The following is a 72,089-nucleotide window of genomic DNA, read 5'->3' as shown; positions in this document are numbered from 1 at the left end:
GCTCTTTCCAATGGCTTACAAGCATAAGTGAGGCGGTGAGCAGCAGTTTCTATTAGTATAGGACCCAATGGGGAAATGGGGAAAAATGTGAAATGTTTTCCGTTATCTCTTATACTAATAGAGACTGATGCTCACTGCTAAACTTATGCTTGTAGGCCATTGGAAATAGCAAGAAAACGCATCATTCTAACAGAAGTTTTTACCCAGTGGGGAAATGGGGAAAAATGTGCACTCTCCACCCTACACTCTACAATCTACACCCTACACGCCTACACCCTACACCCTACATGCTATACGCTACATGCTACACTCTACACTCTACACACCACACGCTACACGCTACACGCTACACCCTATACTCTACACCCTACACTCTACATGCTACACCCTACACCCTACTACCTACACGCTACACGCTACACTCTACACGCTACACGCTACACTCTACACCCTACACTCTACACCATACACCTTACACTCTACGTTCTACACCCTACACGCTACACGCTACACCCTACACGCTACACTCTACGCGCTACACGCTACACTCTACACCCTACACGCTACATTCTACACCCTGCACGCTACACCCTACACTCTACACGCTACAAGCTACATGCTACACTCTACACCCTACACGCTACACTCTACACTCTACACCCTACACCCTACACGCTACATGCTACACTCTACACCCTACATGCTACACCCTACACGCTACACACTACACGCTACACGCTACACTCTACACGCTACACCCTACACGCTACACGCTACATTCCACACGCTACACGCTAGACTCTACACCGTACACGCTACACCCTACACTCTACACCCTACACCCTACACGATACACGCTACACGCTAAACTCTACACCCTACACGCTACACCCTACACTCTACACCCTACACACTACACCCTACACGCTACACGCTACATGCTACACTCTACACTCTACACCCTACACGCTACACGCTACACGCTACACGCTACATGCTACACGCTACACTCTACACCCTACACCCTACACGCTACACCCCACACGCTACACCCTACAGCCTACTCCCTACACGCTACACGCTACACGCTACACCCTACACTCTACACCCTACACCCTACACGCTACACTCTACACGCTACACGCTACACTCTACACCCTACACGCTACACTCTACACCCTACACGCTACACCCTACACTCTACACGCTACAAGCTACACGCTACACGCTACACTCTACACCCTACACGCTACACCCTACACTCTACACCCTACACCCTACACGCTACACGCTACACGCTACACTCTACACCCTACACCCTACACTCTACACCCTACACCCTGCACGCTACATGCTACACTCTACACCCTACATGCTACACCCTACACGCTACAATCTACACCCTACACGCTACACCCTACACACTACACTCTACACACTACACGCTACATGCTACATGCTACACCCTACACTCTACACCCTACACCCTACACGCTACACCCTACACGCTACACCCTACACCCTACTCCCTACACGCTACACCCTACACTCTACACCCTACACCCTACACGCTACACGCTACACTCTACACCCTACACTCTACACCATACACCCTACACTCGACATTCTACACCCTACCCGCTACACGCTACACCCTACACGCTACACTCTACACGCTATACGCTACACTCTACACCCTACACGCTACACTCTACACCCTACACGCTACACTCTACACCCTACACGCTACACCCTACACTCTACACCCTACACACTACACCCTACACGCTACACGCTACATGCTACACTCTACACTCTACACCCTACACGCTACACGCTACACGCTACACGCTACATGCTACACGCTACACTCTACACCCTACACCCTACACGCTACACCCCACACGCTACACCCTACAGCCTACTCCCTACACGCTACACGCTACACGCTACACCCTACACTCTACACCCTACACCCTACACGCTACACTCTACACGCTACACGCTACACTCTACACCCTACACGCTACACTCTACACCCTACACGCTACACCCTACACTCTACACGCTACAAGCTACACGCTACACGCTACACTCTACACCCTACACGCTACACCCTACACTCTACACCCTACACCCTACACGCTACACGCTACACGCTACACTCTACACCCTACACCCTACACTCTACACCCTACACCCTGCACGCTACATGCTACACTCTACACCCTACATGCTACACCCTACACGCTACAATCTACACCCTACACGCTACACCCTACACACTACACTCTACACACTACACGCTACATGCTACATGCTACACCCTACACTCTACACCCTACACCCTACACGCTACACCCTACACGCTACACCCTACACCCTACTCCCTACACGCTACACCCTACACTCTACACCCTACACCCTACACGCTACACGCTACACTCTACACCCTACACTCTACACCATACACCCTACACTCGACATTCTACACCCTACCCGCTACACGCTACACCCTACACACTACACTCTACACGCTATACGCTACACTCTACACCCTACACGCTACACTCTACACCCTACACGCTACACGCTACACTCTACACCCTACACGCTACACCCTACACTCTACACCCTACACACTACACGCTACACGCTACACTCTACACCATACACCCTACACTCGACATTCAACACCGTACACGCTACACGCTACACCCTACACTCTATACCCTACACCCTACACTCTACACGCTACACCCTACACGCTACACGCTACACTCTACACCCTACACGCTACATGCTACACTCTACACCCTACACGCTACACCCTACACCCTACATGCTACACCCTACACCCTACAGCCTACACGCTACACTCCACACCCTGCAGGCTACACCCTACACGCTACACCCTGCACGCTACACGCTACACTCTACACCCTACACGCTACACGCTAAACGGTACACGATACACCCTACACCCTACACGTTACACTCTACAACCTACACGCTACACCCTACACCCTACACCCTACACGCTACACGCTACAAACTACACACTACACGCTACACTCTACACGCTACACCCTACACCCTACACGCTACTCTCTACACGGTACACGCTACACTCTACACCCTACACCCTACACGCTACACGCTACACGATACACGCTACACTCTACACCCTACACGCTACACTACACTCTACACCCTACACCCTACACGCTACACCCTACACTCTGCACCCTACACCCTACACGCTACATGCAACACTCTACACACTACATGCTACACCCTACACTCTACACCCTACACGCTACACCCTACACCCTACATGCTACACACTACACTACACCCTACACGCTACACCCTACACTCTACACCCTACACGCTATACGCTACACGCTACGCGCTACACTCTACACCCTACACGCTACACTCTACACCCTACACGCTACACCCTACACTCTACACCCTACACCCTACACGCTACACTCTACACCCTACACGCTACACCCTACACTCTACACCCTACACCCTACACGCTACACTCTACACCCTGTACGCTACACCCTACACTCTACACTCTACACCCTACACGCTACACGCTACATGATACACGCTACACTCTACACCCTACACGCTACACCCTACACTCTACACCCTACATGCTACACTCTACACGATACACGCTACACCCTACACTCTACACCCTACACCCCACATGCTACACTCTACACGCTACACCCTACACGCTGCACTCTACACCCTACACGCTACACGCTACATGCTACACCCTGCACTCTACACCCTACACCCTACCTGCTACACGCCACATGCTACACGCTAGAGTGTAGGGTGTAGCGTGTAGGGTGTAGAGTGTAGCGTGTAGGGTGTAGGGTGTAGAGTGTAGGATGTAGCGTGTAGGGTGTAGAGTGTAGCGTGTAGGGTGTAGGGTGTAGAGTGTAGTGTGTAGGGTGTAGAGTGTAGCGTGTAGGGTGTAGAGTGTAGCGTGTAGGGTGTAGCGTGTAGGGTGTAGGGTGTAGGGTGTAGGGTGTAGAGTGTAGAGTGTAGAGTGTAGCGTGTAGGGTGCACAGTGTAGGGTGTTGGGTGTAGCGTGTAGCGTGTAGGGTGTAGAGTGTAGCGTGTAGCGTGTAGCGTGTAGCGTGTAGGGTGTAGGGTGTAGAGTGTAGGGTGTAGCGTGTAGGGTGTAGAGTGTAGCGTGTAGGGTGTAGGGTGTAGAGTGTAGTGTGTAGCGTGTAGGGTGTAGAGTGTAGCGTGTAGGGTGTAGCGTGTAGGGTGTAGCGTGTAGGGTGTAGCGTGTAGGGTGTAGAGTGTAGCATGTATCGTGTAGCGTGTTGCGTGAAGGGTGTAGGGTGTAGGGTGTAGATTGTAGGGTGTAGCGTATAGGGTGTAGAGTGTAGCGTGTAGGGTGTAGAGTGTATGGTGTAGCGTGTAGGGTGTAGATTGTAGCGTGTAGTGTGCTGCATGTAGGGTGTAGGGTGTAGCGTGTAGGGTGTAGAGTGTAGAATGTAGGGTGTACACGCTACACACTACACGCTACACGCTACACTCTACACGCTACACCCTACACCCTACACCCTACTCCCTACACGCTACACGCTACATTCTACACGCTACACGCTAAACTCTACACCCTACACGCTACACCCTACACACTACACCCTACACCCTACACGCTACATGCTACATGCTACACCCTACTCTACACCCTACACCCTACACGCTACACCCTACACCCTACACCCTACTCCCTACACGCTACACCCTACACTCTACACCCTACACCCTACACGCTACACGCTACACTCTACACCCTACACTCTACACCATACACCCTACACTCGACATTCTACACCCTACCCGCTACACGCTACACCCTACACGCTACATGCTACACTATACACCCTACACGCTACACCCTACACCCTACATGCTACACCCTACACTCTACACCCTACACTCTACACGCTACACTCTACACCCTATACGCTACACCCTACACTCAACACCCCACACCCTACACCCTACACGCTACACCCTATACGCTACACGCTACACTCTACACCCTACACGCTACACGCTAAACGCTACACTCTACACCCTACACAATACACGATACACCCTACACCCTACACGTTACACTCTACACCCTACACGTTACACCTTACACCCTACACCCTACACGCTACACGCTACAAACTACACACTACACGCTACACTCTACACGCTACACCCTACACCCTACACGCTACATGCTACACTCTACATTCTACACGCTACATGCTACACTCTACACCCTACACGCTACACCCTACACTCTACAACCTACACCCTACACGCTACACGCTACACTCTACATTCTACACGCTACATGCTACACTCTACACCCTACACGCTACACCCAACACCCTACACGCTACACGCTACACTCTACACCCTACACGCTACACTCTACACCCTACACGCTACACCCTACACTCTACACCCTACACTCTACACGCTACACTCTACACCCTATACGCTACACCCTACACTCAACACCCCACACCCTACACGCTACACGCTACACGCTACATGCTACACGCTACACTCTACACCCTACACCCTACACGCTACACCCTACACTCTACACCCTACACCCTACACGCTACACGCTACACTCTACACGCTACACGCTACACCCTACACCCTACACGCTACACGCTACTCTCTACACCCTACATGCTACACCCTACACTCTACACCCTACACCCTGCACGCTACACGCTACACTCTACACGCTACACGCTACACCCTACACCCTACACTCTACACTCTACACGCTACACCATACACCCTACATGCTACACCCTACACGCTACACGCTACACGCTACACACTACACGCTACACGCTACACTCTACACGCTACACCCTACACCCTACACCCTACTCCCTACACGCTACACGCTACATTCTACACGCTACACGCTAAACTCTACACCCTACACGCTACACCCTACACGCTACACCCTACACACTACACCCTACACCCTACACGCTACGTGCTACATGCTACACCCTACTCTACACCCTACACCCTACACGCTACACCCTACACCCTACACACTACTCCCTACACGCTACACTCTACACTCTACACCCTACACCCTACACGCTACATGCTACACTCTACACCCTACATGCTACACCCTACACGCTACACACTACACGCTACACGCTACACTCTACACGCTACACCCTACACGCTACACGCTACATTCTACACGCTACACGCTAGACTCTACACCGTACACGCTACACCCTACACTCTACACCCTACACCCTACACGATACACGCTACACGCTAAACTCTACACCCTACACGCTACACCCTACACTCTACACCCTACACACTACACCCTACACGCTACACGCTACATGCTACACTCTACACTCTACACCCTACACGCTACACGCTACACGCTACACGCTACATGCTACACGCTACACTCTACACCCTACACCCTACACGCTACACCCCACACGCTACACCCTACAGCCTACTCCCTACACGCTACACGCTACACGCTACACCCTACACTCTACACCCTACACCCTACACGCTACACTCTACACGCTACACGCTACACTCTACACCCTACACGCTACACTCTACACCCTACACGCTACACCCTACACTCTACACGCTACAAGCTACACGCTACACGCTACACTCTACACCCTACACGCTACACCCTACACTCTACACCCTACACCCTACACGCTACACGCTACACGCTACACTCTACACCCTACACCCTACACTCTACACCCTACACCCTGCACGCTACATGCTACACTCTACACCCTACATGCTACACCCTACACGCTACAATCTACACCCTACACGCTACACCCTACACACTACACTCTACACACTACACGCTACATGCTACATGCTACACCCTACACTCTACACCCTACACCCTACACGCTACACCCTACACGCTACACCCTACACCCTACTCCCTACACGCTACACCCTACACTCTACACCCTACACCCTACACGCTACACGCTACACTCTACACCCTACACTCTACACCATACACCCTACACTCGACATTCTACACCCTACGCGCTACACGCTACACCCTACACTCTACACCCTACACCCTACACGCTACACTCTACACGCTACACGCTACACTCTACACCCTACACGCTACACTCTACACTCTACACACTACACTCTACACCCTACACCCTACTCTACATGCTACACGCTACACGCTACACACTACACGCTACACCCTACACGCTACACTTTACACTCTACACGCTACACTCTACACTCTACACACTACACTCTACACCCTACACCCTACTCTACATGCTACACGCTACACGCTACACGCTACATGCTACACCCTACACGCTACACCCTACACCCTACACGCTACACGCTACACGCTACACTCTACACCCTACACTCTACACCCTACACGCTACACGCTACACGCTACACGCTACACTCTACACGCTAAACGCTACAGCTTATACCCTACACTCTACACCGTACACCCTACACGCTACACTCTACACCCTACACGCTACACCCTACACCCTACACCCTACATGCTACACCCTACACTCTACACCCTACACCCTACACGCTACACCCTACGCCCTGCACGCCACACACTACACTCTACACGCTACACCCTACACGCTACACTCTACACGCTACACGCTACACGCTACACTCTACACCCTACACGCTACACTCTACACCCTACACACTACACTCTACACGCTACACGGTACACGCTACACGCTACGCCCTACACGCTACATGTTACACTCTACACCCTACACGCTACACTCTACACCCTACACGCTACACCCTACACCCTACACGCTACACACTACACGCTACACTCTACACCCTACACGCTGCAGTCTATACGTTACACGGTACACGCTACACGCTACACTCTACACGCTACACTCTACACCCTACACGCTACACCCTACACCCTACACGCTACACACTACACGCTACACTCTACACCCTACACGCTGCAGTCTATACGTTACACGGTACACGCTACACGCTACACCCTACACTGTACACCCTACACCCTACACGCTACACTCTACACGCTACATGCTACACCCTACACTCTACACCCTACACGCTATACGCTACACTCTACACCCTGCACGCTACACGCTACACGCTACACCCTACACGCTACACTCTACACCCTACACGCTAAACTCTACATGCTACACGCTACACGCTACATGCTACACGCTACACCCTACACGCTACACTCTACACCCTACACCCTACACGCTACACTCTACACCCTACACGCTACACCCTACACTCTACACCCTACACGCTACACCCTACACTCTACACCCTACAACCTACACGCTACACTCTACACCCTATACGCTACACCCTACACTCTACACCCTACACCCTACACGCTACTCGCTACACTCTACACCCTACCCGCTACACTCTACACGCTACACGCTACACTCTACACTCTACACGCTACACGCTACACTCTACACCCTACACGCAACACGCTACACTCTACACCCTACACGCTACACTCTGCACGCTACACGCTACACCCTACACCCTACACACTACACTCTACACGCTACACGCTACACTCTACACCATACACGCTACACCCTACACTCTACACCCTACACCCTACACGCTATACCCGACACCCTACACCCTACATGCTTCACCCTACACGCTACACTCTACACTCTACACCCTACATGCTACACTCTACATCCTACACCCTACACGCTATATGCTACACTCTACACCCTGCACGCTGCACGCTACACTCTACACCCTAAACGCTACACTCTCCACCCTACACGCTACACCCTACACTCTACACTCTCCACCCTACACGCTACACGCTACACTCTACACGCTACACCCTACACGCTACACTCTACACCCTACACGCAACACCCTACACTCTACACCCTACACCCTAAACCCTACATGCTACACCCTACACGCTACACTCTACACCCTACACCCTACACTCTACACCCTACACGCTACACGCTACACTCTACACCCTACACCCTACACACGCTACACGCTACACCCTACACTCTACACGCTACATGCTACACTCTACACCTTACACGATACATGCTACACCCTACACGCTACAGCCTACACGCTACACGCTACACTCTACACCCTACACGGTACACCCTACAATCTACACGCTACATGCTACACTCTACACTCTACACCCTACACCCTACACGCTACATGCTACACTCTACACCCTACACGCTACACTCTACACCCTACACGCTACATGCTACACTCTACACCATACACCCTACACGCTACATGCTACACGCTACACTCTACACCCTACACGCTACACGCTAGGGTGTAGAGTGTAATATGTAGCGTGTAGTTTGTAGCGTTTAGCTTGTAGGGTGTAGCGGGTAGCGTGTAGGGTGTAGAGTGTAGCGTGTAGCGTGTAGCATGTAGGGTGTAGGGTGTAGAGTGTAGAGTGTAGCGTGTAGGGTGTAGAGTGTAGGGTGTAGGATGTAGAGTGTAGGGTTTAGAGTGTAATGTGTAGCGTGTAGGGTGTAGCGTGTAGCATGTAGGGTGTAGGGTGTGGAGTGTAGGGTGTAGCGTGTAGGGTGTAGAGTGTAGAGTGTAGGGTGTAGCGTGTAGGGTGTAGAGTGTAGCGTGTAGGGTGTAGCGTGTAGCGTGCAGGGTGTAGAGTGTAGCGTATAGCGTGTAGGGTGTAGAGTGTAGGGTGTAGCGTGTAGGGTGTAGAGTGTAGGGTGTAGCATGTAGGGTGTAGAGTGTAGTGTGTAGCGTGTAGGGTGTAGGGTGTAGGGTGTAGCGTGTAGGGTGTAGAGTGTAGCGTGTAGCGTGTAGGGTGTAGGGTGTAGCATGTAGAGTGTAGAGTGTAGGGTGTAGGGTGTAGGGTGTAGCATGTAGAGTGTAGGGTGTAGGGTGTAGCGTGTAGAGTGTAGGGTATAGAGTGTAGCGTCTAGGGTGTAGAGTGTAGCGTGTAGCGTGTAGGGTGTAGAGTGTAGCGTGTAGGGTGTAGAATATAGCGTGTAGAGAGTAGGGTGTAGGGTGTAGAGTGTAGGGTGTAGGGTGTAGAGTGTAGGGTGTAGCGTGTAGGGTGTAGCGAGTAGCGTGTAGGGTGTAGGGTGTAGAGTGTAGGGTGTAGCGTGTAGGGTGTAGCGTGTATCGTGTAGCGTGTAGAGTGTAGCGTCTAGCATATAGGGTGTAGCGTGTAGCGTGTAGATTGTAACTTGTAGGGTGTAGGGTGTAGGGTGTAGCATGTAGCGTGTAGGGTGTAGAGTGTAGCGTGTAGTGTGTAGGGTGTAGGGTGTAGAGTGCAGAGTGTAGGGTGTAGAGTGTAGCGTGTAGAGTGTAGGGTGTAGAGTGTAGGGTGTAGAGTGTAACGTGTAGTGTGTAGGGTGTAGCGTGTAGCGTGTAGGGTGTAGCGTGTAGCGTGTAGGGTGCAGGGTGTAGAGTGTAACGTGTAGCATGTAGGGTGTAGCGTGTAGCGTGTAGGGTGTAGCGTGTAGTGTGTAGCGTGTAGGGTGTAGGGTGTAGAGTGTAGCGTGTAGCGTGTAGGGTGTAGGGTGTAGAGTGCAGAGTGTAGGGTGTAGAGTGTAGCATGTAGAGTGTAGGGTGTAGAGTGTAGGGTGTAGAGTGTAACGTGTAGTGTGTAGGGTGTAGCGTGTAGGGTGTAGGGTGTAGAGTGTAACGTGTAGCGTGTAGGGTGTAGCGTGTAGCGTGTAGGGTGTAGCGTGTAGCGTGTAGTGTGTAGCGTGTAGGGTGTAGGGTGTAGAGTGTAGCGTGTAGGGTGTAGAGTGTAACGTGTAGCGTGTAGGGTGTAGGGTGTAGAGTGTAACGTGTAGCGTGTAGGGTGTAGCGTGTAGCGTGTAGGGTGTAGCGTGTAGCGTGTAGTGTGTAGCGTGTAGGGTGTAGGGTGTAGAGTGTAGCGTGTAGGGTGTACCATGCAGCGTGTAGGGTGTAGGGTGTATAGTGTAGCGTGTAATGTGAAGCATGCAGGGTGTAGGGTGTCGGGTATAGCGTGTAGGGTGTAGGGTGTAGAGTGTAGGAAGTAGCGTGTATGGTGTAGAGTTTAGCGTGTAGAGTGTAGCGTGTAGGGTGTAGGGTGTAGCGTGTAGCGTGCAGAGTGTAGCGTGTAGGGTGTAGAGTGTAGCGTGTTGCGTGTAGGGTGTAGAGTGTAGCGTGTAGAGTGTCGAGTGTAGCGTGTAGCGTGTAGAGTGTAGAGTATAGTGTGTAGCGTGTAGGGTGTATGGTGTAGAGTGTAGAGTGTAGCATGTAGCGTGTAGCGTGTAGAGTGTAGCGTGTAGGGTGTAGAGTGTAGCGTGTTGCATGTAGGGTGTACAGTGTAGCGTGTAGCGTGTAGAGTGTAGGGTGTAGAGTGTAGCGTGTAGCGTGTAGAGTGTAGGGTGTAGAGTGTAGCGTGTAGCGTGTAGAGTGTAGCGTGTAGCGTGTAGGTTGTAGAGTGTAGCGTGTAGCGTGTAGGGTGTAGGGTGTAGCGTGTAGCGTGTAGAGTGTAGAGTGTAGCGTGTAGCATGTAGAGTGTAGAGTGTAGCGTGTAGGGTGTAGAGTGTAGCGCGTAGCGTGTAGGGTGTAGGGTGTAGAGTGTAGCGTGTAGCGTGTAGAGTGTATGGTGTAGAGTGTAGGGTGTAGCGTGTAGGGTGTAGAGTGTAGCGTGTAGCGTGTAGCATGTAGGGTTAAGCTACACGCTACACACTAAACACAAAAAGAAAAGGATATGCAAACCAATGGGATCCACCTTAAATAGTCAATTTTATTGCACAAAAATAGTAATCCACAAACAGAACCAGGCAAAACATACATTTAAAAACATTTAAAACACTAGTATGGCTGAATAGGCCATAAGTAATTTTACCCGAGGGAATGAAGGAAGCTAATACATTACAGCATATGTGAGACAGGAGAAATAACCAGAGAGAAAAAATTGCTAGGTATGCGGGTACACCAATCTTAGTCAAATCTACATATAAGAAGCCTATTGTTTACTGCCAACTGTGACCCCCTGAGTACTATGACAAGAAACATATACTCCAGCCTAGTATCTGGAAGAAATACATCATGGATCCTATTTTGTTCAACACAGCATGCGTGCGCACAGTTGGTAAGCAAATGAAAGCAGACCCCTATAGAAAGGTAATCAGGGAAATAGATATGCTGCAGTACTACAAAATCCTAGTTATTTGGATAAATGTATGCATACAGACGCCTTGTGGAAATACAAAGAATCAGGATCCATTGTCCTAAGGCTTGGAAAAATGCCAGGCCATGCATGAAGTAAATAGGTGTAATTCCATAGCAGTTGTAAAGATAAGTTACCCAAGTCCTGTCCCTCGGGAAAAAAACAAAGGAAGCCCTTTACCCCACGCGTATCGACGCTACTCAAGCGTCTTCATCAGAGGAAAAAGTGACACCCTACACGCTACACGCTACACTCTACACCCTACACGCTACACTCTACACCCTACCCGCTACACCCTACACTCTACACGCTACATGCTACACTCTACACCCTACACAATACACGCTACTTGCTACACCCTACATGCTACACTCTACACGCTACACACTACACGCTACACCCTACACGGTACACCCTACACCCTACACGCTACAATCTACACGCTACACGCTACACACTATACGCTACACGCTAGACGCTACACTCTACACGCTACACGATACACTACGCTACACACGCGCTACTACTTGCTACACCCTACACTCTACACCCTACAACCTACTCGCTACACGCTACACGCTACACCCTACACGCTACACCCTACACTCTACACCCTACACCCTACACGCTACACGCTACACGCTACACCCTACACGCTACACCCTACACTCTACACCCTACACGCTACACCCTACACGCTACACGTTACACTCTACACCCTACACCCTACACTCTACACCCTACACCCTACTCTCTACACTACACTCTACACCCTACACGCTACACTCTACACCTTACACCCTACACGCTACACGCTACACTCTACACGCTAAACGCTACAGCTTATACCCTACACTCTACACCGCACACCCTACATGCTACACTCTACACCCTACACGCTACACCCTACACCCTACATGCTACACCCTACACTCTACACCCTACACCCTACACGCTACACCCTACGCCCTGCACGCCACACACTACACTCTACACGCTACACCCTACACCCTACACTGTACACCCTACAACCTACACGCTACACCCTACACTCTACACCCTACACCCTACACGCTATACGCTACACTCTACACCTGCACGCTACACGCTACACCCTACACGCTACACTCTACACCCTACACGCTACACCCTACACTCTACACCCTACACCCTACACACTACACGCTACTCGCTACACTCTACACCCTACACGCTACACTCTACACTCTACTCCCTACTCTCTACACGCTACACCCTACACGGTACACCCTACACCCTACACCCTACACGCTACAATCTACACGCTACACGCTACATACTATACGCTACACGCTAGATGCTACACTCTACACGCTACACGATACACGCTACACCCTACACGCTACACCCTACACTCTACACCCTACAACCTACTCGCTACACGCTACACGCTACACGCTACACCCTACACGCTACACCCTACACTCTACACCCTACACCCTACACGCTACACGCTACACGCTACACCCTACACGCTACACCCTACACTCTACACCCTACACGCTACACCCTACACGCTACACGTTACACTCTACACCCTACACCCTACACTCTACACCCTACACCCTACTCTCTACACTCTACACTCTACACCCTACACGCTACACTCTACACCCTACACCCTACACGCTACACGCTACACTCTACACGCTAAACGCTACAGCTTATACCCTACACTCTACACCGTACACCCTACATGCTACACTCTACACCCTACACGCTACACCCTACACCCTACACCCTACATGCTACACCCTACACTCTACACCCTACACCCTACACGCTACACCGTACGACCTGCACGCCACACACTACACTCTACACGCTACACCCTACACCCTACACTGTACACCCTACACCCTACACGCTACACGCTACACTCTACACGCTACACCCTACACTATACACCCTACACCCTACACGCTATACGCTACACTCTACACCTGCACGCTACACGCTACACCCTACATGCTACACTCTACACCCTACACGCTACACCCTACACTCTACACCCTACACCCTACACACTACACGCTACTCGCTACACTCTACACCCTACACGCTACACTCTACACTCTACTCCCTACTCTCTACACGCTACACTCTATACCCTACACTCTACACGCTACGCGCTACACGCTACACACTACACACTACACACTACACTTTACACTCTACACGCTACACACTACACGCTACACGCTACACTCTACACCCTACACCCTACTCTACATGCTACACGCTACACGGTACATGATACACGCTACACCCTACACGCTACACTCTACACCCTACACGCTACACCCTACACCCTACACCCTACATGCTACACCCTACACTCTACACCCTACACCCTACACGCTACACTCTACACCCTACACCCTACTCTACATGCTACACGCTACACGGTACATGATACACGCTACACCCTACACCCTACACCCTACTCCCTACACTCTACACGCTACACGCTACACCCTACACCCTACACGGTACACCCTACACCCTGCACGCTACACTCTACACTCTGCTCCCTACTCTCTACACGCTACACTCTATACCCTACACTCTACACGCTACGCGCTACACGCTACACACTACACGCTACACCCTACACGCTACACTTTACACTCTACACGCTACACTCTACACTCTACACACTACACTCTACACCCTACACCCTACTCTACATGCTACACGCTACACTCTACATGCTACACCCTACACGCTACACCCTACACGCTACACTCCACACCCTACACCCTACACCCTACACGCTACAATCTACACGCTACACGCTGCACACTATACGCTACACGCTAGACGCTACACTCTACACGCTACACGATACACGCTACACCCTACACGCTACACCCTACACTCTGCACCCTACAACCTACTCGCTACACGCTACACGCTACACGCTACACCCTACACGCTACACCCTACACTCTACACCCTACACCCTACACGCTACACGCTACACGCTACACCCTACACGCTACACCCTACACTCTACACCCTACACGCTACACCCTACACGCTACACGTTACACCCTACACCCTACACGCTACACGCTACACGCTACACCCTACACGCTACACCCTACACTCTACACCCTACACCCTACACGCTACACGCTACACTCTACACGCTAAACGCTACAGCTTATACCCTACACTCTACACCGTACACCCTACATGCTACACTCTACACCCTACACGCTACACCCTACAGCCTACACGCTACATGCTACACTCTACATCCTACATGCTACACCCTACACGCTACACGCTTCACACTACACTCTACACTCTACACGCTACACGCTACACTCTACACCCTACAGGCTACACTCTACACGCTACACCCTACACCCTTCACTCTACACCCTACACCCTACACCCTACACGCTACACCATACACCTTACACCCTACACGCTACACTCTACACGCTACACGCTACACGCTACACCCTACACGCTGCACTCTACACGCTACACGCTACTCGCTACACTCTACACCCTATACGCTACACCCTACACTCAACACCCTACACCCTACGAGCTACACGCTACACGATACACGCTACACTGTACACCCTACACGCTACACTACACTCTACACCCTTCACCCTACACGCTACACGCTACACCAAACACTCTACACGCTACACGCTACACCCTACACTCTACACCCTACACGCTACACCCTACACCCTACATGCTACACGCTACACTCTCCACCCTTCACGCTACACCCTACACTCTACACCCTACACGCTACATGCTACACGCTACACACTACACTCTACACCCTACACGCTACACCACACACTCTACACCCTACACCCTACATGCTACACGCTACACTCTACACCCTACACGCTACACTCTACACCCTTCACGCTACACTCTACACCCTACACGCTACAACCTACACTCTACACCCTACACCCTACACGCTACACTCTACACCCTATACGCTACACCCTACACTCTACACCCTACACCTTACACGCTACACCCTACACCCTACATGCTACACGCTACACGCTACACCCTACACCCTACACGCTACACGCTACACTCTACACCCTACATTCTACACTCTACACCCTACACGCTACACCCTACACCCTACATGCAGCACACTACACGCTACAATCTACACCCTACACGCTACATTATACACTCTACACCCTACACGCTACACTCTACACCCTATACGCTACACCCTACAATCTACACCCTACACCCTACACCCTTCACGCTACACGCTACACGATACATGCTACACTCTACACCCTACACCCTACATGCTACACGCTACACGCAACACCCTACACTCTACACCCTACACCCTACACGCTACACGCTACACTCTACACCCTACATTCTACACTCTACACCCTACACGCTACACCCTACACCCTACATGCAGCACACTACACGCTACAATCTACACCCTACACGCTACACCATACACTCTACACCCTACACGCTACACTCTACACCCTATACGCTACACCCTACAATCTACACCCTACACCCTACACCCTTCACGCTACACGCTACACGATACATGCTACACTCTACACCCTACACGCTACACCCTACACGCTACACCCTACACGCTACACCCTACACGCTACACCCTACACGCTACACTCTACACCCTACACGCTACACACTACACTCTACACCCTACACCCTACACGCTACACTCTACACCCTACACGCTACACCCTACACTCTACACCCTACACCCTACACGCTACACGATACACGCTACACGCTACACGCTACACTCTACACCCTACACGCTACACGCTACACCCAACACCCTACACTGTGCACCCTACACGCTACACTCTACACTCTACACTCTACACCCTACACCCTACACGCTACACCCTACACGCTACACCCTACACGCTACACTCTACACCCTACACGCTACACTCTACACCCTACACACTACACTCTACACCCTACACCCTACACGCTACACTCTACACCCTACACGCTACATCCTACACTCTACACCCTACACCCTACACGCTACACTCTACACCCTACACGCTACACCCTACACTCTAGCGTGTAGCATGTGGCGTGTAGCGGGTAGGGTGTAGGGTGTAGAGTGCAGGGTGTAGCATGTAGCGTGTAGCGTGTAGGGTGTAGAGTGCAGCGTGTAGGGTGTAGCGTGTAGAGTGTAGCATGTGGGGTGTAGGGTGTAGAGTGTAGGGTGTAGTGTGTATCGTGTAGAGTGTAGCATGTAGGGTGTAGAGTGTAGGGTGTAGCGTGTAGGGTGTAGAGTGTAGCGTGTATCATGTAGCGTGTAGCGTGTAGGGTGTAGAGTGTAGAGTGTAGGGTGTAGCGTACAGGGTGTAGAGTGTAGCGTGTAGGGTGTAGGGTGTAGAGTGTAGGGTGTAGCGTGTAGGGTGTAGAGTGTAGCGTGTAGGGTGTAGGGTGTAGAGTGTAGGGTGTAGCGTGTAGGGTGTAGAGTGTAGCGTGTAGGGTGTAGAGTGTAGCGCGTAGCGTGTAGCATATAGCGTGTAGGGTGTAGAGTGTAGGGTGTAGCGTGTAGGGTGTAGTGTAGTGTGTAGCATGTAGGGTGTAGGGTGTAGCGTGTACGGTGTAGAGTGTAGGGTGTAGCATGTAGTGTGTAGAGTGTTGCATGTAGCGTGTAGGGTGTAGGGTGTAGAGTGTAGGGTGTAGCGTGTAGTGTGTAGGGTGTAGGGTGTAGAGTGTAGTGTAGCGTGTAGGGTGTAGAGTGTAGCGTGTATCGTGTAGCGTGTAGCGTGTAGGGTGTAGGGTGTAGAGTGTAGCGTGTACCGTGTAGAGAGTAGCGTGTAGGGTGTAGGGTGTAGCGTGTAGAGTGTAGCGTGTAGTGTGTAGTTTGTAGCGTGTAGCGTGTAGGGTGTAGGGTGTAGGGTGTAGCGTGTAGGTTGTAGAGTGTAACGTGTAGGGTGTTGGGTGTATCGTGTATCGTTTAGCGTGTAGCGTGTAGGGTGTAGAGTGTAGCGTGTAGCGTGCAGGGTGTAGCATGTAGGGTGTAGCCTGCAGGGTGTGGAGTGTAGCGTGTAGGCTGTAGGGTGTAGAGTGTAGGGTGTAGCATGTAGGGTGTAGGGTGTAGCGTGTAGGGTGTAGAGTGTAGCATGTAGCGTGTAGGGTGTAGAGTGTAGCGTGTAGCGTGTAGGGTGTAGGGTGTAGAGTGTAGGGTGTAGCGTGTAGAGTGTAGGGTGTAGGGTATAGAGTGTAGGGTGTAGCGTGTAGCGTGTACGGTGTTGAATGTCGAGTGTAGGGTGTATGGTGTAGAGTGTAGCGTGTAGCGTGTAGTGTGTAGGGTGTAGAGTGTAGGGTGTAGCGTGTAGGGTGTAGAGTGTAGCGTGTAGCGTGTAGCTTGTAGCGTGTAGAGTGTAGGGTGTAGCGTGTAGGGTGCAGAGTGTAGCGTGTAGGGTGTAGAGTGAAGCGTGTAGCGCGTAGAGTGTAGCGAGTAGGGTGTAGCGTGTAGCGTGTAGCGTGTAGGGTGTAGAACGTAGAGTGTAAGGTGTATGGTGTAGCGTATAGGGTGTAGAGTGTAGCGTGTAGGGTGTAGGGTGTAGAGTGTAGGTTGTAGCGTGTAGGGTGTAGAGTGTAGCGTGAAGGGTGTAGAGTGTAGCGTGTAGGGTGTAGAGCGTAGCGTGTAGCATGTAGGGTGTAGGGTGTAGAGTGTGTCGTGTAGCGTGTAGGGTGTAGAGTGTAGCGTGTAGCATGTAGCGTGTAGGGTGTAGAGTGTAGGGTGTAGCGTGAAGGGTGGAGAGTGTAGGGTGTAGCGTGTAGGGTGTAGAGTGTAGCATGTAGGGTGTAGGGTGTAGCGTGTAGGGTGTAGAGTGTAGGGTGTAGCGTGTAGGGTGTAGAGTGTAGCATGTAGCGTGTAGGGTGTAGAGTGTATGGTGTAGCGTGTAGCGTGTAGGGTGAAGGGTGTAGGGTGTAGAGTGTAGTGTAGCGTGCAGGGTGTACAGTGTAGCGTGTATCGTGTAGCGTGTAGTGCGTAGGGTGTAGGGTGTAGGGTGTTGAGTGTAGGGTGTAGCGTATAGGGTGTAGAGTGTAGCGAGTAGCATGTAGCGTGTAGAGTGCTGCGTGTAGGGTGTAGCGTGTAGCGTGTAGCGTGTAGAGTGTAGCGTGTAGGGTGTAGGGTGTAGCGTGTAGGGTGTAGAGTGTAGCGTGTAGCATGTAGCGTGTAGAGTGTGGGTTGTAGCGTGTAGGGTGTAGAGTGTAGCGTGTAGGGTGTAGCATGTAGCGTGTAGAGTGTAGCGTGTAGCGTGTAGTGTGTAGCGTGTAGCGTGTAGGGTGTAGGGTGTAGGGTGTAGCATGTAGAGTGTAGCGTGTAGGGTGTAGGGTGTAAAGTGTAACGTGTATGGTGTAGTGTGTTGCATGTAGCGTGTAGCGTGTAGGGTGTAGCGTGTAGCGTGTAGCGTGTAGGGTGTAGAGTGTCGGGTGTAGCGTGTAGGGTGTAGAGTGTAGTGTGTAGCGTGTAGGGTGTAGGGTGTAGCGTGTAGGGTGTAGAGTGTAGGGTGTAGCGTGTAGGGTGTAGAGTGTAGCATGTAGCGTGTAGGGTGTAGGGTGTAGCGTGTAGGGTGTAGAGTGTAGCGTGTAGCGTGTAGAGTGTAGCGTGTAGGGTGTAGAGTGTAGCGTGTAGAGTGTAGCGTGTAGGGTGTAAGGTGTAGCGTGTAGAGTGTAGCGTGTAGTGTGTAGCGTGTAGCGTGTAGGGTGTAGGGTGTAGGGTGTAGCGTGCAGGGTGTAGAGTGTAGCATGTAGGGTGTAGAGTGTAGCGTGTAGGGTGTAGAGTGTAGCGTTTAGCGTGTAGGGTGTAGAGTGTAGCGTGTAGCCTGTAGGGTGTAGTGTGTTGGGTGTAGAGTGTAGCGTGTAGGGTGTAGGGTGTAGGGTGTAGGGTGTAGAGTGTTGGGTGTAGCATGTAGAGTGTAGGGTGTATCGTGTAGGGTGTAGAGTGTAGCATGAAGCGTGTAGGGTGTAGGGTGTAGAATGTAGGGTGTAGCGTGTAGGGTGTAGAGTGTAACGTGTAGTGTGTAGCGTGTAGGGTGTAGGGTATAGAGTGTAGGGTGTAGCGTGTAGGGTGTAGAGTGTAGCATGTAGCATGTAGTGTAGGGTGTAGCGTGTAGGGTGTAGAGTGTAGCGTGTAGGGTGTAGAGTGTAGCGTGTAGCGTGTAGAGTGTAGCGTGTAGGGTGTAGCGTGTAGGGTGTAGAATGTAGAGTGTATGGTGTAGAGTGTAGGTTGTAGAGTGTAGCGTGTAGCGTGTAGGGTGTAGGGTGTAGAGTGTAGCGTGTAGCGTGTAGGGAGTAGGGTGTAGGGTGTAGCGTGTAGGGTGTAGCGTGTAGGGTGTAGGATGTAGAGTGTAGCATGTAGCGTGTAGCATGTAGCGTGTAGCGTGTAGCATGTAGGGTGTAGAGTGTAGAGTGTAGCATGTAGCGTGTAGCGTGTAGGGTGTAGGGTGTAGAGTGAAGGGTGTAGGGTGTAGCGTGTAGAGTGTAGCCTGTAGGGTGTAGAGTGTAGCGTGTAGCGTGTAGAGTGTAGAGTGTAGTGTGTAGCGTGTAGCGTGTAGGGTGTAACATGTAGGATGTAGAGTGTAGCATGTAGCGTGTAGGCTGTAGGGTGTAGAGTGTACGGTGTAGCGTGTAGGGTGTAGAGTGTAGCGTGTAGCTTGTAGCGTGTAGAGTGTAGGGTGTAGCGTGTAGGGTGTAGAGTGTAGCGTGTAGGGTGTAGAGTGAAGCGTGTAGCGCGTAGAGTGTAGCGTGTAGGGTGTAGCGTGTAGCGTGTAGGGTGTAGCATGTAGGTAGTAGGGTGTAGGGTGTAGCGTGTAGGGTGTAGGGTGTAGAGTGTAGGGTGTAGCGTGTAGGGTGTAGGGTGTAGAGTGTAGGGTGTAGCGTGTAGCGTGTAGAGTGTAGAGTGTAGCATGTAGCGTGTAGGGTGTAGGGTGTAGAGTGTAGGGTGTAGCGTGTAGCGTGTAGCATGTAGGTAGTAGGGTGTAGGGTGTAGCGTGTAGGGTGTAGGGTGTAGAGTGTAGGGTGTAGCGTGTAGCGTGTAGAGTGTAGAGTGTAGCATGTAGCGTGTAGCGTGTAGGGTGTAGGGTGTAGAGGGTAGAGTGTAGCATGTAGGGTGTAGGGTGTAGCGTGTAGGGTGTAGATTATAGAGTGTAGGGTGTAATGTGCACATTTTTCCCCATTTCCCCACTGGGTCAAAACTTCTGTTAGAATGATGCGTTTTCCTGCTATTTCCAATGGCCTACAAGCATAAGTGAAGCAGTGAGCAGCAGTCTCTATTAGTATAGGAGATAACAGAAAACATTTCACATTTTTCCCCATTGGGTCATAACTTCTGTTACAATGATCAGAGGTTGAAATTTTTTGCGTTTTCCTGCTCTTTCCAATGGCTTACAAGCATAAGTGAGGCGGTGAGCAGCAGTTTCTATTAGTATAGGACCCAATGGGGAAATGGGGAAAAATGTGAAATGTTTTCCGTTATCTCTTATACTAATAGAGATTGATGCTCACTGCTTCACTTATGCTTGTAGGCCATTGGAAATAGCAAGAAAACGCATCATTCTAACAGAAGTTTTGACCCAGTGGGGAAATGGGGAAAAATGTGCACTCTCCACCCTACACTCTACAATCTACACCCTACACGCTACACCCTACACCCTACATGCTACACCTTACCCTCTACACCCTACACCCTACACTCTACATGCTACACCCTACACCCTACTACCTACACGCTACACGCTACACTCTACACGCTACACGCTACACTCTACACCCTACACTCTACACCATACACCTTACACTCTACGTTCTACACCCTACACGCTACACGCTACACCCTACACGCTACACTCTACGCGCTACACGCTACACTCTACACCCTACACGCTACACTCTACACCCTACACGCTACACCCTACACTGTACACGCTACAAGCTACACGCTACACTCTACACCCTACACGCTACACTCTACACTCTACACCCTACACGCTACACGCTACATGCTACACTCTACACCCTACACGCTACACGCTACACGCTACATGCTACACGCTACACTACACCCTACACCCTACACGCTACACCCCACACGCTACACCCTACAGCCTACTCCCTACACGCTACACGCTACACGCTACACCCTACACTCTACACCCTACACCCTACACGCTACACGCTGCACTCTACACACTACACGCTGCACTCTACACCCTACACGCTACACTCTACACCCTACATGCTACACCCTACACTCTACACGCTACAAGCTACACGCTACACTCTACACCCTACACGCTACACCCTACACTCTACACCCTACACCCTACACGCTACACGCTACACGCTACACTCTACACCCTACACGCTACACCCTACACTCTACACCCTACACCCTGCACGCTACATGCTACACTCTACACCCTACATGCTACACCCTACACGCTACACGCTAGACCCTACACGCTACACCCTACACACTACACCCTACACACTACACGCTACATGCTACATGCTACACCCTACACTCTACACCCTACACCCTACACGCTACACCCTACACGCTACACCCTACACCCTACTCCCTACACGCTACACCCTACACTCTACACCCTACACCCTACACGCTACACGCTACACTCTACACCCTACACTCTACACCATACACCCTACACTCGACATTCTACACCCTACCCGCTACACGCTACACCCTACACGCTACACTCTACACCCTACACGTTACACCCTTCACTCTACACCCTACACGCTACACGCTACACTCTACACCCTACACACTACACACTACACTCTACACCCTACACACTACACGCTACACGCTACATGCTACACTCTACACCATACACCCTACACTCGACATTCAACACCCTACACGCTACACGCTACACCCTACACTCTATATCCTACACCCTACACTCTACACACTACACCCTACACTCTACACCCTACACCCTACACGCTACACACTACACTCTACACCCTACACGCTACATGCTACACTCTACACCCTACACGCTACACCCTACACCCTACATGCTACACCCTACACTCTACACCCTACAGCGTACACGCTACACTCCACACCCTGCAGGCTACACCCTACACGCTACACCCTGCACGCTACACTCTACACCCTACACGCTACACGCTAAACGCTACACTCTACACCCTACACGATACACGATACACCTTACACCCTACACGTTACACTCTACAACCTACACGCTACACCCTACACCCTACACGCTACACGCTACAAACTACACACTACACGCTACACTCTACACGCTACATCCTACACCCTACACGCTACTCTCTACACGGTACACGCTACACTCTACACCCTACACCCTACACGCTACACGCTACACGATACACGCTACACTCTACACCCTACACGCTACACTACACTCTACACCCTACACCCTACACCCTACACGCTACACGCTACACCCTACACTCTACACCATACACCCTACACTCGACATTCTACACCCTACCCGCTACACGCTACACCCTACACGCTACACTCTACACGCTATACGCTACACTCTACACCCTACACGCTACACTCTACACCCTACACGCTACACCCTTCACTCTACACCCTACATGCTACACGCTACACGCTACACTCTACACCCTACACGCTACACCCTACACTCAACACCCTACACACTACACGCTACACGCTACACGCTACACTCTACACCATACACCCTACACTCGACATTCTACACCCTACACGATACACGCTACACCCTACACTCTACACCCTACACCCTACACGCTACACGCTACACCCTACACTCTACACCCTACACCCTACACGCTACACGCTACACTCTACACCCTACACGCTACATGCTACACTCTACACCCTACACGCTACACCCTACACCCTACATGCTACACCCTACACTCTACACCCTACAGCCTACACGCTACACTCCACACCCTACACGCTACACGCTAAACGCTACACTCTACACCCTACACGATACACGATACACCCTACACCCTACACGCTACACTCTACACCCTACACTCTACACCCTACACGCTGCATGCTACATGCAACACGCTACACGCTACACTCTACACCCTACACGCTACACTACACACGCTACACGCAACACGCTACATCCTACACACTACACGTTACACTCTACACCCTACACTCTACACTCTACACCCTACACCCTACACCCTACACGCTACACGCTACACTCTACACCCTACACGCTAAACGCTACACTCTACACCCTACACGCTACACCCTACACCCTACATGCTACACACTACACTCTACACCCTACACGCTACACCATACACTCTACACCCTACACGCTATACGCTACACGCTACGCGCTACACGCTACACCTTACACGATACACCCAACACTCTACACCCTACACCCTACATGCTACATGCTACACTCTACACTCTACACGCTACACGCTACACGCTACACTCTACACCCTACACGCTACACTCTACACCCTACACGCTACACCCTACACTCTACACCCTACACCCTACACGCTACACTCTACACCCTAGAGAGTAGGGCATAGAGTGTAGAGTGTAGCGTGTATCGTGTAGCGTGTAGCGTGTAGGGTGTAGGGTGTAGGGTGTAGCGTGTAGCGTGTAGGGTGTAGGGTGTAGAGTGTAGCGTGTAGGGTGTAGAGTGTAGCGTGTATCGTGTGACGTGTAGCGTGAAGGGTGTAGGGTGTAGGGTGTAGAGTGTAGGGTGTAGCGTACTACACGCTACACGCTACATGCTACACTCTACACCATACACCCTACACTCGACATTCAACACCCTACACGCTACACGCTACACCCTACACTCTATATCCTACACCCTACACTCTACACACTACACCCTACACTCTACACCCTACACCCTACACGCTACACACTACACTCTACACCCTACACGCTACATGCTACACTCTACACCCTACACGCTACACCCTACACCCTACATGCTACACCCTACACTCTACACCCTACAGCCTAGACGCTACACTCCACACCCTGCAGGCTACACCCTACACGCTACACCCTGCACGCTACACTCTACACCCTACACGCTACACGCTAAACGCTACACTCTACACCCTACACGATACACGATACACCTTACACCCTACACGTTACACTCTACAACCTACACGCTACACCCTACACCCTACACGCTACACCCTACACCCTACACGCTACACGCTACAAACTACACACTACACGCTACACTCTACACGCTACATCCTACACCCTACACGCTACTCTCTACACGGTACACGCTACACTCTACACCCTACACCCTACACGCTACACGCTACACGATACACGCTACACTCTACACCCTACACGCTACACTACACTCTACACCCTACACCCTACACCCTACACGCTACACGCTACACCCTACACTCTACACCATACACCCTACACTCGACATTCTACACCCTACCCGCTACACGCTACACCCTACACGCTACACTCTACACGCTATACGCTACACTCTACACCCTACACGCTACACTCTACACCCTACACGCTACACCCTTCACTCTACACCCTACATGCTACACGCTACACGCTACACTCTACACCCTACACGCTACACCCTACACTCAACACCCTACACACTACACGCTACACGCTACACGCTACACTCTACACCATACACCCTACACTCGACATTCTACACCCTACACGATACACGCTACACCCTACACTCTACACCCTACACCCTACACGCTACACGCTACACCCTACACTCTACACCCTACACCCTACACGCTACACGCTACACTCTACACCCTACACGCTACATGCTACACTCTACACCCTACACGCTACACCCTACACCCTACATGCTACACCCTACACTCTACACCCTACAGCCTACACGCTACACTCCACACCCTACACGCTACACCCTACACCCTACACGCTACACGCTACACTCTACACCCTACACGCTACACGCTAAACGCTACACTCTACACCCTACACGATACACGATACACCCTACACCCTACACGCTACACTCTACACCCTACACTCTACACCCTACACGCTGCATGCTACATGCAACACGCTACACGCTACACTCTACACCCTACACGCTACACTACACACGCTACACGCAACACGCTACATCCTACACACTACACGTTACACTCTACACCCTACACTCTACACTCTACACCCTACACCCTACACCCTACACGCTACACGCTACACTCTACACCCTACACGCTAAACGCTACACTCTACACCCTACACGCTACACCCTACACCCTACATGCTACACACTACACTCTACACCCTACACGCTACACCATACACTCTACACCCTACACGCTATACGCTACAAGCTACGCGCTACACGCTACACCTTACACGATACACCCAACACTCTACACCCTACACCCTACATGCTACATGCTACACTCTACACTCTACACGCTACACGCTACACGCTACACTCTACACCCTACACGCTACACTCTACACCCTACACGCTACACCCTACACTCTACACCCTACACCCTACACGCTACACTCTACACCCTAGAGAGTAGGGCATAGAGTGTAGAGTGTAGCGTGTATCGTGTAGCGTGTAGCGTGTAGGGTGTAGGGTGTAGGGTGTAGCGTGTAGCGTGTAGGGTGTAGGGTGTAGAGTGTAGCGTGTAGGGTGTAGAGTGTAGCGTGTATCGTGTGACGTGTAGCGTGAAGGGTGTAGGGTGTAGGGTGTAGAGTGTAGGGTGTAGCGTATAGGGTGTAGAGTGTAGCGTGTAGCGTGTAGGGTGTAGGGTGTAGAGTGTAGGGTGTAGCGTGTAGGGTGTAGAGTGTAGCGTGTAGCGTGTAGCGTGTAGGGTGTAGGGTGTAGCGTGTAGGGTGTAGAGTGTAGGGTGTAGCGTGTAGGGTGTAGAGTGTAGCATGTAGCGTGTAGGGTGTAGGGTGTAGAGTGTAGGGTGTAGGGTGTAGGGTGTAGAGTAGTGTGTAGGGTGTAGAGTGTATCGTGTATCGTGTAGCGTGTAGCGTGTAGGGTGTAGGGTGTAGGGTGTTGAGTGTAAGGTGTAGCGTATAGGGTGTAGAGTGTAGCGTGTAGTGTGTAGAGTGTAGGGTTTAGCGTGTAGGGTGTATAGTGTAGTGTGTAGGGTGTAGAGTGTAGCGTGTAGCATGTAGGGTGTAGGGTGTAGTGTGTAGGGTGTAAAGTGTAGCGTGTATGGTGTAGAGTGTAGCATGTAGCGTGTAGCGTGTAGAGTGTAGCGTGTATGGTGTAGGGTGTAGAGGGTAGCGTGTAGCGTGTAGGGTGTAGAGCGTAGCGTGTAGCATGTAGGGTGTAGGGTGTAGAGTGTATGGTGTAGCGTGTAGGGTGTAGAGTGCAGCGTGTAGCATGTAGCGTGTAGGGTGTAGAGTGTAGGGTGTAGCGTGAAGGGTGTAGAGTGTAGGGTGTAGCGTGTAGGGTGTAGAGTGTAGCATGTAGCGTGTAGGGTGTAGAGTGTATGGTGTAGCGTGTAGCGTGTAGGGTGAAGGGTGTAGGGTGTAGAGTGTAGTGTAGCGGGTAGGGTGTACAGTGTAGCGTGTATCGTGTAGCGTGTAGCGCGTAGGGTGTAGGGTGTAGGGTGTTGAGTGTAGGGTGTAGCGTATAGGTTGTAGAGTGTAGCGAGTAGCATGTAGCGTGTAGAGTGCAGCGTGTAGGGTGTAGCGTGTAGCGTGTAGAGTGTAGCGTGTAGGGTGTAGGGTGTAGCGTGTAGGGTGTAGAGTGTAGCGTGTAGCATGTAGCGTGTAGAGTGTGGGGTGTAGCGTGTAGGGTGTAGAGTGTAGCGTGTAGGGTGTAGCATGTAGCGTGTAGAATGTAGCGTGTAGCGTGTAGTGTGTAGCGTGTAGGGTGTAGGGTGTAGCGTGTAGAGTGTAGCGTGTAGGGTATAGAGTGTAGCGTGTAGCATGTAGGGTGTAGGGTGTAGTGTGTAGGGTGTAAAGTGTAGCCTGTATGGTGTAGAGTGTAGCATGTAGCGTGTAGCGTGTAGAGTGTAGCGTGTATGGTGTAGGGTGTAGAGTGTAGCGTGTAGAGTGTAGCGTGTAGCGTGTAGGGTGTAGAGTGTAGCGTGTAGCGTGTAGAGTGTAGCGTGTAGGGTGTAGCGTGTAGAGTGTAGCGTGTAGGGTGTAAGGTGTAGCGTGTAGAGTGTAGCGTGTAGTGTGTAGCGCTGTAGCGTGTAGGGTGTAGGGTGTAGCGTGCAGGGTGTAGAGTGTAGCATGTAGGGTGTAGAGTGTAGTGTGTAGGGTGTAGAGTGTAGCGTGTAGCGTGTAGGGTGTAGAGTGTAGCGTGTAGCGTGTAGGGTGTAGTCTGGGGTGTAGAGTGTAGCGTGTAGGGTGTAGGGTGTAGGGTGTAGAGTGTTGGGTGTAGCATGTAGAGTGTAGGGTGTATCGTGTAGGGTGTAGAGTGTAGCATGTAGCGTGTAGGGTGTAGGGTGTAGAATGTAGGGTGTAGCGTGTAGGGTGTAGAGTGTAACGTGTAGTGTGTAGCGTGTAGGGTGTAGGGTATAGAGTGTAGGGTGTAGCGTGTAGGGTGTAGAGTGTAGCATGTAGCGTGTAGTGTAGGGTGTAGCGTGAAGGGTGTAGAGTGTAGCGTGTAGGGTGTAGAGTGTAGCGTGTAGAGTGTAGAGTGTAGGGTGTATGGTGTAGAGTGTAGGTTGTAGAGTGTAGCGTGTAGCGTGTAGGGTGTAGTGTGTAGAGTGTAGAGTGTTGCGTGTAGGGAGTAGGGTGTAGCGTGTAGGGTGTAGCGTGTAGGGTGTAGGGTGTAGAGTGTAGCGTGTAGCGTGTAGCATGTAGCGTGTAGCGTGTAGCATGTAGGGTGTAGAGTGTAGAGTGTAGCATGTAGCGTGTAGGGTGTAGGGTGTAGAGTGAAGGGTGTAGGGTGTAGCGTGTAGAGTGTAGCCTGTAGGGTGTATAGAGTGTAGCGTGTAGCGTGTAGAGTGTAGAGTGTAGAGTGTAGTGTGTAGCGTGTAGCGTGTAGGGTGTAACATGTAGGATGTAGAGTGTAGCATGTAGCGTGTAGGCTTTAGGGTGTAGAGTGTAGGGTGTAGCGTGTAGGGTGTAAGAGTGTAGGGTGTAGAGTGAAGCGTGTAGCGCGTAGAGTGTAGCGTGTAGGGTGTAGCGTGTAGGGTGTAGAACGTAGAGTGTAAGGTGTATGGTGTAGAGTGTAGGGTGTAGAGTGTAGCGTGTAGCGTGTAGAGTGTAGGGTGTAGAGTGTAGGGTGTAGCGTGTAGCGTGTAGCGGGTAGGTAGTAAGGTGTAGGGTGTAGCGTGTAGGGTGTAGGGTGTAGAGTGTAGGGTGTAGCGTGTAGCGTGTAGAGTGTAGAGTGTAGCATGTAGCGTGTAGCGTGTAGGGTGTAGGGTGTAGAGGGTAGGGTGTAGCATGTAGGGTGTAGGGTGTAGCGTGTAGGGTGTAGATTATAGAGTGTAGGGTGTAATGTGCACATTTTTCCCCATTTCCCCACTGGGTCAAAACTTCTGTTAGAATGATGCGTTTTCCTGCTATTTCCAATGGCCTACAAGCATAAGTGAAGCAGTGAGCAGCAGTCTCTATTAGTATAGGAGATAACAGAAAACATTTCACATTTTTCCCCATTGGGTCATAACTTCTGTTACAATGATCAGAGGTTGAATTTTTTTGCGTTTTCCTGCTCTTTCCAATGGCTTACAAGCATAAGTGAGGCGGTGAGCAGCAGTTTCTATTAGTATAGGACCCAATGGGGAAATGGGGAAAAATGTGAAATGTTTTCCGTTATCTCTTATACTAATAGAGACTGATGCTCACTGCTAAACTTATGCTTGTAGGCCATTGGAAATAGCAAGAAAACGCATCATTCTAACAGAAGTTTTTACCCAGTGGGGAAATGGGGAAAAATGTGCACTCTCCACCCTACACTCTACAATCTACACCCTACACGCCTACACCCTACACCCTACATGCTATACGCTACATGCTACACTCTACACTCTACACACCACACGCTACACGCTACACGCTACACCCTATACTCTACACCCTACACTCTACATGCTACACCCTACACCCTACTACCTACACGCTACACGCTACACTCTACACGCTACACGCTACACTCTACACCCTACACTCTACACCATACACCTTACACTCTACGTTCTACACCCTACACGCTACACGCTACACCCTACACGCTACACTCTACGCGCTACACGCTACACTCTACACCCTACACGCTACATTCTACACCCTGCACGCTACACCCTACACTCTACACGCTACAAGCTACATGCTACACTCTACACCCTACACGCTACACTCTACACTCTACACCCTACACCCTACACGCTACATGCTACACTCTACACCCTACATGCTACACCCTACACGCTACACACTACACGCTACACGCTACACTCTACACGCTACACCCTACACGCTACACGCTACATTCCACACGCTACACGCTAGACTCTACACCGTACACGCTACACCCTACACTCTACACCCTACACCCTACACGATACACGCTACACGCTAAACTCTACACCCTACACGCTACACCCTACACTCTACACCCTACACACTACACCCTACACGCTACACGCTACATGCTACACTCTACACTCTACACCCTACACGCTACACGCTACACGCTACACGCTACATGCTACACGCTACACTCTACACCCTACACCCTACACGCTACACCCCACACGCTACACCCTACAGCCTACTCCCTACACGCTACACGCTACACGCTACACCCTACACTCTACACCCTACACCCTACACGCTACACTCTACACGCTACACGCTACACTCTACACCCTACACGCTACACTCTACACCCTACACGCTACACCCTACACTCTACACGCTACAAGCTACACGCTACACGCTACACTCTACACCCTACACGCTACACCCTACACTCTACACCCTACACCCTACACGCTACACGCTACACGCTACACTCTACACCCTACACCCTACACTCTACACCCTACACCCTGCACGCTACATGCTACACTCTACACCCTACATGCTACACCCTACACGCTACAATCTACACCCTACACGCTACACCCTACACACTACACTCTACACACTACACGCTACATGCTACATGCTACACCCTACACTCTACACCCTACACCCTACACGCTACACCCTACACGCTACACCCTACACCCTACTCCCTACACGCTACACCCTACACTCTACACCCTACACCCTACACGCTACACGCTACACTCTACACCCTACACTCTACACCATACACCCTACACTCGACATTCTACACCCTACCCGCTACACGCTACACCCTACACGCTACACTCTACACGCTATACGCTACACTCTACACCCTACACGCTACACTCTACACCCTACACGCTACACTCTACACCCTACACGCTACACCCTACACTCTACACCCTACACACTACACCCTACACGCTACACGCTACATGCTACACTCTACACTCTACACCCTACACGCTACACGCTACACGCTACACGCTACATGCTACACGCTACACTCTACACCCTACACCCTACACGCTACACCCCACACGCTACACCCTACAGCCTACTCCCTACACGCTACACGCTACACGCTACACCCTACACTCTACACCCTACACCCTACACGCTACACTCTACACGCTACACGCTACACTCTACACCCTACACGCTACACTCTACACCCTACACGCTACACCCTACACTCTACACGCTACAAGCTACACGCTACACGCTACACTCTACACCCTACACGCTACACCCTACACTCTACACCCTACACCCTACACGCTACACGCTACACGCTACACTCTACACCCTACACCCTACACTCTACACCCTACACCCTGCACGCTACATGCTACACTCTACACCCTACATGCTACACCCTACACGCTACAATCTACACCCTACACGCTACACCCTACACACTACACTCTACACACTACACGCTACATGCTACATGCTACACCCTACACTCTACACCCTACACCCTACACGCTACACCCTACACGCTACACCCTACACCCTACTCCCTACACGCTACACCCTACACTCTACACCCTACACCCTACACGCTACACGCTACACTCTACACCCTACACTCTACACCATACACCCTACACTCGACATTCTACACCCTACCCGCTACACGCTACACCCTACACACTACACTCTACACGCTATACGCTACACTCTACACCCTACACGCTACACTCTACACCCTACACGCTACACGCTACACTCTACACCCTACACGCTACACCCTACACTCTACACCCTACACACTACACGCTACACGCTACACGCTACACTCTACACCATACACCCTACACTCGACATTCAACACCGTACACGCTACACGCTACACCCTACACTCTATACCCTACACCCTACACTCTACACGCTACACCCTACACGCTACACGCTACACTCTACACCCTACACGCTACATGCTACACTCTACACCCTACACGCTACACCCTACACCCTACATGCTACACCCTACACCCTACAGCCTACACGCTACACTCCACACCCTGCAGGCTACACCCTACACGCTACACCCTGCACGCTACACGCTACACTCTACACCCTACACGCTACACGCTAAACGGTACACGATACACCCTACACCCTACACGTTACACTCTACAACCTACACGCTACACCCTACACCCTACACCCTACACGCTACACGCTACAAACTACACACTACACGCTACACTCTACACGCTACACCCTACACCCTACACGCTACTCTCTACACGGTACACGCTACACTCTACACCCTACACCCTACACGCTACACGCTACACGATACACGCTACACTCTACACCCTACACGCTACACTACACTCTACACCCTACACCCTACACGCTACACCCTACACTCTGCACCCTACACCCTACACGCTACATGCAACACTCTACACACTACATGCTACACCCTACACTCTACACCCTACACGCTACACCCTACACCCTACATGCTACACACTACACTACACCCTACACGCTACACCCTACACTCTACACCCTACACGCTATACGCTACACGCTACGCGCTACACTCTACACCCTACACGCTACACTCTACACCCTACACGCTACACCCTACACTCTACACCCTACACCCTACACGCTACACTCTACACCCTACACGCTACACCCTACACTCTACACCCTACACCCTACACGCTACACTCTACACCCTGTACGCTACACCCTACACTCTACACTCTACACCCTACACGCTACACGCTACATGATACACGCTACACTCTACACCCTACACGCTACACCCTACACTCTACACCCTACATGCTACACTCTACACGATACACGCTACACCCTACACTCTACACCCTACACCCCACATGCTACACTCTACACGCTACACCCTACACGCTGCACTCTACACCCTACACGCTACACGCTACATGCTACACCCTGCACTCTACACCCTACACCCTACCTGCTACACGCCACATGCTACACGCTAGAGTGTAGGGTGTAGCGTGTAGGGTGTAGAGTGTAGCGTGTAGGGTGTAGGGTGTAGAGTGTAGGATGTAGCGTGTAGGGTGTAGAGTGTAGCGTGTAGGGTGTAGGGTGTAGAGTGTAGTGTGTAGGGTGTAGAGTGTAGCGTGTAGGGTGTAGAGTGTAGCGTGTAGGGTGTAGCGTGTAGGGTGTAGGGTGTAGGGTGTAGGGTGTAGAGTGTAGAGTGTAGAGTGTAGCGTGTAGGGTGCACAGTGTAGGGTGTTGGGTGTAGCGTGTAGCGTGTAGGGTGTAGAGTGTAGCGTGTAGCGTGTAGCGTGTAGCGTGTAGGGTGTAGGGTGTAGAGTGTAGGGTGTAGCGTGTAGGGTGTAGAGTGTAGCGTGTAGGGTGTAGGGTGTAGAGTGTAGTGTGTAGCGTGTAGGGTGTAGAGTGTAGCGTGTAGGGTGTAGCGTGTAGGGTGTAGCGTGTAGGGTGTAGCGTGTAGGGTGTAGAGTGTAGCATGCATCGTGTAGCGTGTTGCGTGAAGGGTGTAGGGTGTAGGGTGTAGATTGTAGGGTGTAGCGTATAGGGTGTAGAGTGTAGCGTGTAGGGTGTAGAGTGTATGGTGTAGCGTGTAGGGTGTAGATTGTAGCGTGTAGTGTGCTGCATGTAGGGTGTAGGGTGTAGCGTGTAGGGTGTAGAGTGTAGAATGTAGGGTGTACACGCTACACACTACACGCTACACGCTACACTCTACACGCTACACCCTACACCCTACACCCTACTCCCTACACGCTACACGCTACATTCTACACGCTACACGCTAAACTCTACACCCTACACGCTACACCCTACACACTACACCCTACACCCTACACGCTACATGCTACATGCTACACCCTACTCTACACCCTACACCCTACACGCTACACCCTACACCCTACACCCTACTCCCTACACGCTACACCCTACACTCTACACCCTACACCCTACACGCTACACGCTACACTCTACACCCTACACTCTACACCATACACCCTACACTCGACATTCTACACCCTACCCGCTACACGCTACACCCTACACGCTACACTCTACACGCTATACGCTACACTCTACACCCTACACGCTACACTCTACACCCTACACGCTACACCCTTCACTCTACACCCTACATGCTACACGCCACACGCTACACTCTACACCCTACACGCTACACCCTACACTCTACACCCTACACACTACACGCTACACGCTACACTCTACACCATACACCCTACACTCGACATTCTACACCCTACACGCTACACGCTACACCCTACACTCTATACCCTACACCCTACACTCTACACGCTACACCCTACACTCTACACCCTACACCCTACACGCTACACTCTACACCCTACACGCTACATGCTACACTATACACCCTACACGCTACACCCTACACCCTACATGCTACACCCTACACTCTACACCCTACACTCTACACGCTACACTCTACACCCTATACGCTACACCCTACACTCAACACCCCACACCCTACACCCTACACGCTACACCCTATACGCTACACGCTACACTCTACACCCTACACGCTACACGCTAAACGCTACACTCTACACCCTACACAATACACGATACACCCTACACCCTACACGTTACACTCTACACCCTACACGTTACACCTTACACCCTACACCCTACACGCTACACGCTACAAACTACACACTACACGCTACACTCTACACGCTACACCCTACACCCTACACGCTACATGCTACACTCTACATTCTACACGCTACATGCTACACTCTACACCCTACACGCTACACCCTACACTCTACAACCTACACCCTACACGCTACACGCTACACTCTACATTCTACACGCTACATGCTACACTCTACACCCTACACGCTACACCCAACACCCTACACGCTACACGCTACACTCTACACCCTACACGCTACACTCTACACCCTACACGCTACACCCTACACTCTACACCCTACACTCTACACGCTACACTCTACACCCTATACGCTACACCCTACACTCAACACCCCACACCCTACACGCTACACGCTACACGCTACATGCTACACGCTACACTCTACACCCTACACCCTACACGCTACACCCTACACTCTACACCCTACACCCTACACGCTACACGCTACACTCTACACGCTACACGCTACACCCTACACCCTACACGCTACACGCTACTCTCTACACCCTACATGCTACACCCTACACTCTACACCCTACACCCTGCACGCTACACGCTACACTCTACACGCTACACGCTACACCCTACACCCTACACTCTACACTCTACACGCTACACCATACACCCTACATGCTACACCCTACACGCTACACGCTACACGCTACACACTACACGCTACACGCTACACTCTACACGCTACACCCTACACCCTACACCCTACTCCCTACACGCTACACGCTACATTCTACACGCTACACGCTAAACTCTACACCCTACACGCTACACCCTACACGCTACACCCTACACACTACACCCTACACCCTACACGCTACGTGCTACATGCTACACCCTACTCTACACCCTACACCCTACACGCTACACCCTACACCCTACACACTACTCCCTACACGCTACACTCTACACTCTACACCCTACACCCTACACGCTACATGCTACACTCTACACCCTACATGCTACACCCTACACGCTACACACTACACGCTACACGCTACACTCTACACGCTACACCCTACACGCTACACGCTACATTCTACACGCTACACGCTAGACTCTACACCGTACACGCTACACCCTACACTCTACACCCTACACCCTACACGATACACGCTACACGCTAAACTCTACACCCTACACGCTACACCCTACACTCTACACCCTACACACTACACCCTACACGCTACACGCTACATGCTACACTCTACACTCTACACCCTACACGCTACACGCTACACGCTACACGCTACATGCTACACGCTACACTCTACACCCTACACCCTACACGCTACACCCCACACGCTACACCCTACAGCCTACTCCCTACACGCTACACGCTACACGCTACACCCTACACTCTACACCCTACACCCTACACGCTACACTCTACACGCTACACGCTACACTCTACACCCTACACGCTACACTCTACACCCTACACGCTACACCCTACACTCTACACGCTACAAGCTACACGCTACACGCTACACTCTACACCCTACACGCTACACCCTACACTCTACACCCTACACCCTACACGCTACACGCTACACGCTACACTCTACACCCTACACCCTACACTCTACACCCTACACCCTGCACGCTACATGCTACACTCTACACCCTACATGCTACACCCTACACGCTACAATCTACACCCTACACGCTACACCCTACACACTACACTCTACACACTACACGCTACATGCTACATGCTACACCCTACACTCTACACCCTACACCCTACACGCTACACCCTACACGCTACACCCTACACCCTACTCCCTACACGCTACACCCTACACTCTACACCCTACACCCTACACGCTACACGCTACACTCTACACCCTACACTCTACACCATACACCCTACACTCGACATTCTACACCCTACGCGCTACACGCTACACCCTACACGCTACACTCTACACGCTATACGCTACACTCTACACCCTACACGCTACACTCTACACCCTACACGCTACACGCTACACTCTACACCCTACACGCTACACCCTACACTCTACACCCTACACACTACACGCTACACGCTACACGCTACACTCTACACCATACACCCTACACTCGACATTCAACACCGTACACGCTACACGCTACACCCTACACTCTATACCCTACACCCTACACTCTACACGCTACACCCTACACGCTACACGCTACACTCTACACCCTACACGCTACATGCTACACTCTACACCCTACACGCTACACCCTACACCCTACATGCTACACCCTACACCCTACAGCCTACACGCTACACTCCACACCCTGCAGGCTACACCCTACACGCTACACCCTGCACGCTACACGCTACACTCTACACCCTACACGCTACACGCTAAACGGTACACGATACACCCTACACCCTACACGTTACACTCTACAACCTACACGCTACACCCTACACCCTACACCCTACACGCTACACGCTACAAACTACACACTACTCGCTACACTCTACACGCTACACCCAACACCCTACACGCTACTCTCTACACGGTACACGCTACACTCTACACCCTACACCCTACACGCTACACGCTACACGATACACGCTACACTCTACACCCTACACGCTACACTACACTCTACACCCTACACCCTACACGCTACACCCTACACTCTGCACCCTACACCCTACACGCTACATGCAACACTCTACACACTACATGCTACACCCTACACTCTACACCCTACACGCTACACCCTACACCCTACATGCTACACACTACACTACACCCTACACGCTACACCCTACACTCTACACCCTACACGCTATACGCTACACGCTACGCGCTACACTCTACACCCTACACGCTACACTCTACACCCTACACGCTACACCCTACACTCTACACCCTACACCCTACACGCTACACTCTACACCCTACACGCTACACCCTACACTCTACACCCTACACCCTACACGCTACACTCTACACCCTGTACGCTACACCCTACACTCTACACTCTACACCCTACACGCTACACGCTACATGATACACGCTACACTCTACACCCTACACGCTACACCCTACACTCTACACCCTACATGCTACACTCTACACGATACACGCTACACCCTACACTCTACACCCTACACCCCACATGCTACACTCTACACGCTACACCCTACACGCTGCACTCTACACCCTACACGCTACACGCTACATGCTACACCCTGCACTCTACACCCTACACCCTACCCGCTACACGCCACATGCTACACGCTAGAGTGTAGGGTGTAGCGTGTAGGGTGTAGAGTGTAGCGTGTAGGGTGTAGGGTGTAGAGTGTAGGATGTAGCGTGTAGGGTGTAGAGTGTAGCGTGTAGGGTGTAGAATATAGCGTGTAGAGAGTAGGGTGTAGGGTGTAGAGTGTAGGGTGTAGGGTGTAGAGTGTAGGGTGTAGCGTGTAGGGTGTAGCGAGTAGCGTGTAGGGTGTAGGGTGTAGCGTCTAGCATATAGGGTGTAGCGTGTAGCGTGTAGATTGTAACTTGTAGGGTGTAGGGTGTAGCGTCTAGCATATAGGGTGTAGCGTGTAGCGTGTAGATTGTAACTTGTAGGGTGTAGGGTGTAGGGTGTAGCATGTAGCGTGTAGGGTGTAGAGTGTAGCGTGTAGTGTGTAGGGTGTAGGGTGTAGAGTGCAGAGTGTAGGGTGTAGAGTGTAGCGTGTAGAGTGTAGGGTGTAGAGTGTAGGGTGTAGAGTGTAGGGTGTAGAGTGTAACGTGTAGTGTGTAGGGTGTAGCGTGTAGCGTGTAGGGTGTAGCGTGTAGCGTGTAGGGTGCAGGGTGTAGAGTGTAACGTGTAGCATGTAGGGTGTAGCGTGTAGCGTGTAGGGTGTAGCGTGTAGTGTGTAGCGTGTAGGGTGTAGGGTGTAGAGTGTAGCGTGTAGCGTGTAGGGTGTAGGGTGTAGAGTGCAGAGTGTAGGGTGTAGAGTGTAGCATGTAGAGTGTAGGGTGTAGAGTGTAGGGTGTAGAGTGTAACGTGTAGTGTGTAGGGTGTAGCGTGTAGGGTGTAGGGTGTAGAGTGTAACGTGTAGCGTGTAGGGTGTAGCGTGTAGCGTGTAGGGTGTAGCGTGTAGCGTGTAGTGTGTAGCGTGTAGGGTGTAGGGTGTAGAGTGTAGCGTGTAGGGTGTAGAGTGTAACGTGTAGCGTGTAGGGTGTAGGGTGTAGAGTGTAACGTGTAGCGTGTAGGGTGTAGCGTGTAGCGTGTAGGGTGTAGCGTGTAGCGTGTAGTGTGTAGCGTGTAGGGTGTAGGGTGTAGAGTGTAGCGTGTAGGGTGTACCATGCAGCGTGTAGGGTGTAGGGTGTATAGTGTAGCGTGTAATGTGAAGCATGCAGGGTGTAGGGTGTCGGGTATAGCGTGTAGGGTGTAGGGTGTAGAGTGTAGGAAGTAGCGTGTATGGTGTAGAGTTTAGCGTGTAGAGTGTAGCGTGTAGGGTGTAGGGTGTAGCGTGTAGCGTGCAGAGTGTAGCGTGTAGGGTGTAGAGTGTAGCGTGTTGCGTGTAGGGTGTAGAGTGTAGCGTGTAGAGTGTCGAGTGTAGCGTGTAGCGTGTAGAGTGTAGAGTATAGTGTGTAGCGTGTAGGGTGTATGGTGTAGAGTGTAGAGTGTAGCATGTAGCGTGTAGCGTGTAGAGTGTAGCGTGTAGGGTGTAGAGTGTAGCGTGTTGCATGTAGGGTGTACAGTGTAGCGTGTAGCGTGTAGAGTGTAGGGTGTAGAGTGTAGCGTGTAGCGTGTAGAGTGTAGCGTGTAGCGTGTAGGTTGTAGAGTGTAGCGTGTAGCGTGTAGGGTGTAGGGTGTAGCGTGTAGCGTGTAGAGTGTAGAGTGTAGCGTGTAGCATGTAGTGTAGAGTGTAGCGTGTAGGGTGTAGAGTGTAGCGCGTAGCGTGTAGGGTGTAGGGTGTAGAGTGTAGCGTGTAGCGTGTAGAGTGTATGGTGTAGAGTGTAGGGTGTAGCGTGTAGGGTGTAGAGTGTAGCGTGTAGCGTGTAGCATGTAGGGTTAAGCTACACACTAAACACAAAAAGAAAAGGATATGCAAACCAATGGGATCCACCTTAAATAGTCAATTTTATTGCACAAAAATAGTAATCCACAAACAGAACCAGGCAAAACATACATTTAAAAACATTTAAAACACTAGTATGGCTGAATAGGCCATAAGTAATTTTACCCGAGGGAATGAAGGAAGCTAATACATTACAGCATATGTGAGACAGGAGAAATAACCAGAGAGAAAAAATTGCTAGGTATGCGGGTACACCAATCTTAGTCAAATCTACATATAAGAAGCCTATTGTTTACTGCCAACTGTGACCCCCTGAGTACTATGACAAGAAACATATACTCCAGCCTAGTATCTGGAAGAAATACATCATGGATCCTATTTTGTTCAACACAGCATGCGTGCGCACAGTTGGTAAGCAAATGAAAGCAGACCCCTATAGAAAGGTAATCAGGGAAATAGATATGCTGCAGTACTACAAAATCCTAGTTATTTGGATAAATGTATGCATACAGACGCCTTGTGGAAATACAAAGAATCAGGATCCATTGTCCTAAGGCTTGGAAAAATGCCAGGCCATGCATGAAGTAAATAGGTGTAATTCCATAGCAGTTGTAAAGATAAGTTACCCAAGTCCTGTCCCTCGGGAAAAAAACAAAGGAAGCCCTTTACCCCACGCGTATCGACGCTACTCAAGCGTCTTCATCAGAGGAAAAAGTGACACCCTACACGCTACACGCTACACTCTACACCCTACACGCTACACTCTACACCCTACCCGCTACACCCTACACTCTACACGCTACATGCTACACTCTACACCCTACACAATACACGCTACTTGCTACACCCTACATGCTACACTCTACACGCTACACACTACACGCTACACCCTACACGGTACACCCTACACCCTACACCCTACACGCTACAATCTACACGCTACACGCTACACACTATACGCTACACGCTAGACGCTACACTCTACACGCTACACGATACACTACGCTACACACGCGCTACTACTTGCTACACCCTACACTCTACACCCTACAACCTACTCGCTACACGCTACACGCTACACCCTACACGCTACACCCTACACTCTACACCCTACACCCTACACGCTACACGCTACACGCTACACCCTACACGCTACACCCTACACTCTACACCCTACACGCTACACCCTACACGCTACACGTTACACTCTACACCCTACACCCTACACTCTACACCCTACACCCTACTCTCTACACTACACTCTACACCCTACACGCTACACTCTACACCTTACACCCTACACGCTACACGCTACACTCTACACGCTAAACGCTACAGCTTATACCCTACACTCTACACCGCACACCCTACATGCTACACTCTACACCCTACACGCTACACCCTACACCCTACATGCTACACCCTACACTCTACACCCTACACCCTACACGCTACACCCTACGCCCTGCACGCCACACACTACACTCTACACGCTACACCCTACACCCTACACTGTACACCCTACACCCTACACGCTACACTCTACACGCTACACCCTACACTCTACACCCTACACCCTACACGCTATACGCTACACTCTACACCTGCACGCTACACGCTACACCCTACACGCTACACTCTACACCCTACACGCTACACCCTACACTCTACACCCTACACCCTACACACTACACGCTACTCGCTACACTCTACACCCTACACGCTACACTCTACTCCCTACTCTCTACACGCTACACTCTATACCCTACACTCTACACACTACGCGCTACACGCTACACACTACACACTACACACTACACTTTACACTCTACACGCTACACACTACACGCTACACGCTACACTCTACACCCTACACCCTACTCTACATGCTACACGCTACACGGTACATGATACACGCTACACCCTACACGCTACACTCTACACCCTACACGCTACACCCTACACCCTACACCCTACATGCTACACCCTACACTCTACACCCTACACCCTACACGCTACACTCTACACCCTACACCCTACTCTACATGCTACACGCTACACGGTACATGATACACGCTACACCCTACACCCTACACCCTACTCCCTACACTCTACACGCTACACGCTACACCCTACACCCTACACGGTACACCCTACACCCTGCACGCTACACTCTACACTCTGCTCCCTACTCTCTACACGCTACACTCTATACCCTACACTCTACACGCTACGCGCTACACGCTACACACTACACGCTACACCCTACACGCTACACTTTACACTCTACACGCTACACTCTACACTCTACACACTACACTCTACACCCTACACCCTACTCTACATGCTACACGCTACACTCTACATGCTACACCCTACACGCTACACCCTACACGCTACACTCCACACCCTACACCCTACACCCTACACGCTACAATCTACACGCTACACGCTGCACACTATACGCTACACGCTAGACGCTACACTCTACACGCTACACGATACACGCTACACCCTACACGCTACACCCTACACTCTGCACCCTACAACCTACTCGCTACACGCTACACGCTACACGCTACACCCTACACGCTACACCCTACACTCTACACCCTACACCCTACACGCTACACGCTACACGCTACACCCTACACGCTACACCCTACACTCTACACCCTACACGCTACACCCTACACGCTACACGTTACACCCTACACCCTACACGCTACACGCTACACGCTACACCCTACACGCTACACCCTACACTCTACACCCTACACCCTACACGCTACACGCTACACTCTACACGCTAAACGCTACAGCTTATACCCTACACTCTACACCGTACACCCTACATGCTACACTCTACACCCTACACGCTACACCCTACAGCCTACACGCTACATGCTACACTCTACATCCTACATGCTACACCCTACACGCTACACGCTTCACACTACACTCTACACTCTACACGCTACACGCTACACTCTACACCCTACAGGCTACACTCTACACGCTACACCCTACACCCTTCACTCTACACCCTACACCCTACACCCTACACGCTACACCATACACCTTACACCCTACACGCTACACTCTACACGCTACACGCTACACGCTACACCCTACACGCTGCACTCTACACGCTACACGCTACTCGCTACACTCTACACCCTATACGCTACACCCTACACTCAACACCCTACACCCTACGAGCTACACGCTACACGATACACGCTACACTGTACACCCTACACGCTACACTACACTCTACACCCTTCACCCTACACGCTACACGCTACACCAAACACTCTACACGCTACACGCTACACCCTACACTCTACACCCTACACGCTACACCCTACACCCTACATGCTACACGCTACACTCTCCACCCTTCACGCTACACCCTACACTCTACACCCTACACGCTACATGCTACACACTACACTCTACACCCTACACGCTACACCACACACTCTACACCCTACACCCTACATGCTACACGCTACACTCTACACCCTACACGCTACACTCTACACCCTTCACGCTACACTCTACACCCTACACGCTACAACCTACACTCTACACCCTACACCCTACACGCTACACTCTACACCCTATACGCTACACCCTACACTCTACACCCTACACCTTACACGCTACACCCTACACCCTACATGCTACACGCTACACGCTACACCCTACACCCTACACCCTACACGCTACACGCTACACTCTACACCCTACATTCTACACTCTACACCCTACACGCTACACCCTACACCCTACATGCAGCACACTACACGCTACAATCTACACCCTACACGCTACATTATACACTCTACACCCTACACGCTACACTCTACACCCTATACGCTACACCCTACAATCTACACCCTACACCCTACACCCTTCACGCTACACGCTACACGATACATGCTACACTCTACACCCTACACCCTACATGCTACACGCTACACGCAACACCCTACACTCTACACCCTACACCCTACACGCTACACGCTACACTCTACACCCTACATTCTACACTCTACACCCTACACGCTACACCCTACACCCTACATGCAGCACACTACACGCTACAATCTACACCCTACACGCTACACCATACACTCTACACCCTACACGCTACACTCTACACCCTATACGCTACACCCTACAATCTACACCCTACACCCTACACCCTTCACGCTACACGCTACACGATACATGCTACACTCTACACCCTACACGCTACACCCTACACGCTACACCCTACACGCTACACCCTACACGCTACACTCTACACCCTACACGCTACACACTACACTCTACACCCTACACCCTACACGCTACACTCTACACCCTACACGCTACACCCTACACTCTACACCCTACACCCTACACGCTACACGCTACACGCTACACGCTACACTCTACACCCTACACGCTACACGCTACACCCAACACCCTACACTGTGCACCCTACACGCTACACTCTACACTCTACACTCTACACCCTACACCCTACACGCTACACCCTACACGCTACACCCTACACGCTACACTCTACACCCTACACGCTACACTCTACACCCTACACACTACACTCTACACCCTACACCCTACACGCTACACTCTACACCCTACACGCTACATCCTACACTCTACACCCTACACCCTACACGCTACACTCTACACCCTACACGCTACACCCTACACTCTAGCGTGTAGCATGTGGCGTGTAGCGGGTAGGGTGTAGGGTGTAGAGTGCAGGGTGTAGCATGTAGCGTGTAGCGTGTAGGGTGTAGAGTGCAGCGTGTAGGGTGTAGCGTGTAGAGTGTAGCATGTGGGGTGTAGGGTGTAGAGTGTAGGGTGTAGTGTGTATCGTGTAGAGTGTAGCATGTAGGGTGTAGGGTGTAGAGTGTAGGGTGTAGCGTGTAGGGTGTAGAGTGTAGCGTGTATCATGTAGCGTGTAGCGTGTAGGGTGTAGAGTGTAGAGTGTAGGGTGTAGCGTACAGGGTGTAGAGTGTAGCGTGTAGGGTGTAGGGTGTAGAGTGTAGGGTGTAGCGTGTAGGGTGTAGAGTGTAGCGTGTAGGGTGTAGGGTGTAGAGTGTAGGGTGTAGCGTGTAGGGTGTAGAGTGTAGCGTGTAGGGTGTAGAGTGTAGCGCGTAGCGTGTAGCATATAGCGTGTAGGGTGTAGAGTGTAGGGTGTAGCGTGTAGGGTGTAGTGTAGTGTGTAGCATGTAGGGTGTAGGGTGTAGCGTGTACGGTGTAGAGTGTAGGGTGTAGCATGTAGTGTGTAGAGTGTTGCATGTAGCGTGTAGGGTGTAGGGTGTAGAGTGTAGGGTGTAGCGTGTAGTGTGTAGGGTGTAGGGTGTAGAGTGTAGTGTAGCGTGTAGGGTGTAGAGTGTAGCGTGTATCGTGTAGCGTGTAGCGTGTAGGGTGTAGGGTGTAGAGTGTAGCGTGTACCGTGTAGAGAGTAGCGTGTAGGGTGTAGGGTGTAGCGTGTAGAGTGTAGCGTGTAGTGTGTAGTTTGTAGCGTGTAGCGTGTAGGGTGTAGGGTGTAGGGTGTAGCGTGTAGGTTGTAGAGTGTAACGTGTAGGGTGTTGGGTGTATCGTGTATCGTTTAGCGTGTAGCGTGTAGGGTGTAGAGTGTAGCGTGTAGCGTGCAGGGTGTAGCGTGTAGGGTGTAGCCTGCAGGGTGTGGAGTGTAGCGTGTAGGCTGTAGGGTGTAGAGTGTAGGGTGTAGCATGTAGGGTGTAGGGTGTAGCGTGTAGGGTGTAGAGTGTAGCATGTAGCGTGTAGGGTGTAGAGTGTAGCGTGTAGCGTGTATTGTGTAGGGTGTAGAGTGTAGGGTGTAGCGTGTAGAGTGTAGGGTGTAGGGTATAGAGTGTAGGGTGTAGCGTGTAGCGTGTACGGTGTTGAATGTCGAGTGTAGGGTGTATGGTGTAGAGTGTAGCGTGTAGCGTGTAGCGTGTAGTGTGTAGGGTGTAGAGTGTAGGGTGTAGCGTGTAGGGTGTAGAGTGTAGCGTGTAGCGTGTAGCTTGTAGCGTGTAGAGTGTAGGGTGTAGCGTGTAGGGTGCAGAGTGTAGCGTGTAGGGTGTAGAGTGAAGCGTGTAGCGCGTAGAGTGTAGCGAGTAGGGTGTAGCGTGTAGCGTGTAGCGTGTAGGGTGTAGAACGTAGAGTGTAAGGTGTATGGTGTAGCGTATAGGGTGTAGAGTGTAGCGTGTAGGGTGTAGGGTGTAGAGTGTAGGTTGTAGCGTGTAGGGTGTAGAGTGTAGCGTGAAGGGTGTAGAGTGTAGCGTGTAGGGTGTAGAGCGTAGCGTGTAGCATGTAGGGTGTAGGGTGTAGAGTGTGTCGTGTAGCGTGTAGGGTGTAGAGTGTAGCGTGTAGCATGTAGCGTGTAGGGTGTAGAGTGTAGGGTGTAGCGTGAAGGGTGGAGAGTGTAGGGTGTAGCGTGTAGGGTGTAGAGTGTAGCATGTAGGGTGTAGGGTGTAGCGTGTAGGGTGTAGAGTGTAGGGTGTAGCGTGTAGGGTGTAGAGTGTAGCATGTAGCGTGTAGGGTGTAGAGTGTATGGTGTAGCGTGTAGCGTGTAGGGTGAAGGGTGTAGGGTGTAGAGTGTAGTGTAGCGTGCAGGGTGTACAGTGTAGCGTGTATCGTGTAGCGTGTAGCGCGTAGGGTGTAGGGTGTAGGGTGTTGAGTGTAGGGTGTAGCGTATAGGGTGTAGAGTGTAGCGAGTAGCATGTAGCGTGTAGAGTGCTGCGTGTAGGGTGTAGCGTGTAGCGTGTAGCGTGTAGAGTGTAGCGTGTAGGGTGTAGGGTGTAGCGTGTAGGGTGTAGAGTGTAGCGTGTAGCATGTAGCGTGTAGAGTGTGGGTTGTAGCGTGTAGGGTGTAGAGTGTAGCGTGTAGGGTGTAGCATGTAGCGTGTAGAGTGTAGCGTGTAGCGTGTAGTGTGTAGCGTGTAGCGTGTAGGGTGTAGGGTGTAGGGTGTAGCATGTAGAGTGTAGCGTGTAGGGTGTAGGGTGTAAAGTGTAACGTGTATGGTGTAGTGTGTTGCATGTAGCGTGTAGCGTGTAGGATGTAGCGTGTAGCGTGTAGCGTGTAGGGTGTAGAGTGTCGGGTGTAGCGTGTAGGGTGTAGAGTGTAGTGTGTAGCGTGTAGGGTGTAGGGTGTAGCGTGTAGGGTGTAGAGTGTAGGGTGTAGCGTGTAGGGTGTAGAGTGTAGCATGTAGCGTGTAGGGTGTAGGGTGTAGCGTGTAGGGTGTAGAGTGTAGCGTGTAGCGTGTAGAGTGTAGCGTGTAGGGTGTAGAGTGTAGCGTGTAGAGTGTAGCGTGTAGGGTGTAAGGTGTAGCGTGTAGAGTGTAGCGTGTAGTGTGTAGCGTGTAGCGTGTAGGGTGTAGGGTGTAGGGTGTAGCGTGCAGGGTGTAGAGTGTAGCATGTAGGGTGTAGAGTGTAGCGTGTAGGGTGTAGAGTGTAGCGTGTAGCGTGTAGGGTGTAGTGTGTTGGGTGTAGAGTGTAGCGTGTAGGGTGTAGGGTGTAGGGTGTAGGGTGTAGAGTGTTGGGTGTAGCATGTAGAGTGTAGGGTGTATCGTGTAGGGTGTAGAGTGTAGCATGAAGCGTGTAGGGTGTAGGGTGTAGAATGTAGGGTGTAGCGTGTAGGGTGTAGAGTGTAACGTGTAGTGTGTAGCGTGTAGGGTGTAGGGTATAGAGTGTAGGGTGTAGCGTGTAGGGTGTAGAGTGTAGCATGTAGCATGTAGTGTAGGGTGTAGCGTGTAGGGTGTAGAGTGTAGCGTGTAGGGTGTAGAGTGTAGCGTGTAGCGTGTAGAGTGTAGCGTGTAGGGTGTAGCGTGTAGGGTGTAGAATGTAGAGTGTATGGTGTAGAGTGTAGGTTGTAGAGTGTAGCGTGTAGCGTGTAGGGTGTAGGGTGTAGAGTGTAGAGTGTTGCGTGTAGGGAGTAGGGTGTAGGGTGTAGCGTGTAGGGTGTAGCGTGTAGGGTGTAGGATGTAGAGTGTAGCATGTAGCGTGTAGCATGTAGCGTGTAGCGTGTAGCATGTAGGGTGTAGAGTGTAGAGTGTAGCATGTAGCGTGTAGCGTGTAGGGTGTAGGGTGTAGAGTGAAGGGTGTAGGGTGTAGCGTGTAGAGTGTAGCCTGTAGGGTGTAGAGTGTAGCGTGTAGCGTGTAGAGTGTAGAGTGTAGTGTGTAGCGTGTAGCGTGTAGGGTGTAACATGTAGGATGTAGAGTGTAGCATGTAGCGTGTAGGCTGTAGGGTGTAGAGTGTACGGTGTAGCGTGTAGGGTGTAGAGTGTAGCGTGTAGCTTGTAGCGTGTAGAGTGTAGGGTGTAGCGTGTAGGGTGTAGAGTGTAGCGTGTAGGGTGTAGAGTGAAGCGTGTAGCGCGTAGAGTGTAGCGTGTAGGGTGTAGCGTGTAGCGTGTAGGGTGTAGCATGTAGGTAGTAGGGTGTAGGGTGTAGCGTGTAGGGTGTAGGGTGTAGAGTGTAGGGTGTAGCGTGTAGGGTGTAGGGTGTAGAGTGTAGGGTGTAGCGTGTAGCGTGTAGAGTGTAGAGTGTAGCATGTAGCGTGTAGGGTGTAGGGTGTAGAGTGTAGGGTGTAGCGTGTAGCGTGTAGCATGTAGGTAGTAGGGTGTAGGGTGTAGCGTGTAGGGTGTAGGGTGTAGAGTGTAGGGTGTAGCGTGTAGCGTGTAGAGTGTAGAGTGTAGCATGTAGCGTGTAGCGTGTAGGGTGTAGGGTGTAGAGGGTAGAGTGTAGCATGTAGGGTGTAGGGTGTAGCGTGTAGGGTGTAGATTATAGAGTGTAGGGTGTAATGTGCACATTTTTCCCCATTTCCCCACTGGGTCAAAACTTCTGTTAGAATGATGCGTTTTCCTGCTATTTCCAATGGCCTACAAGCATAAGTGAAGCAGTGAGCAGCAGTCTCTATTAGTATAGGAGATAACAGAAAACATTTCACATTTTTCCCCATTGGGTCATAACTTCTGTTACAATGATCAGAGGTTGAAATTTTTTGCGTTTTCCTGCTCTTTCCAATGGCTTACAAGCATAAGTGAGGCGGTGAGCAGCAGTTTCTATTAGTATAGGACCCAATGGGGAAATGGGGAAAAATGTGAAATGTTTTCCGTTATCTCTTATACTAATAGAGACTGATGCTCACTGCTTCACTTATGCTTGTAGGCCATTGGAAATAGCAAGAAAACGCATCATTCTAACAGAAGTTTTGACCCAGTGGGGAAATGGGGAAAAATGTGCACTCTCCACCCTACACTCTACAATCTACACCCTACACGCTACACCCTACACCCTACATGCTACACCTTACCCTCTACACCCTACACCCTACACTCTACATGCTACACCCTACACCCTACTACCTACACGCTACACGCTACACTCTACACGCTACACGCTACACTCTACACCCTACACTCTACACCATACACCTTACACTCTACGTTCTACACCCTACACGCTACACGCTACACCCTACACGCTACACTCTACGCGCTACACGCTACACTCTACACCCTACACGCTACACTCTACACCCTACACGCTACACCCTACACTGTACACGCTACAAGCTACACGCTACACTCTACACCCTACACGCTACACTCTACACTCTACACCCTACACGCTACACGCTACATGCTACACTCTACACCCTACACGCTACACGCTACACGCTACATGCTACACGCTACACTACACCCTACACCCTACACGCTACACCCCACACGCTACACCCTACAGCCTACTCCCTACACGCTACACGCTACACGCTACACCCTACACTCTACACCCTACACCCTACACGCTACACGCTGCACTCTACACACTACACGCTGCACTCTACACCCTACACGCTACACTCTACACCCTACATGCTACACCCTACACTCTACACGCTACAAGCTACACGCTACACTCTACACCCTACACGCTACACCCTACACTCTACACCCTACACCCTACACGCTACACGCTACACGCTACACTCTACACCCTACACGCTACACCCTACACTCTACACCCTACACCCTGCACGCTACATGCTACACTCTACACCCTACATGCTACACCCTACACGCTACACGCTAGACCCTACACGCTACACCCTACACACTACACCCTACACACTACACGCTACATGCTACATGCTACACCCTACACTCTACACCCTACACCCTACACGCTACACCCTACACGCTACACCCTACACCCTACTCCCTACACGCTACACCCTACACTCTACACCCTACACCCTACACGCTACACGCTACACTCTACACCCTACACTCTACACCATACACCCTACACTCGACATTCTACACCCTACCCGCTACACGCTACACCCTACACGCTACACTCTACACCCTACACGTTACACCCTTCACTCTACACCCTACACGCTACACGCTACACTCTACACCCTACACACTACACACTACACTCTACACCCTACACACTACACGCTACACGCTACATGCTACACTCTACACCATACACCCTACACTCGACATTCAACACCCTACACGCTACACGCTACACCCTACACTCTATATCCTACACCCTACACTCTACACACTACACCCTACACTCTACACCCTACACCCTACACGCTACACACTACACTCTACACCCTACACGCTACATGCTACACTCTACACCCTACACGCTACACCCTACACCCTACACGCTACACCCTACACCCTACATGCTACACCCTACACTCTACACCCTACAGCCTACACGCTACACTCCACACCCTGCAGGCTACACCCTACACGCTACACCCTGCACGCTACACTCTACACCCTACACGCTACACGCTAAACGCTACACTCTACACCCTACACGATACACGATACACCTTACACCCTACACGTTACACTCTACAACCTACACGCTACACCCTACACCCTACACGCTACACGCTACAAACTACACACTACACGCTACACTCTACACGCTACATCCTACACCCTACACGCTACTCTCTACACGGTACACGCTACACTCTACACCCTACACCCTACACGCTACACGCTACACGATACACGCTACACTCTACACCCTACACGCTACACTACACTCTACACCCTACACCCTACACCCTACACGCTACACGCTACACCCTACACTCTACACCATACACCCTACACTCGACATTCTACACCCTACCCGCTACACGCTACACCCTACACGCTACACTCTACACGCTATACGCTACACTCTACACCCTACACGCTACACTCTACACCCTACACGCTACACCCTTCACTCTACACCCTACATGCTACACGCTACACGCTACACTCTACACCCTACACGCTACACCCTACACTCAACACCCTACACACTACACGCTACACGCTACACGCTACACTCTACACCATACACCCTACACTCGACATTCTACACCCTACACGATACACGCTACACCCTACACTCTACACCCTACACCCTACACGCTACACGCTACACCCTACACTCTACACCCTACACCCTACACGCTACACGCTACACTCTACACCCTACACGCTACATGCTACACTCTACACCCTACACGCTACACCCTACACCCTACATGCTACACCCTACACTCTACACCCTACAGCCTACACGCTACACTCCACACCCTACACGCTACACCCTACACCCTACACGCTACACGCTACACTCTACACCCTACACGCTACACGCTAAACGCTACACTCTACACCCTACACGATACACGATACACCCTACACCCTACACGCTACACTCTACACCCTACACTCTACACCCTACACGCTGCATGCTACATGCAACACGCTACACGCTACACTCTACACCCTACACGCTACACTACACACGCTACACGCAACACGCTACATCCTACACACTACACGTTACACTCTACACCCTACACTCTACACTCTACACCCTACACCCTACACCCTACACGCTACACGCTACACTCTACACCCTACACGCTAAACGCTACACTCTACACCCTACACGCTACACCCTACACCCTACATGCTACACACTACACTCTACACCCTACACGCTACACCATACACTCTACACCCTACACGCTATACGCTACACGCTACGCGCTACACGCTACACCTTACACGATACACCCAACACTCTACACCCTACACCCTACATGCTACATGCTACACTCTACACTCTACACGCTACACGCTACACGCTACACTCTACACCCTACACGCTACACTCTACACCCTACACGCTACACCCTACACTCTACACCCTACACCCTACACGCTACACTCTACACCCTAGAGAGTAGGGCATAGAGTGTAGAGTGTAGCGTGTATCGTGTAGCGTGTAGCGTGTAGGGTGTAGGGTGTAGGGTGTAGCGTGTAGCGTGTAGGGTGTAGGGTGTAGAGTGTAGCGTGTAGGGTGTAGAGTGTAGCGTGTATCGTGTGACGTGTAGCGTGAAGGGTGTAGGGTGTAGGGTGTAGAGTGTAGGGTGTAGCGTACTACACGCTACACGCTACATGCTACACTCTACACCATACACCCTACACTCGACATTCAACACCCTACACGCTACACGCTACACCCTACACTCTATATCCTACACCCTACACTCTACACACTACACCCTACACTCTACACCCTACACCCTACACGCTACACACTACACTCTACACCCTACACGCTACATGCTACACTCTACACCCTACACGCTACACCCTACACCCTACATGCTACACCCTACACTCTACACCCTACAGCCTACACGCTACACTCCACACCCTGCAGGCTACACCCTACACGCTACACCCTGCACGCTACACTCTACACCCTACACGCTACACGCTAAACGCTACACTCTACACCCTACACGATACACGATACACCTTACACCCTACACGTTACACTCTACAACCTACACGCTACACCCTACACCCTACACGCTACACGCTACAAACTACACACTACACGCTACACTCTACACGCTACATCCTACACCCTACACGCTACTCTCTACACGGTACACGCTACACTCTACACCCTACACCCTACACGCTACACGCTACACGATACACGCTACACTCTACACCCTACACGCTACACTACACTCTACACCCTACACCCTACACCCTACACGCTACACGCTACACCCTACACTCTACACCATACACCCTACACTCGACATTCTACACCCTACCCGCTACACGCTACACCCTACACGCTACACTCTACACGCTATACGCTACACTCTACACCCTACACGCTACACTCTACACCCTACACGCTACACCCTTCACTCTACACCCTACATGCTACACGCTACACGCTACACTCTACACCCTACACGCTACACCCTACACTCAACACCCTACACACTACACGCTACACGCTACACGCTACACTCTACACCATACACCCTACACTCGACATTCTACACCCTACACGATACACGCTACACCCTACACTCTACACCCTACACCCTACACGCTACACGCTACACCCTACACTCTACACCCTACACCCTACACGCTACACGCTACACTCTACACCCTACACGCTACATGCTACACTCTACACCCTACACGCTACACCCTACACCCTACATGCTACACCCTACACTCTACACCCTACAGCCTACACGCTACACTCCACACCCTACACGCTACACCCTACACCCTACACGCTACACGCTACACTCTACACCCTACACGCTACACGCTAAACGCTACACTCTACACCCTACACGATACACGATACACCCTACACCCTACACGCTACACTCTACACCCTACACTCTACACCCTACACGCTGCATGCTACATGCAACACGCTACACGCTACACTCTACACCCTACACGCTACACTACACACGCTACACGCAACACGCTACATCCTACACACTACACGTTACACTCTACACCCTACACTCTACACTCTACACCCTACACCCTACACCCTACACGCTACACGCTACACTCTACACCCTACACGCTAAACGCTACACTCTACACCCTACACGCTACACCCTACACCCTACATGCTACACACTACACTCTACACCCTACACGCTACACCATACACTCTACACCCTACACGCTATACGCTACACGCTACGCGCTACACGCTACACCTTACACGATACACCCAACACTCTACACCCTACACCCTACATGCTACATGCTACACTCTACACTCTACACGCTACACGCTACACGCTACACTCTACACCCTACACGCTACACTCTACACCCTACACGCTACACCCTACACTCTACACCCTACACCCTACACGCTACACTCTACACCCTAGAGAGTAGGGCATAGAGTGTAGAGTGTAGCGTGTATCGTGTAGCGTGTAGCGTGTAGGGTGTAGGGTGTAGGGTGTAGCGTGTAGCGTGTAGGGTGTAGGGTGTAGAGTGTAGCGTGTAGGGTGTAGAGTGTAGCGTGTATCGTGTGACGTGTAGCGTGAAGGGTGTAGGGTGTAGGGTGTAGAGTGTAGGGTGTAGCGTACTACACGCTACACGCTACATGCTACACTCTACACCATACACCCTACACTCGACATTCAACACCCTACACGCTACACGCTACACCCTACACTCTATATCCTACACCCTACACTCTACACACTACACCCTACACTCTACACCCTACACCCTACACGCTACACACTACACTCTACACCCTACACGCTACATGCTACACTCTACACCCTACACGCTACACCCTACACCCTACATGCTACACCCTACACTCTACACCCTACAGCCTACACGCTACACTCCACACCCTGCAGGCTACACCCTACACGCTACACCCTGCACGCTACACTCTACACCCTACACGCTACACGCTAAACGCTACACTCTACACCCTACACGATACACGATACACCTTACACCCTACACGTTACACTCTACAACCTACACGCTACACCCTACACCCTACACGCTACACGCTACAAACTACACACTACACGCTACACTCTACACGCTACATCCTACACCCTACACGCTACTCTCTACACGGTACACGCTACACTCTACACCCTACACCCTACACGCTACACGCTACACGATACACGCTACACTCTACACCCTACACGCTACACTACACTCTACACCCTACACCCTACACCCTACACGCTACACGCTACACCCTACACTCTACACCATACACCCTACACTCGACATTCTACACCCTACCCGCTACACGCTACACCCTACACGCTACACTCTACACGCTATACGCTACACTCTACACCCTACACGCTACACTCTACACCCTACACGCTACACCCTTCACTCTACACCCTACATGCTACACGCTACACGCTACACTCTACACCCTACACGCTACACCCTACACTCAACACCCTACACACTACACGCTACACGCTACACGCTACACTCTACACCATACACCCTACACTCGACATTCTACACCCTACACGATACACGCTACACCCTACACTCTACACCCTACACCCTACACGCTACACGCTACACCCTACACTCTACACCCTACACCCTACACGCTACACGCTACACTCTACACCCTACACGCTACATGCTACACTCTACACCCTACACGCTACACCCTACACCCTACATGCTACACCCTACACTCTACACCCTACAGCCTACACGCTACACTCCACACCCTACACGCTACACCCTACACCCTACACGCTACACGCTACACTCTACACCCTACACGCTACACGCTAAACGCTACACTCTACACCCTACACGATACACGATACACCCTACACCCTACACGCTACACTCTACACCCTACACTCTACACCCTACACGCTGCATGCTACATGCAACACGCTACACGCTACACTCTACACCCTACACGCTACACTACACACGCTACACGCAACACGCTACATCCTACACACTACACGTTACACTCTACACCCTACACTCTACACTCTACACCCTACACCCTACACCCTACACGCTACACGCTACACTCTACACCCTACACGCTAAACGCTACACTCTACACCCTACACGCTACACCCTACACCCTACATGCTACACACTACACTCTACACCCTACACGCTACACCATACACTCTACACCCTACACGCTATACGCTACACGCTACGCGCTACACGCTACACCTTACACGATACACCCAACACTCTACACCCTACACCCTACATGCTACATGCTACACTCTACACTCTACACGCTACACGCTACACGCTACACTCTACACCCTACACGCTACACTCTACACCCTACACGCTACACCCTACACTCTACACCCTACACCCTACACGCTACACTCTACACCCTAGAGAGTAGGGCATAGAGTGTAGAGTGTAGCGTGTATCGTGTAGCGTGTAGCGTGTAGGGTGTAGGGTGTAGGGTGTAGCGTGTAGCGTGTAGGGTGTAGGGTGTAGAGTGTAGCGTGTAGGGTGTAGAGTGTAGCGTGTATCGTGTGACGTGTAGCGTGAAGGGTGTAGGGTGTAGGGTGTAGAGTGTAGGGTGTAGCGTATAGGGTGTAGAGTGTAGCGTGTAGCGTGTAGGGTGTAGGGTGTAGAGTGTAGGGTGTAGCGTGTAGGGTGTAGAGTGTAGCGTGTAGCGTGTAGCGTGTAGGGTGTAGGGTGTAGCGTGTAGGGTGTAGAGTGTAGGGTGTAGCGTGTAGGGTGTAGAGTGTAGCATGTAGCGTGTAGGGTGTAGGGTGTAGAGTGTAGGGTGTAGGGTGTAGGGTGTAGAGTAGTGTGTAGGGTGTAGAGTGTATCGTGTATCGTGTAGCGTGTAGCGTGTAGGGTGTAGGGTGTAGGGTGTTGAGTGTAAGGTGTAGCGTATAGGGTGTAGATTGTAGCGTGTAGGGTGTAGTGTGTAGAGTGTAGGGTTTAGCGTGTAGGGTGTATAGTGTAGTGTGTAGGGTGTAGAGTGTAGCGTGTAGCATGTAGGGTGTAGGGTGTAGTGTGTAGGGTGTAAAGTGTAGCGTGTATGGTGTAGAGTGTAGCATGTAGCGTGTAGCGTGTAGAGTGTAGCGTGTATGGTGTAGGGTGTAGAGGGTAGCGTGTAGCGTGTAGGGTGTAGAGCGTAGCGTGTAGCATGTAGGGTGTAGGGTGTAGAGTGTGTGGTGTAGCGTGTAGGGTGTAGAGTGCAGCGTGTAGCATGTAGCGTGTAGGGTGTAGAGTGTAGGGTGTAGCGTGAAGGGTGTAGAGTGTAGGGTGTAGCGTGTAGGGTGTAGAGTGTAGCATGTAGCGTGTAGGGTGTAGAGTGTATGGTGTAGCGTGTAGCGTGTAGGGTGAAGGGTGTAGGGTGTAGAGTGTAGTGTAGCGTGTAGGGTGTACAGTGTAGCGTGTATCGTGTAGCGTGTAGCGCGTAGGGTGTAGGGTGTAGGGTGTTGAGTGTAGGGTGTAGCGTATAGGTTGTAGAGTGTAGCGAGTAGCATGTAGCGTGTAGAGTGCAGCGTGTAGGGTGTAGCGTGTAGCGTGTAGCGTGTAGAGTGTAGCGTGTAGGGTGTAGGGTGTAGCGTGTAGGGTGTAGAGTGTAGCGTGTAGCATGTAGCGTGTAGAGTGTGGGGTGTAGCGTGTAGGGTGTAGAGTGTAGCGTGTAGGGTGTAGCATGTAGCGTGTAGAATGTAGCGTGTAGCGTGTAGTGTGTAGCGTGTAGGGTGTAGGGTGTAGCGTGTAGAGTGTAGCGTGTAGGGTATAGAGTGTAGCGTGTAGCATGTAGGGTGTAGGGTGTAGTGTGTAGGGTGTAAAGTGTAGCCTGTATGGTGTAGAGTGTAGCATGTAGCGTGTAGCGTGTAGAGTGCAGCGTGTATGGTGTAGGGTGTAGAGTGTAGCGTGTAGAGTGTAGCGTGTAGCGTGTAGGGTGTAGAGTGTAGCGTGTAGCGTGTAGAGTGTAGCGTGTAGGGTGTAGAGTGTAGCGTGTAGTGTAGCGTGTAGGGTGTAAGGTGTAGCGTGTAGAGTGTAGCGTGTAGTGTGTAGCGCTGTAGCGTGTAGGGTGTAGGGTGTAGCGTGCAGGGTGTAGAGTGTAGCATGTAGGGTGTAGAGTGTAGTGTGTAGGGTGTAGAGTGTAGCGTGTAGCGTGTAGGGTGTAGAGTGTAGCGTGTAGCGTGTAGGGTGTAGTCTGGGGTGTAGAGTGTAGCGTGTAGGGTGTAGGGTGTAGGGTGTAGAGTGTTGGGTGTAGCATGTAGAGTGTAGGGTGTATCGTGTAGGGTGTAGAGTGTAGCATGTAGCGTGTAGGGTGTAGGGTGTAGAATGTAGGGTGTAGCGTGTAGGGTGTAGAGTGTAACGTGTAGTGTGTAGCGTGTAGGGTGTAGGGTATAGAGTGTAGGGTGTAGCGTGTAGGGTGTAGAGTGTAGCATGTAGCGTGTAGTGTAGGGTGTAGCGTGTAGGGTGTAGAGTGTAGCGTGTAGGGTGTAGAGTGTAGCGTGTAGCGTGTAGAGTGTAGAGTGTAGGGTGTATGGTGTAGAGTGTAGGTTGTAGAGTGTAGCGTGTAGCGTGTAGGGTGTAGTGTGTAGAGTGTAGAGTGTTGCGTGTAGGGAGTAGGGTGTAGCGTGTAGGGTGTAGCGTGTAGGGTGTAGGGTGTAGAGTGTAGCGTGTAGCGTGTAGCATGTAGCGTGTAGCGTGTAGCATGTAGGGTGTAGAGTGTAGAGTGTAGCATGTAGCGTGTAGCGTGTAGGGTGTAGGGTGTAGAGTGAAGGGTGTAGGGTGTAGCGTGTAGAGTGTAGCCTGTAGGGTGTATAGAGTGTAGCGTGTAGCGTGTAGAGTGTAGAGTGTAGAGTGTAGTGTGTAGCGTGTAGCGTGTAGGGTGTAACATGTAGGATGTAGAGTGTAGCATGTAGCGTGTAGGCTTTAGGGTGTAGAGTGTAGGGTGTAGCGTGTAGGGTGTAGAGTGTAGGGTGTAGAGTGAAGCGTGTAGCGCGTAGAGTGTAGCGTGTAGGGTGTAGCGTGTAGGGTGTAGAACGTAGAGTGTAAGGTGTATGGTGTAGAGTGTAGGGTGTAGAGTGTAGCGTGTAGCGTGTAGAGTGTAGGGTGTAGAGTGTAGGGTGTAGCGTGTGGCGTGTAGCGGGTAGGTAGTAAGGTGTAGGGTGTAGCGTGTAGGGTGTAGGGTGTAGAGTGTAGGGTGTAGCGTGTAGCGTGTAGAGTGTAGAGTGTAGCATGTAGCGTGTAGCGTGTAGGGTGTAGGGTGTAGAGGGTAGGGTGTAGCATGTAGGGTGTAGGGTGTAGCGTGTAGGGTGTAGATTATAGAGTGTAGGGTGTAATGTGCACATTTTTCCCCATTTCCCCACTGGGTCAAAACTTCTGTTAGAATGATGCGTTTTCCTGCTATTTCCAATGGCCTACAAGCATAAGTGAAGCAGTGAGCAGCAGTCTCTATTAGTATAGGAGATAACAGAAAACATTTCACATTTTTCCCCATTGGGTCATAACTTCTGTTACAATGATCAGAGGTTGAATTTTTTTGCGTTTTCCTGCTCTTTCCAATGGCTTACAAGCATAAGTGAGGCGGTGAGCAGCAGTTTCTATTAGTATAGGACCCAATGGGGAAATGGGGAAAAATGTGAAATGTTTTCCGTTATCTCTTATACTAATAGAGACTGATGCTCACTGCTAAACTTATGCTTGTAGGCCATTGGAAATAGCAAGAAAACGCATCATTCTAACAGAAGTTTTTACCCAGTGGGGAAATGGGGAAAAATGTGCACTCTCCACCCTACACTCTACAATCTACACCCTACACGCCTACACCCTACACCCTACATGCTATACGCTACATGCTACACTCTACACTCTACACACCACACGCTACACGCTACACGCTACACCCTATACTCTACACCCTACACTCTACATGCTACACCCTACACCCTACTACCTACACGCTACACGCTACACTCTACACGCTACACGCTACACTCTACACCCTACACTCTACACCATACACCTTACACTCTACGTTCTACACCCTACACGCTACACGCTACACCCTACACGCTACACTCTACGCGCTACACGCTACACTCTACACCCTACACGCTACATTCTACACCCTGCACGCTACACCCTTCACTCTACACGCTACAAGCTACATGCTACACTCTACACCCTACACGCTACACTCTACACTCTACACCCTACACCCTACACGCTACATGCTACACTCTACACCCTACATGCTACACCCTACACGCTACACACTACACGCTACACGCTACACTCTACACGCTACACCCTACACGCTACACGCTACATTCCACACGCTACACGCTAGACTCTACACCGTACACGCTACACCCTACACTCTACACCCTACACCCTACACGATACACGCTACACGCTAAACTCTACACCCTACACGCTACACCCTACACTCTACACCCTACACACTACACCCTACACGCTACACGCTACATGCTACACTCTACACTCTACACCCTACACGCTACACGCTACACGCTACACGCTACATGCTACACGCTACACTCTACACCCTACACCCTACACGCTACACCCCACACGCTACACCCTACAGCCTACTCCCTACACGCTACACGCTACACGCTACACCCTACACTCTACACCCTACACCCTACACGCTACACTCTACACGCTACACGCTACACTCTACACCCTACACGCTACACTCTACACCCTACACGCTACACCCTACACTCTACACGCTACAAGCTACACGCTACACGCTACACTCTACACCCTACACGCTACACCCTACACTCTACACCCTACACCCTACACGCTACACGCTACACGCTACACTCTACACCCTACACCCTACACTCTACACCCTACACCCTGCACGCTACATGCTACACTCTACACCCTACATGCTACACCCTACACGCTACAATCTACACCCTACACGCTACACCCTACACACTACACTCTACACACTACACGCTACATGCTACATGCTACACCCTACACTCTACACCCTACACCCTACACGCTACACCCTACACGTTACACCCTACACCCTACTCCCTACACGCTACACCCTACACTCTACACCCTACACCCTACACGCTACACGCTACACTCTACACCCTACACTCTACACCATACACCCTACACTCGACATTCTACACCCTACCCGCTACACGCTACACCCTACACGCTACACTCTACACGCTATACGCTACACTCTACACCCTACACGCTACACTCTACACCCTACACGCTACACTCTACACCCTACACGCTACACCCTACACTCTACACCCTACACACTACACCCTACACGCTACACGCTACATGCTACACTCTACACTCTACACCCTACACGCTACACGCTACACGCTACACGCTACATGCTACACGCTACACTCTACACCCTACACCCTACACGCTACACCCCACACGCTACACCCTACAGCCTACTCCCTACACGCTACACGCTACACGCTACACCCTACACTCTACACCCTACACCCTACACGCTACACTCTACACGCTACACGCTACACTCTACACCCTACACGCTACACTCTACACCCTACACGCTACACCCTACACTCTACACGCTACAAGCTACACGCTACACGCTACACTCTACACCCTACACGCTACACCCTACACTCTACACCCTACACCCTACACGCTACACGCTACACGCTACACTCTACACCCTACACCCTACACTCTACACCCTACACCCTGCACGCTACATGCTACACTCTACACCCTACATGCTACACCCTACACGCTACAATCTACACCCTACACGCTACACCCTACACACTACACTCTACACACTACACGCTACATGCTACATGCTACACCCTACACTCTACACCCTACACCCTACACGCTACACCCTACACGCTACACCCTACACCCTACTCCCTACACGCTACACCCTACACTCTACACCCTACACCCTACACGCTACACGCTACACTCTACACCCTACACTCTACACCATACACCCTACACTCGACATTCTACACCCTACCCGCTACACGCTACACCCTACACACTACACTCTACACGCTATACGCTACACTCTACACCCTACACGCTACACTCTACACCCTACACGCTACACGCTACACTCTACACCCTACACGCTACACCCTACACTCTACACCCTACACACTACACGCTACACGCTACACTCTACACCATACACCCTACACTCGACATTCAACACCGTACACGCTACACGCTACACCCTACACTCTATACCCTACACCCTACACTCTACACGCTACACCCTACACGCTACACGCTACACTCTACACCCTACACGCTACATGCTACACTCTACACCCTACACGCTACACCCTACACCCTACATGCTACACCCTACACCCTACAGCCTACACGCTACACTCCACACCCTGCAGGCTACACCCTACACGCTACACCCTGCACGCTACACGCTACACTCTACACCCTACACGCTACACGCTAAACGGTACACGATACACCCTACACCCTACACGTTACACTCTACAACCTACACGCTACACCCTACACCCTACACCCTACACGCTACACGCTACAAACTACACACTACACGCTACACTCTACACGCTACACCCTACACCCTACACGCTACTCTCTACACGGTACACGCTACACTCTACACCCTACACCCTACACGCTACACGCTACACGATACACGCTACACTCTACACCCTACACGCTACACTACACTCTACACCCTACACCCTACACGCTACACCCTACACTCTGCACCCTACACCCTACACGCTACATGCAACACTCTACACACTACATGCTACACCCTACACTCTACACCCTACACGCTACACCCTACACCCTACATGCTACACACTACACTACACCCTACACGCTACACCCTACACTCTACACCCTACACGCTATACGCTACACGCTACGCGCTACACTCTACACCCTACACGCTACACTCTACACCCTACACGCTACACCCTACACTCTACACCCTACACCCTACACGCTACACTCTACACCCTACACGCTACACCCTACACTCTACACCCTACACCCTACACGCTACACTCTACACCCTGTACGCTACACCCTACACTGTACACTCTACACCCTACACGCTACACGCTACATGATACACGCTACACTCTACACCCTACACGCTACACCCTACACTCTACACCCTACATGCTACACTCTACACGATACACGCTACACCCTACACTCTACACCCTACACCCCACATGCTACACTCTACACGCTACACCCTACACGCTGCACTCTACACCCTACACGCTACACGCTACATGCTACACCCTGCACTCTACACCCTACACCCTACCCGCTACACGCCACATGCTACACGCTAGAGTGTAGGGTGTAGCGTGTAGGGTGTAGAGTGTAGCGTGTAGGGTGTAGGGTGTAGAGTGTAGGATGTAGCGTGTAGGGTGTAGAGTGTAGCGTGTAGGGTGTAGGGTGTAGAGTGTAGTGTGTAGGGTGTAGAGTGTAGCGTGTAGGGTGTAGAGTGTAGCGTGTAGGGTGTAGCGTGTAGGGTGTAGGGTGTAGGGTGTAGGGTGTAGAGTGTAGAGTGTAGAGTGTAGCGTGTAGGGTGCACAGTGTAGGGTGTTGGGTGTAGCGTGTAGCGTGTAGGGTGTAGAGTGTAGCGTGTAGCGTGTAGCGTGTAGCGTGTAGGGTGTAGGGTGTAGAGTGTAGGGTGTAGCGTGTAGGGTGTAGAGTGTAGCGTGTAGGGTGTAGGGTGTAGAGTGTAGTGTGTAGTGTGTAGGGTGTAGAGTGTAGCGTGTAGGGTGTAGCGTGTAGGGTGTAGCGTGTAGGGTGTAGAGTGTAGCATGTATCGTGTAGCGTGTTGCGTGAAGGGTGTAGGGTGTAGGGTGTAGATTGTAGGGTGTAGCGTATAGGGTGTAGAGTGTAGCGTGTAGGGTGTAGAGTGTATGGTGTAGCGTGTAGGGTGTAGATTGTAGCGTGTAGTGTGCTGCATGTAGGGTGTAGGGTGTAGCGTGTAGGGTGTAGAGTGTAGAATGTAGGGTGTACACGCTACACACTACACGCTACACTCTACACGCTACACCCTACACCCTACACCCTACTCCCTACACGCTACACGCTACATTCTACACGCTACACGCTAAACTCTACACCCTACACGCTACACCCTACACACTACACCCTACACCCTACACGCTACATGCTACATGCTACACCCTACTCTACACCCTACACCCTACACGCTACACCCTACACCCTACACCCTACTCCCTACACGCTACACCCTACACTCTACACCCTACACCCTACACGCTACACGCTACACTCTACACCCTACACTCTACACCATACACCCTACACTCGACATTCTACACCCTACCCGCTACACGCTACACCCTACACGCTACACTCTACACGCTATACGCTACACTCTACACCCTACACGCTACACTCTACACCCTACACGCTACACCCTTCACTCTACACCCTACATGCTACACGCCACACGCTACACTCTACACCCTACACGCTACACCCTACACTCTACACCCTACACACTACACGCTACACGCTACACTCTACACCATACACCCTACACTCGACATTCTACACCCTACACGCTACACGCTACACCCTACACTCTATACCCTACACCCTACACTCTACACGCTACACCCTACACTCTACACCCTACACCCTACACGCTACACTCTACACCCTACACGCTACATGCTACACTATACACCCTACACGCTACACCCTACACCCTACATGCTACACCCTACACTCTACACCCTACACTCTACACGCTACACTCTACACCCTATACGCTACACCCTACACTCAACACCCCACACCCTACACCCTACACGCTACACCCTATACGCTACACGCTACACTCTACACCCTACACGCTACACGCTAAACGCTACACTCTACACCCTACACAATACACGATACACCCTACACCCTACACGTTACACTCTACACCCTACACGTTACACCTTACACCCTACACCCTACACGCTACACGCTACAAACTACACACTACACGCTACACTCTACACGCTACACCCTACACCCTACACGCTACATGCTACACTCTACATTCTACACGCTACATGCTACACTCTACACCCTACACGCTACACCCTACACTCTACAACCTACACCCTACACGCTACACGCTACACTCTACATTCTACACGCTACATGCTACACTCTACACCCTACACGCTACACCCAACACCCTACACGCTACACGCTACACTCTACACCCTACACGCTACACTCTACACCCTACACGCTACACCCTACACTCTACACCCTACACTCTACACGCTACACTCTACACCCTATACGCTACACCCTACACTCAACACCCCACACCCTACACGCTACACGCTACACGCTACATGCTACACGCTACACTCTACACCCTACACCATACACGCTACACCCTACACTCTACACCCTACACCCTACACGCTACACGCTACACTCTACACGCTACACGCTACACCCTACACCCTACACGCTACACGCTACTCTCTACACCCTACATGCTACACCCTACACTCTACACCCTACACCCTGCACGCTACACGCTACACTCTACACGCTACACGCTACACCCTACACCCTACACTCTACACTCTACACGCTACACCATACACCCTACATGCTACACCCTACACGCTACACGCTACACGCTACACACTACACGCTACACGCTACACTCTACACGCTACACCCTACACCCTACACCCTACTCCCTACACGCTACACGCTACATTCTACACGCTACACGCTAAACTCTACACCCTACACGCTACACCCTACACGCTACACCCTACACACTACACCCTACACCCTACACGCTACGTGCTACATGCTACACCCTACTCTACACCCTACACCCTACACGCTACACCCTACACCCTACACACTACTCCCTACACGCTACACTCTACACTCTACACCCTACACCCTACACGCTACATGCTACACTCTACACCCTACATGCTACACCCTACACGCTACACACTACACGCTACACGCTACACTCTACACGCTACACCCTACACGCTACACGCTACATTCTACACGCTACACGCTAGACTCTACACCGTACACGCTACACCCTACACTCTACACCCTACACCCTACACGCTACACGCTACATGCTACACTCTACACTCTACACCCTACACGCTACACGCTACACGCTACACGCTACATGCTACATGCTACACTCTACACCCTACACCCTACACGCTACACCCCACACGCTACACCCTACAGCCTACTCCCTACACGCTACACGCTACACGCTACACCCTACACTCTACACCCTACACCCTACACGCTACACTCTACACGCTACACGCTACACTCTACACCCTACACGCTACACTCTACACCCTACACGCTACACCCTACACTCTACACGCTACAAGCTACACGCTACACGCTACACTCTACACCCTACACGCTACATGCTACATGCTACACCCTACACTCTACACCCTACACCCTACACGCTACACCCTACACGCTACACCCTACACCCTACTCCCTACACGCTACACCCTACACTCTACACCCTACACCCTACACGCTACACGCTACACTCTACACCCTACAATCTACACCATACACCCTACACTCGACATTCTACACCCTACCCGCTACACGCTACACCCTACACGCTACACTCTACACGCTATACGCTACACTCTACACCCTACACGCTACACTCTACACCCTACACGCTACACGCTACACTCTACACCCTACACGCTACACCCTACACTCTACACCCTACACACTACACGCTACACGCTACACGCTACACTCTACACCATACACCCTACACTCGACATTCAACACCGTACACGCTACACGCTACACCCTACACTCTATACCCTACACCCTACACTCTACACGCTACACCCTACACGCTACACGCTACACTCTACACCCTACACGCTACATGCTACACTCTACACCCTACACGCTACACCCTACACCCTACATGCTACACCCTACACCCTACAGCCTACACGCTACACTCCACACCCTGCAGGCTACACCCTACACGCTACACCCTGCACGCTACACGCTACACTCTACACCCTACACGCTACACGCTAAACGGTACACGATACACCCTACACCCTACACGTTACACTCTACAACCTACACGCTACACCCTACACCCTACACCCTACACGCTACACGCTACAAACTACACACTACACGCTACACTCTACACGCTACACCCTACACCCTACACGCTACTCTCTACACGGTACACGCTACACTCTACACCCTACACCCTACACGCTACACGCTACACGATACACGCTACACTCTACACCCTACACGCTACACTACACTCTACACCCTACACCCTACACGCTACACCCTACACTCTGCACCCTACACCCTACACGCTACATGCAACACTCTACACACTACATGCTACACCCTACACTCTACACCCTACACGCTACACCCTACACCCTACATGCTACACACTACACTACACCCTACACGCTACACCCTACACTCTACACCCTACACGCTATACGCTACACGCTACGCGCTACACTCTACACCCTACACGCTACACTCTACACCCTACACGCTACACCCTACACTCTACACCCTACACCCTACACGCTACACTCTACACCCTACACGCTACACCCTACACTCTACACCCTACACCCTACACGCTACACTCTACACCCTGTACGCTACACCCTACACTCTACACTCTACACCCTACACGCTACACGCTACATGATACACGCTACACTCTACACCCTACACGCTACACCCTACACTCTACACCCTACATGCTACACTCTACACGATACACGCTACACCCTACACTCTACACCCTACACCCCACATGCTACACTCTACACGCTACACCCTACACGCTGCACTCTACACCCTACACGCTACACGCTACATGCTACACCCTGCACTCTACACCCTACACCCTACCTGCTACACGCCACATGCTACACGCTAGAGTGTAGGGTGTAGCGTGTAGGGTGTAGAGTGTAGCGTGTAGGGTGTAGGGTGTAGAGTGTAGGATGTAGCGTGTAGGGTGTAGAGTGTAGCGTGTAGGGTGTAGGGTGTAGAGTGTAGTGTGTAGGGTGTAGAGTGTAGCGTGTAGGGTGTAGAGTGTAGCGTGTAGGGTGTAGCGTGTAGGGTGTAGGGTGTAGGGTGTAGGGTGTAGAGTGTAGAGTGTAGAGTGTAGCGTGTAGGGTGCACAGTGTAGGGTGTTGGGTGTAGCGTGTAGGGTGTAGAGTGTAGCGTGTAGCGTGTAGCGTGTAGCGTGTAGGGTGTAGGGTGTAGAGTGTAGGGTGTAGCGTGTAGGGTGTAGAGTGTAGCGTGTAGGGTGTAGGGTGTAGAGTGTAGTGTGTAGCGTGTAGGGTGTAGAGTGTAGCGTGTAGGGTGTAGCGTGTAGGGTGTAGCGTGTAGGGTGTAGCGTGTAGGGTGTAGAGTGTAGCATGTATCGTGTAGCGTGTTGCGTGAAGGGTGTAGGGTGTAGGGTGTAGATTGTAGGGTGTAGCGTATAGGGTGTAGAGTGTAGCGTGTAGGGTGTAGAGTGTATGGTGTAGCGTGTAGGGTGTAGATTGTAGCGTGTAGTGTGCTGCATGTAGGGTGTAGGGTGTAGCGTGTAGGGTGTAGAGTGTAGAATGTAGGGTGTACACGCTACACACTACACGCTACACGCTACACTCTACACGCTACACCCTACACCCTACACCCTACTCCCTACACGCTACACGCTACATTCTACACGCTACACGCTAAACTCTACACCCTACACGCTACACCCTACACACTACACCCTACACCCTACACGCTACATGCTACATGCTACACCCTACTCTACACCCTACACCCTACACGCTACACCCTACACCCTACACCCTACTCCCTACACGCTACACCCTACACTCTACACCCTACACCCTACACGCTACACGCTACACTCTACACCCTACACTCTACACCATACACCCTACACTCGACATTCTACACCCTACCCGCTACACGCTACACCCTACACGCTACACTCTACACGCTATACGCTACACTCTACACCCTACACGCTACACTCTACACCCTACACGCTACACCCTTCACTCTACACCCTACATGCTACACGCCACACGCTACACTCTACACCCTACACGCTACACCCTACACTCTACACCCTACACACTACACGCTACACGCTACACTCTACACCATACACCCTACACTCGACATTCTACACCCTACACGCTACACGCTACACCCTACACTCTATACCCTACACCCTACACTCTACACGCTACACCCTACACTCTACACCCTACACCCTACACGCTACACTCTACACCCTACACGCTACATGCTACACTATACACCCTACACGCTACACCCTACACCCTACATGCTACACCCTACACTCTACACCCTACACTCTACACGCTACACTCTACACCCTATACGCTACACCCTACACTCAACACCCCACACCCTACACCCTACACGCTACACCCTATACGCTACACGCTACACTCTACACCCTACACGCTACACGCTAAACGCTACACTCTACACCCTACACAATACACGATACACCCTACACCCTACACGTTACACTCTACACCCTACACGTTACACCTTACACCCTACACCCTACACGCTACACGCTACAAACTACACACTACACGCTACACTCTACACGCTACACCCTACACCCTACACGCTACATGCTACACTCTACATTCTACACGCTACATGCTACACTCTACACCCTACACGCTACACCCTACACTCTACAACCTACACCCTACACGCTACACGCTACACTCTACATTCTACACGCTACATGCTACACTCTACACCCTACACGCTACACCCAACACCCTACACGCTACACGCTACACTCTACACCCTACACGCTACACTCTACACCCTACACGCTACACCCTACACTCTACACCCTACACTCTACACGCTACACTCTACACCCTATACGCTACACCCTACACTCAACACCCCACACCCTACACGCTACACGCTACACGCTACATGCTACACGCTACACTCTACACCCTACACCCTACACGCTACACCCTACACTCTACACCCTACACCCTACACGCTACACGCTACACTCTACACGCTACACGCTACACCCTACACCCTACACGCTACACGCTACTCTCTACACCCTACATGCTACACCCTACACTCTACACCCTACACCCTGCACGCTACACGCTACACTCTACACGCTACACGCTACACCCTACACCCTACACTCTACACTCTACACGCTACACCATACACCCTACATGCTACACCCTACACGCTACACGCTACACGCTACACACTACACGCTACACGCTACACTCTACACGCTACACCCTACACCCTACACCCTACTCCCTACACGCTACACGCTACATTCTACACGCTACACGCTAAACTCTACACCCTACACGCTACACCCTACACGCTACACCCTACACACTACACCCTACACCCTACACGCTACGTGCTACATGCTACACCCTACTCTACACCCTACACCCTACACGCTACACCCTACACCCTACACACTACTCCCTACACGCTACACTCTACACTCTACACCCTACACCCTACACGCTACATGCTACACTCTACACCCTACATGCTACACCCTACACGCTACACACTACACGCTACACGCTACACTCTACACGCTACACCCTACACGCTACACGCTACATTCTACACGCTACACGCTAGACTCTACACCGTACACGCTACACCCTACACTCTACACCCTACACCCTACACGATACACGCTACACGCTAAACTCTACACCCTACACGCTACACCCTACACTCTACACCCTACACACTACACCCTACACGCTACACGCTACATGCTACACTCTACACTCTACACCCTACACGCTACACGCTACACGCTACACGCTACATGCTACACGCTACACTCTACACCCTACACCCTACACGCTACACCCCACACGCTACACCCTACAGCCTACTCCCTACACGCTACACGCTACACGCTACACCCTACACTCTACACCCTACACCCTACACGCTACACTCTACACGCTACACGCTACACTCTACACCCTACACGCTACACTCTACACCCTACACGCTACACCCTACACTCTACACGCTACAAGCTACACGCTACACGCTACACTCTACACCCTACACGCTACACCCTACACTCTACACCCTACACCCTACACGCTACACGCTACACGCTACACTCTACACCCTACACCCTACACTCTACACCCTACACCCTGCACGCTACATGCTACA

This window comes from Ranitomeya variabilis, chromosome 6, assembly GCF_051348905.1.
Source record: "Ranitomeya variabilis isolate aRanVar5 chromosome 6, aRanVar5.hap1, whole genome shotgun sequence".
In the NCBI taxonomy this organism is placed as follows: Eukaryota; Metazoa; Chordata; class Amphibia; order Anura; family Dendrobatidae; genus Ranitomeya; species Ranitomeya variabilis.
Note: the sequence above shows the minus strand (reverse complement) of the source record.